Below are 72,089 nucleotides of genomic sequence, written 5' to 3'. Positions count from 1 at the left end.
TTTGGAGTAGTGGCTCCAATTAGGGATAATGGGACCAGTTTCTCAATCTATTTAATGCTTATGATAATGGGGTGATATGTGAGGTTTTAAAGTAATGTCTAAGCTAAAAGTAATCTAATCTAAACTAACAATCACATACATTTTACCTAATTTAAGAACTATCTAACTATAAATATACCTTGGATTAAATTAATATAGGCGATCTACAATAATATCTTAAGGCAGTTGGTAATAAAGATCATTCAATTGTGATGAGAAGTGAATCTGTTTAAACAATAATTGTTTTGTATAAAAAGTTGGCCGAAACGATTGTGAAATATATATCGCATAAGGAATTATTGATATATTCAGCACAAAATAAAGATCATCATCATACAGAAGTGCAATAATGGTAATCAAGATTCAAACTTTCATACATAAACAATTTGAAGAGAAATCATTGCTTAATACATAATTAAAAAGGATTAGGAGATAAAAGTACCATTTATAATACATCCTACTCGTGTTTCAGCAATATTGATCTATCTTCAGTCCATTCAACACTATCTAAGAGTACAAAAGTGCAGTTTCAGTAGAAGATGCTAAATCAGATAGAAAATAAATCTTGTTCCATTAATTTCACCAACACTTCCTCAAAGGGACAAAAGTGCATGTTTTGAAGACTGTTTCTGATAAAATTTTGGACCCCTCTCTAAATGCATGAGAGGGGTTTAAATACCTAAACTATAGAACTAAAAATAGATTATTACAAAAATAGTTGAGGAGATTTAAACGACCTGCCTCAATTTGTGCAAAAAGAAAATCAAAATGGAAATAAACAAGGTGACTAATTATCCTACATTTGATCCTTCAGATCGCAAATATCCATCATGGGCTTCAGTTGTGTTGGTTGGCCAACTTCAGATTTTAATTGTCTAGGGAATACGACATCGATCAGTGCTGGTGCCATTTTCTCCGTAGAAGTGGTTAGGCATCGCAAGGTCATCCATTGGTTGTGAGGCTTTACCAAATGTTCCCAATATGCCTCCCAGTTTAACCTGGTTGTTTGCCTTATCACTTCTGCTTTTTCTGTCGCTACCTGTTTCCATTGCTATTCAAGTTGTTTCGCATTAGGAAGGAAACTCGGAATGGACTCTGCCACAAGGTTGGCACTATGTAAATTCTCATTGATATTTTCTATGAAACTGTCTGTTACTGCCACTACGTGTGTTGTTGTCTTTTCTGCTTCTTTAAGCTGAGAATCCCAGCTTGCAAATAGGATTTCCTTATGTGATTATTCTAGCTTGGGCAGGTCGGCCTTTCTCCCATCTTCTGTATTTTTCCAAGCAATAAAATCAGATACCTTTTTAAATATCTCATCGTATTCAAGTCTCATTTCCACGACTTGACTTGTTAGTTTATCACTTGTTTCGCAATAAGATTTCCACCATGAAATCTTCTGGCAGAATAATTATTTCTGGTGCATCAACTGGGAGTTAAGACCGAATGCTTTGGTAACAAACTGATCAATTTTTGGATTGTCTTTGTGTAGATCAGTTATTTCCTGCATCTGTACTTCCTTCTTGGCTAAGTTGGTTCGATGCTCCATTTGCATCTGTTCAAATACCTGTTGAAGCTTGGCCAACTGTATCTCTCCCTGCTAGTCAGATTTCACTTGATGTAATTGTTGCTCAAGTGACGTTATTTTATCTTCCTTTTCTCTAAGCCATATTTGTATTTATTTTGCTTTGTCCATGGTCACTGTAGTGTAAGCACCTACAAACTGTGAGAGTCTAGTAAGGTTGGCGGATGGATCAACGAGTGAGTCTTTCCATAGAACATCCATTGGTTCATTTTCAAGGGTAGTAGCAGCTGCAAAGTCCAATTTCCTTTTCTTTCTTTGTATTTTCACCACAGCCTTATGTTGTGAGCTATAGAACACATCTAGAGGGGGAATTTCTTCAATTCTTAAAATTATTTCGGAAGTAGGGGTGGCAAGGATGTGCTCTACCTCTTATGTATTTGCAATATCTTCCACTGTAAATTCCAGAGTTGTTTTCTTTTGTGGAGTTTGCAACTTTGGTGCCTTTTCCTCTATGTTGAGGCTTTTATTAAAATTGTCCCACTCTTCCTCTAAGTTAATTACCATGGGTTTTATTGGCTGTGCGGAGGTAGTAGGGATTTCAACCTACTTGCTAGTTGAAGTTTATTCAGCGATCTTCTGTGTAGATTGGGTTGTATCCTTTACTAACTCCATGCTTCTGCTTTTCCCATTTTGCGATGACTGTTGCGATTCCCTGGTAGATTTCTCTTGAGATTCCGCTCCACAATCAGTCTTAGAATTTTCTTTAGAGTCACCTTCTATAGTCACACTAAGAGTAGGATCCCTTATTGGTTCAATCAATAAATGGTCCAATGGGATCTTTGCTAACCTCCTTTCTCTGTAACTGTAAAAATTTTCCAGATCTTCACGGTCAAAAAGTAGTTGTGCCATATGATTCACCTCTTTGAAGGTGTGTTTCTGCAAAAATATGTCATCAAAGGCATCCACCTCAACGTTGAATACTTTTATTTTCACCAGAGTGGTGAAATTTTCGACAGTGCCGAACGGGTCCTATTGCCTTCTAGGGAATGTAGGTAATCACATAGATAACATGTTCTCTGCTTCTTTGAATGCACGCACTAGTTTGTGTAATTCAAATGCTCCACACTATACAAGGAATGTAGGCCATATGGCCTTCTTTGAATCCTTCAATGTCTTGCTCATTCCTCCCTCACTAGTTGTTTGATAGGCTATCTCTCTAGCCATCAATTTATCTGGAACATAGTATGGGAGGACATGGGGGGAGGTGATGCTGCCAAAAACCCTAATATATGTAAATGTTTCCTCCCTAAACCATCTGGCCACCAAGAGGATGTCAACTTCAGCTTCTTGGGAAAACCTGGGGGCGTCTCGATTATAAAGCCACTTGTGAATAGGGAGCATAACTCCATGACAAATCTTGAAAAAATGTGGTTGAAAATTGGATTCCCACATGTCCTTGTGGTATATGTGAATGGGAAGTGGATTTCGAACAGTCCATTTCCATCCCATGATAGGGAATTTCGAACTAAAACAAATTGCGTCCATGACATAGGCACTCATAAAAAATGGAGGGTAAACCCTCGAAGCAACACTTCTTTTCCTTCTATACTCGATAATTGTTTTTGCTAAATTGTTAGACAGAATTTGTGCCCAATTCATTACAGTTGCATCTATTAACGACAACCATTCTGGGGATAACTTAGTACTATCAGGTCTGCCAAATAGCCTATATAACATAGCCGCTACAAAACTATGGGGGGGACAAACAGACGAAGTAGTGTACATAGCATTTTTGTCTTTCTTGATTTTTTCGTCATTATTGGACTAGGTCTAGGTGCATTCTACTGGATCGTTGTTTTCTTTGGCAAACTTCTCCACGAACTGCCTGTTGTAGATGACTTGTGGCTCTAGTAGGTGGTACATGAGTCGTAGGTTGTCTGTGGTAAAAGATCCCATAACCTTTTGGCTTCTTTGTTGGCATTATGACACAGGTTTGGCGCTATGACACAGGTGTTGTCCTTGATGGCAACTCACTCAGATGACAGATCACAGTTCAGGATCACAGAATGAAGGAAAAAGAGGTATACACAGGTTCCCCTTGACCAAACCGCATATACACGCGAGATTGCAGACCAAAAGGCACGTATGCGTATACACACACTTTCACGCAAGGAAAAGCGCGTACATGTTGGAAAACTTGGTTTTGGTCCGTGGTATTTGGTCTGTGGTATTTTGACCCATGGTATTGGTCCAAGGTATCTTGTCTGAAGTGTTGACCCCAGGTATTTGGTCCAAGGTATTGATTCTAAGTGGTTTTGGACCATGGTATTGAGTAAGGCCTAAGACTATAAAAGGAGGAGAAGATAATTAGGCAAAGGTACTCAAGCATTGAATATCTAAGGAAGAGAAAGATCTAGAACACTGGTTATTGGGTTATGGTGCATAGCTAGATCTGAATCAAGGACGAACCTGAGCGCTTGAAGAAGGATAAGTTCTATTGATGGGTCAAGATCTTAAGGTTTAAAGAAAAGTATCTTTGGGTGGTTTTGATCTTTTATCTGAATAATTGGCGCATGTCGTAATTTGTAAATCTGATGATCTGGGTATAACTAATGTCTGAATAAGTTGTAAAGGTTAAATCATCTTTTACAGATCTATACGTAGGTTCAGGATAGCAAAGGCGCATATACACGCTGGTTCGACATTTCAAAACAGCGTATACGCAGGTTTGCCTTCATATAACAGCGTATGAACGTAGGTTCGACACACTGAAGTAGCGTACATCTCATAAAATATGTTTTAGCTACTTTTGTTTGTTGTTGCAGTGTTCTAGGTTCTGGATTGGGTTCTGGTTACTGTTACTGTATTCTGGTTATAACATTCAGAAAAGTGATTGTTTGATTCAGTTTTGGTTGGTGCAAAGGAGATTGGTTAATGCAAATATATTTGATGTTTGATTGATGTTATTGATGGATCCAGTCTGAAAATTTATGAAACGTGGTCCCTGGAAGAAAAGAGAAAGTTGTAGCCTTCTGTAGGTTAACACCTACGTACTAGTAAACACATCAGCTAGTACAAGAGCTAAGGGGGTTGTAGCTCCCTTCCAAGAAAAGCTGGAGAACGAGAGAAGGTTGTAGCCTTTTGCAGGTAGAAGCTTGCGTACTGGTATAAGGCTACACCAATCATGGAAAATTTTAGGGGTGAATTTTCGCCCTTGAGTGAAATTAAGCGGTTTTATATTTTTATTAGGCGAATATTTTGTATCACAGTACATTGTTACAAATCGCCTCAAATGTATTTTATAAAAAAATGATTTAGGTATGGAGGTTAGCCCACCTTATTTTAAGGGAGAAAGTAAAAAAAGTAAATTTAGCCCTTGAAATTAGGAGATACAACCTTCCATTCGCCCTAATTTTCAAGAATAGGTATTTATGATAATTATTTCACCCTCCACATTCGGTGTAAAAAAGGTTTTTTTCTTTAATTTTCCCGTATTTCATGATATTGGGGTTAATTTCGAGAAAATTACCTTATTTTTTGGAACAAATGGTCACAAAAGAATAATTCATTTTATTTAAAAATTCAAGTCTCTTATTTTCATGTTTATTTAAAGATTGAATAATGTTCTTGCCATATTCAAGTTTGCATATGTTTAGTCATATAAAGAATAACAGAAAACATTTTTTTATATTTACTCCATAAGTCACTTTATATTTACGTGAAAATAAATAAAAATATGAATAAAATGGAGTATGGTAAATAATTAAAACATCTTTTTATACTTACTCCAAAAGGTATGGTAAATAAATATAAATATAAATAAACTAGAGGTATGGTAAATAAATAAAACCTATTTTTATATTTAGTCCATAACCCTCTTTCTATTTAAGAAGGCTCAAAAAAGAGGTTTTATTTAAGTGAATCCTATGGGCCAAATACCATATTTATAAAAGAGGTATGGTAAATTAATAAAAATATAAATAAACGAGAGGTATGGTAAATAAATAAAACCATTTTTTATATTTACTCTAGAAGTCACATTATATTTAAGAACACTCAAAAATTGTGTTATATTTAGGTGAAGCCTATGGGCCAAATACCAAGGGCCAAATTATTATTAATACCATGCAAAAAACATTATTAACCCTAATATTAGTATTAATTAAAAAAAAAGATGGCACATGGTATTGACCCATGGTATTCACGTGGAATGTAGGCTATTTAAAGGGGGGAATTAAACCAACATAGATCAATAAATAAAACCATTTTTTATATTTACTCTAGAAGTCACATTATATTTAAGAACACTCAAAAATTGTGTTATATTTAGGTGAAGCCTATGGGCCAAATACCAAGGGCCAAATTATTATTAATACCATGCAAAAAACATTATTAACTCTAATATTAGTATTAATTAAAAAAAAAAGATGGCACATGGTATTAACCCATGGTATTCACGTGGAATGTAAGCTATTTAAAGGGGGGAATTAAACCAACATAGATCCATCTTTACTCTGGATCTACTAAGCCCAGGGAGGGATCAAATATCGTGATATGCAAACTAGCATAGAGTGAAAAAATATTTGATCCTTGGGCTTGGTAGATCAAGGGTAAAAATGGATCTTGTAATTTAATGTCACTTAAACATTTTAATTTGGTTAAAATGAAAAAAAAAAAAAAAAAAAAAAAAAAAAAAAAAAAAAAAAAAATCAATTATTAATTTTTATAAATTACTAATAGTAGTTTTTAAGCTCTAGGTTTATGGTATTGACCCATGGTAATATCATGGTATTCATGTGAACATAGACTATTTAAAGGGGACATTCTATCAGCTTAGATCCATCTTAATTCCGGGTCTACCAAGTGCTGAGAGGGATAAATAGATTTCATCTCTCCAAGAGTGGTAGAAGTGGAGTTAAGATGGATATAAGTTGGGTTTTATGATAATGAAGATATGAGAGGGATAAATAGATTTCATCTCTCCAAGAGTGGTAGAAGTGGAGTTAAGATGGATATAAGTTGGGTTTTATGATAATGAAGATATTAAATAGACTTAGGAAATTATACTATAAAAAACATCTTAAGGTGAATGGTTAAAGCTACATTTAGTCACTTCAGAAAATTTAGTAAAAAATACCAATATCTCCATTAATATTGGTTTTTCTGATTTAACAAAAAAAAAAAATCAAAATAGTGAAATCCTATTATTCTTTCCGCATCACCCTCGCAGAAGAGAGATAGTCAGTGCCCAAATTTCCCACCATTTTTCAAATTTTCTCAATATGATATCTTCATGAAAAATTTAAGGTACTGATGTTGGATTAGTTGTTTGAAAAATACGTTGGTTTGTACAACCTTTCATCTTCTCTGTTATTCTTAATTTGTTGTAATGATCAGTAGGGGTTGGGCCAGTGCTTGAAAAATGTTGGTTTATACAACCTTTCATCTTCTCTGTTTTTCTTAATTTGTCGTAATGATCTATAGGGGTTGGGCCAGTGCACCATATTGTCCTAAAAGGCGAAGATTGTGCACCAAAAAGGAAATTAATCCACATGTTACAACATTGTTAAAAATGCAAGACGTATGAAGGTATTGAATTATGCTAATAAGCAATTTAGATTTGGAGAGACGTAATTAAATTTGATTATTTAATTGAAGATTTCCAATGAAAATAATAATAAATCTATATGTATATATTAATATATTGATTGGAAGGCTTCTAACAATGCTCACTTCTTTCCATTAGATCCCCTTCAGGCTTTTGAGATAGCTACTACTTTCTTATATTATATAGTTGGGGCTTGCTACTTGTTGGCGTGTTGGGGTAAACAAAATGTGTTTTTTTTTTTTTAATCTCGAAGTTGGAGTCTATGGAATAAGAAAGAAATTTGATAGCTTGACAAAAGTGGTACAAAATATGTTTTTTTTTATCTCGTAGTTGGACTCTATGGAATAAGAAAGAAATTTGATAGCTTGACAAAAGTGGTAGCTTGACAAAAGTGGTAGAGAAAAGATTAATCTCTCCTACCTTGACAGAACTGGTGGTCAAGATCAACACCTACAAGAACTTTGTTGTGGAATATTATCAAAACTAATAGAAGGATATGAAAGAGTGTACAGTGAGAACCTTAACAAAAATGGCCATTGAAACTTGCAACATCGTTTGTAGGAAGAGAAAATTATGTTTCTTTTTTCCAAACATGTATGTTAGTATATTACAATTTAATGAATATGTTTTCCTATTATCGTATATGGTTTCATACTTCAACAAATCATTCGCCAAGACTTCACTTTTTATTATTCAGTGAAAGATTTGCCAAGATCTTACAAGATTTTATAATTCAGTGATAGATTCGCCATGACGTTACAAGATAATATAATACAGTGAGGGATTCGCCAAAAAAATTATATATACATATTATATTATTGATAAAATCGCCTCCCATTTTTCCTATGTATCATGGGGATTCGCCCATTTATTATACATATAAATTTAGGGTGGTTCTTAAAATTTTCCCTGGCACCAGTACAAAACTTGTAAAAAGAAGTTTCTTATTAAAGAAAGATAAAGACAATTGCAGCAAGTGGTTTTCACCCACATTGGGTTTCCACCTTATATCTTGTGTTCATGTGTGTGATTGCTTGTTCTGTTTACTGCATCTAATTACTGGTTATATGGTTCTGATACACAAATTAAAGATCAACTAACTAAATTATAAGTTTGCAAGGTATACGCTGGTTGCTCTAAACATAGTTTCGTATACACGCAAGTTTCATTAACAGAAGTAGCGTATATAAATCTGTTTATGGAAATGAAATATTGTTAAATTGCTAATACTGATTCACCCCCCCCCCCCCAAGTATTATTTCCAACATTCTTGTCCTGAATTCTCTGTCTAAGATGTCGGCTTCATCAATAACACATTTAACCATGTCAATATAAGGGATTATCTTCGTCCGTGTGGTTATGCAGTACAAAAATGAGCATGTCGTCTCTAGCATGGAAGCGTCTAAGGAATCACATCCGTCAACTGTAATTTTTGTTTCCATAATCCTCGGCTGCTCCTCCTCTAGTATGTTATACATAGCCTCCCATGTAGAGGTTCCTCCCTCTCTGTTGCATGTAGTATCCGTAAACAGAGGAGTCATTTCTGACTTCTCAGAAGCGACTGCCTTGCCTTTCTTCACCATTGTTCTCAACACTTTTCTCTGTGGACTTTTCCTGAAAGTGAAGAACAACAACTATCAGATACACAAAGATGAACGTAAAACGAAATAATGCAGATAGCTTGTAAAGGTGATAAAAGGAGTTTTATTTGAACGCATGTAAGAAGATATCATATCATGCTAAATGGCTTTTCACACATAAATGCAATTATCTCTTACTAAATTCCCACTAATGATTCGTTATCCCTTAACTTTAATGCTCATAAATGTTTGCATCGTAAAATGGGAAGAAAGCTTCTAGGGTGATGAGCCTTTGAACTGCGATGATAGTGATTGTGCGATTTGCGAAGCAATATCACAGATCACAATATCACAATATGCCTTTCCATCTTTCTTACCTCTCATTGTGTTTTTGCGAGATGCGAGATGCGAGCCGCTTGTTAGTTGTTTCAAAACGTAGCTAATTGCCAGGTTTATCCTATGTAAAAGACCCTTTTTACTGAGTGGCGGACCTAAAACATTTTCTTATGATATTTAAGGAGTGGGTCCAGGTCTTAATCGCATTTCGCAATATCGGTTGGTGGTAAGTACACGGTGTTCGTTTGAACACCCGAAATGTGATGTGATAAAAGTTATAATGCCATCGTAGTTTCGCATCTCACATGTTTCGCAATGGCCTTTTTAAAGTGGGCCCTTTATGAATGGTGCTATGCAATGTGAGACTTAAGCCTAAAAATCTTAAGGACTTAGTTTATGTCAGATTTTATGATAGTTTCGAGCATAGAGTCCTTACTTAATCATTTTTCTTGATTTTGGAGGTTTAGAAAGGTCTTTTGGTGGGTTTTAATCATGCTATATGTGAAAAGGTAAGTATCTAGTATTTTTTTTTTTTAATGGATTTTGATTGTTACCTTTGCTTTATTCCAAAAAATAAAATAAATGCCTAAATACTAAGTTTTGTTTTTGGGAGAATTTTTTTAAAGGTCCCCATTTATTAACGTAATATTAACTACTATCATTAATAAATTGGGGGTTGTTGAATACCACAACAATTGGCGATTCACTTGGAAGAACCAATTATCTCTAAGAGTTTTTTGAAATTTCTAAAACTTCCAAAATAAAGATAGTTTTGAAAATAAAATAAGTTATATGGAACATAAGGTAAGAAATACTGCTCTTTATTAATAAAACAACATCTACTTAACTACCGTTCTTTTGATTATTCTTTTCTCATAAAAAGTCCCTTTGTCTACATCAGTCTTTACTTGGTTTTTAAAGATAAAAGCAAGAAGTCTCTCCTCAGATCAGTTTTTGGTATACTCAGTTGTCGTAGGTAGAGCCTCTTCTCGTTCATAGCCTCGACAAGGTTACCTTTTAACCAGCAATGATCCAGTATCCCACTTAAATCAAAATGCAATTTTAAAGATAAGCTCGTAAGTGTACTTATTGCTTTCTTTCTTTTCTGAAGTAATTCATTGTTGCTTCAGCTCTTCATCTTTTGTTTCTTAAAGGACAATGTCTTGGTTTGGTGACCAATATTGACAATGCCATTCACTTGATTTGTAACTTAACTGAACAAGTTGGCTCGTGATGAGAGCCCTTGTCTTTTGATTAATATAATCGTAAGCCATTACCCTATTTTGATATGCAGTGTTGGTAACGTCAATTTGTTATAATCTTATGATCATGGTAAGCCGACTCTTAATGAGACCCCTTATCCTTTAAGTTTAAGTATATTTTAGAATTACACTCTAAAAATGAAAGCTGATTAAGTGGGGAGGATCATTGGCTTCCTAAGAGCTTCTGGACGATAATTGTAGAGTTTGAAGATGCCTTTCTAGAGAGGGACTTTGCTTTGTTATAGATACTTGTCTGGACTGGTGTAAAGGAGAAGTTTCTTTCTTAAAGCTAAGTTTCATCAAAATCAATAATTAAGGTAGAAAACAGGAAATTTAAGAGCAATCGAACTTAACTATATATTTCATATGTGAAGATTACTTTCATAACAATCTTTACTTATACAAGCGAAAAGTCAAAATTAAAAAGAGACTATCCTTTGTAAAACCAAAAGTAAATGCTTTTGAATTGGTATTATTATTTCTAAAGGAAAATTTTAACTAAAGGCAATAATATACAGTGGACAGAAGAGATCATCTTCTATGGAAAGTATTTCTTTAGAACCTGTCCATTAACAGGTAGAGATTCTCTCTTACCTGATAAATCTTGTAGCAAAAAAGTTGATGGGCCTAATTGTTCCACAATCTGAAATGGGCCAAGCCACATTTGTTGGAACTTGGTATGCTTACCTTTCTCTTTGTGGGCTTTATCCCATTTTAATACTAGGTCTCCGAGTTGAAAATATTTTGAAGTTACAAAATTTGAATCAAAGGAGGCTTTGACTAACTGCTGATGATGTGCATGCGTGGTCCTGGCTTTTTCCCTTTCCTCTTCAAGCTTAAGAATTTGTAATTGTCTAACCTGCATAGATGAGGAAGGAGTTTCTCCAATGAATTGAACTAAGGCTAAGGAGGGAATAGCTATGCTTGTTGGTAAGGCTAGAACAAATTAAAAGGAGAAGTGTCAATGGAGGCTTTCTGAGTTATTCAATCTGCCCATAGAGCAAACACTAAAGACTTATGCCAGTTCTTTTGGCCTTGGTCAATAGTTTGTTTAATAATCCTGACGAGATTTTTGTTTGTGGATTCGACTAATCCATTTCCTTGCAGATAGTTGGTTGAATACTTAAGCTTAAAACCTCTTTTAAGAGCAAATTTTGTCATAGCATTTCCTAAAAATAAGATGCATTATCAAACATCAAAGCAAATAGTAATCCAAACCTAGTGATGATAAATTGATCTATAAATTCAATAATATTTTCTGGATTGGCTACCTTGAGTGGAATTGCTTCTACCCATTTGATGAAATAATCGGTGGCTATAAGGATGTATCTATGCTACTTAGAAGAATGAGGAATGATCTCAACTATTACGTCCAATCCCCATTGTTCAAATGGTTGGTCAATGTTGACGGGCTATAATGGTAGCGCGGGTTTTCTCTGTCTTCCAACAGTTGTTTGACAAATATTGCATCTCCTTACATAACTGTGTGCATCTTTGAACAATGTTGGCCAGTAATAGTTGGCATGCAGGATTTTATGTGTTGTAGTATCACCTCCAAAGTGACCACTAGCTGGTCCATCATGAAGTTCCTGCAACACCTTCTCTGCCTTAAATTTTTCAAGACATCTAAGTAAAACAGAATCATAATTTATTCTAAAAAGCACATCGTCGACAATTTGATATTGCCTAGCTTTTAATCTCAAGGCTCTTTTCTTTGTGTAATTTAATTGGGTTGGTGCATATCCATTTTTCAAGTAAAATATGATATCGGCATACCTTGATTTTGTGTTGTTAAGGCTTACCTCATAGATTTGTACATCGTCACCTAAATGCTGCAATTCTGATAGATTCGATGCTTCTGCCAACATCCTGCAAAAACCTTGACCTTTTACAATTTTCACTGGTTTAATTTCTATGTCATATTCTTGCAAGGTTTTCACCCAATTTTCTCTCTTTTCTCCTACGCCCCTTTGTATTAAAAGATTTCTCGCTGCTGAGACTGGTACTATGACTTTAGTGTGGGTCCTGAGGAGAAAAGGTCTGAAGTGTTTTATAGATTTGAAAACAGCAAAATCTTGTTTTTCAAAATCTAAGTAATTTAATTCATCTCCTTGCAAATTGGAGCTAAAGAAAGAGATTGGGGCTTCATCTTTATCTTGATTCATTTGTGTCAAAATGGCCGCATATGATTTCTCGAAAGCGAAAGTATATAGAATGTTATGATTGGAAAATTTGGGGGTTGCTAAAGATGGGGCGCTCATAATTGCTTGTTTTATCAAGCTAAAAGCTTCATGTTTCTACTATTGCCATTTAAACAAAGACTTTTTATTTATCATGGTTTGAAGAGGTAAAAAAATTCTCGAGAATTCAGGGACAAATCTTTTAACAACATATATTTGACCCACGAAAGATTGCATTGATTTCTTGTTATGGGGTAAAGGTATTTCAGAAATCTCTAATTCTGTCAGGGTCAATATGAATTCTTGCTTTGGACACAATGAATCCAAGGAGCTTTCCTTCACTTAATGCGAAAAAGGACTTCTTGGGGTTCAGAGAAATTCCATACCTTTAGCAACGTTCAAAGATTTGTTTTAAATCTCTTAGATGATTACTGTGTATTTTGGAGTATACAATTATATCATCCAAGTAGATCACTACTGATTTGTTTACTAAACCCTTGAAGGCTATATCCATAGCTCTCTGGAAAGTGGCACCGGCATTGATCAGTCCAAATGGCATCTTCTGATAAGCATAAGTGCCCCACTTTGTCCTGAATGTAGTTTTCAGCTGGTCATCTGGGTGTACTAAGATTTGATTATAACCTGAGAATCCATCCAAGAAAGACATTAATTCTGAGCCTACTACTGATTGCAAAATCTATTCCATAGGGGGTAATGGGAAATTTTCCTTTTGGCAAGCTTTATTGAGGTTGCGGAAATCTATACATATCTAAATATCTTCATTCTTTTTTCTGACTGGGACAAGATTGGAAACCCACCGAGAGTGTCTAACAGGAAAAATAATTTTGGCTTTCAGTAGTTTATTCAACTCAGATTTAATTTGACTTTCTAAATTAGGATGGATTTTCCTCAATTTCTGTTGAATAGGTCTTTCGTCAGATATCATGGGAATAGTATGTTGAATAATAGAGGTGTCATATGTCTTGAGATCTTCATAGTTCCATGCAAAGACATTCTTGTATCTTTTCAACAAACCTATAAAAGCTACTTTTTCATCTAACGTAAGACCGAGACCTAGGTTAATATTTTGAGGTTTTAAATTAGTCCCAAGATTGATCAATTCAAACCTCAGAGTTGAACTATGAAGTTTTGAACTGGTGGATCGTTTAAATCTGTCTTTAAGGTCATATAAATCTTCCAACTTAACTACAGATTTTGGTAGATAATTAATGATTGTTTCTTGTTTAGGTTGTTTATCATGCTGGTCCTCACCAAGTATCTAGTCATTGTAAGAACCTTCTGAGGTCAGAAAGCTTATGATATCCAAATCATTATTAAAGACTCTCCAGTTGGTGATATTGTCATGAATAGAAGGCCTAAAAATTAATTCAATGGAAAATCGATCTGGGTTGTAATCTTCTAGTGGGATAAGCTTGGAAGCAACATTGGCTAGAAGATCGGCACTAGGATTCTGGAGTCTTGGAATAGGGGAAATATTAAACACTATAAAGTGGAGAGTCGGGTCTTGGACTAATCACTGATAATATTTCAAATGTCCTGAAAAACAGTGTATACTATTTCTCACCTGTTTTGTGACAATCTCTGAATCTCCAAATACTTGGAGGTATTTAACGTTAAGTCCAATTGCTTTATACAAACCTTGAACTAGTGCCTCATATTCTGTGGTGTTGTTTGTGCAATTGAATTCAAGTCTGCATGCTAGCATAATTTTTCCCCCTCTGGGCTGACTAAGATGCAACCTGCTCCTCCTCCATCATTGGATTTAGATCCATCAAAAAATAATTTCCAAAATAAATATCTAACTACAGGTTTATCTACAAAATTTACACATTTAGAAGTGTCTGTTTGAGAAAAAAAATTCAACTTGAGAGACAACAGAGTTTTCTAAGAAAGGTGACGTATGAGCATTGAAATTTCCTAGAAATTATTCTACAGAATAATCTCCGATGATATTATTGCTATGCGCGACTAGTTCATTTTCTCCTTATAATTTTGTCACTATGAACTTTTGATTCTTCTCGCAATCAACCCTTATTTCATTTGGTTTGTCATTATAAGGAAGCCACAGGTGAGATCAGTCAGTTGCGAAATAACCATGAAGTTTTTATGACCAGTCTCTACTAAGGATTAAGCCATAGAACTGAGGAATGTTAGCTACAAGTATGTCAATGACTTGGCAAACTTTAGGGTTTGATGAAAGTCTGATGGTTACTTGGTTAAGTTCCCCAACAACTTTGACTTGAGAGTGATTTAATTGAACTATTCATACAATAGATTTCTAAGGTTGAACATTCAACTTGGCACAAACCATTTTGGGTAAGATGTTAGATGAAGCTCTAGAATCAACCAGACAGTTGTGTAAGTTTTTGTTAAAGACTTCAAAAGTAAGGAGAAATGACAGGGTGTGGGATTTTGATCTTCCCCCAATTAAAGCTATATCAGTTGGATCAATTTTATTCAAACAAGCACTAGGAGGTCTTCCCATTTCTTAGGAAGCTTGTGAGATCACGGCAGCAAGAAGTGGCGCAGTAGCTACTGCTTTGAGTTCTTTGAGAAGTAACTTCTTCCGATGTTTCAATTTACTAAGCTCATGAAATGTGATGTTTTCCCTAGTCTTCTTCATATCATCAATAATATTATATTCCATTTCATCAGAAACCATCAAAGTTTTAGATGAGGGGGAAGGGTCCAATTGAGTAGGTGTAGTTTGAGTGGATTTTGGTACAAATTTATTACCTGTTGCTTTGTCCCTAGGGGGTGGCATTGAAGCCTTTTGTTTTGGATTTGTTTGTGACAATTCAACATGATTTTTACTTCGGGTAGCAACATGTAATGCTTCTTGAGTTTCTTCATTTGGAAGTATAAAATCCCACATCCCTTGTAACTCTGCTACTTCCTCATTGTCTGTTTTTTCTTCGTTTTTTGAAACTTCGTCCTCCTCTCCATATGATTCAGCATTTGATATGGCATTTGGGAGTTTAGGAGCAGCAAGGGAACTCCTTTTAAATGGTCTAAAAGGTTTCTTACAGGAAGTCTTTTCTACCTGTTTTTTTATATCAACCATTTCGTTAGACATGGTCTTGAAGACTATCTGTAACCCTTCAAGATCAAAAGGATATTTTGGTGGTTTCTTCTTAGAGTCATCTCTGAAGGTTACTTTCTTAGATTTTTGTTCTTCTAATGTGTTTTTCATTTCCACAGCTATTTCCTCTTTCATATTTTCTGCCAACATTGGTTTGGCAGCTCTATTAATGAAGATAGTTGTGTTTGACGGTAGAGCGGAGATGTACCACTCATTTTGGACCTCATTGCTAGGCTTAGATGCCATTGGTATCTTATTCAATAATTTATTGAAGCGAGAGTTGAAATCCTTAATGGTTCTTTCGGTTCAACTTTCAAATTGGAGAGATCATTTATTAGGGTAGTCGTAGATCTATCATCTCCAAATTTGGTTTAAAATTTCCCTTGAAAAGCATCCCAACTATTAATAGAACCTGATGGTAATGAAAAGTACCATGATCCCGCTGCTCCCTGTGAAGTATATAGGAATAATATTACAACTGCGTCTTCTTCCACTTCTTCATTCAAGTTAATGGACAACATAAAATTATTTATATGTTCCTCAACTAATAGGCCATTATCGAGATTGAATTTGGGCAACCATTTCTCTAGGTGTGCTAGTAATTGATGTAAAGTTCTAACCATCCTAACAGCCCCTGGATTTGTCCATGGCCTTGGAGGATTCTGTGCCATTGTTGGTATGGGGGTAGGGGAAGGTGTAGCAATAGAGTTTGAAGGTGATTGGGTAGAGGAAGATGTAGCTCATGTATCTATATGAATCACGATTTGGAGTGGTGGGATGGATGATTGATCTTGTGAGGGTATAGACAGGATGAACGAAGATGATGATAGAACCTCACTATGAGATTCAGATGGTGTTTTCTTAGCTTCTTCTGGCTTGGCAGAGGAAATTTTGAACAAAGGAATTCTGAACTTTTCGCTATGTGCTCTTGTTAATCATTGAGATGGCGTGAACTGAGAAGTAACACTATCCTAGGATAACTCACATTCTTCTTGAGATAGCGAAATCCCCTATAATTTGTGTACAAAAGATTGAACTTCAGGGGCTTCAGTAAACGAAGAATGATCTGGCTTGTTTGGGATTTCAGTAATGGGTTGTATAATATTCTGTGCATCTTCTCACTTAGGATCAGGGGATTTGGAAGACTTTCGATAAATTGGAGGTGAGGGTGAGGGATTTTTACTCTTAGAATGGCCTGTTAATTTATATTTACTTGCCATTCACAGTCAGACCCTCCTTCTAGTGGCAAAATGTTGAAGCCTCGAAAATTGTTGCTTCAACATGGGGGAAAACCACCTGGTTCGAGCCTTGGTTGGAAGCTCCTTGTCCGTTTGGAGTAGTGGCTCCAACTGGGGATGATGGGACTAGTTTCCCAATATATTTAATGCTTATGCTAATGGGGTGATATGTGAGGTTTTAAAGTAATGTCTGAGCTAAAAGTAATCTAATCTATACTAACAATCACATGCATTTTATCCTAATTTAAGCACTATCTAACTATAAATATACCCGAGATTAAATTGATATATGCAATCTACAATGATATCTTAAAGTAATTGGTAATAAAGATCATTCAATTACGATGAGAAGTGAACCTGTTTAAAAAATAATTGTTTTGTATAAAAAGTTAGCTGAAACGATTGTGAAAGATATATCGCATAAGGAATTATTCATATATTTAGCATAAAATAAAGATCATCATCATACAGAAGTGCAACAATGGTAATCAAGATTCAGACTTTCATACATAAACAATTTGAAGAAAAATCATTGTTTAATACATAAGTAAAAAGGATTACAAGATAAAAGTATCATTTATAATATGTCCTACTCATGTGTTTCAACAATATTGATCTATCTTCAGTCCATTCAACACCATATAAGAGTACAAAAGTGAAATTTCAGTAGAAGATGCTAAATCAGATAGAAAATAAATCTTGTTCCATTAATTTCACCAAAACTTCCTCAAAGGGACAAAAGTGCATGTTTTGAAGACTGTTTCTGATAAAATTCTGGACCCCTCTCTAAATGCATGAGAGGGGTTTAAATACTTAAACTATAGAACTAAAAATAGATTATTACAAAAATAGTTGAGGAGGCTTAAACAACCTGCCTCAATTTGTGCAAAAATAAAATAAAAATGGAGATAAACAAGGTGGCTAACTATCCTACATTTGATCCTTCAGATCGCAAATATCCATCATGGGATTGAGCTGTGTTGGTTGGCTGACTTTAGATTTCAACTGTCCAGCAAATATGGCATCGGTCAGTGCTGGCGCCATTTTCTCCATAGAAGTGGTTAGGCATCCCAAGGTCATCCATTGGATGTGAGGCTTTACCAAATGTTCCCAATATGCCTCCCAGTTTAACCTCATTGTTTGCCTTATCACTTCTGCTTTTTCTGTCACTGCCTGTTTCCATTATTGTTCAAGTTGTTTCACATTAGGAAGGAAACCTAGAATGGACTCTGCCACAAGGTTGGAACTATGTAAATTCTCATTGATATTTTCTATGACACTATTTGCTGCTACCACCGCGTCTGTTGTTGCCTTTTCTGCTTCTTTAAGCTGAGAATCCCAGCTTGAAAATAGGATTTCCTTATGCGATTCTTCTAGCTTGGGCACATCGGCCTTTCTCCCATCTTTGGTATTTTGCCAGGCGATAAAATCGGAGACCTTTTTGAAGATCTCATCGTATTCAAGTCTCATTTCCATGACTTGACTTGTCAGTTTATCACTTGTTTCGCAATAAGATTTCCACTGTGAAATCTTCTGGCAGAATAATTCTTTCTGGTGCATCAGCTAGGAGTTAAGACTGAGTGCTTCGGTAACAAACTAATCAATTTTTGGATCATCTTTGGGTAGATCAATTATTGCCTGCATCTATACTTCCTTCTCAGCTAAGTTGGTTCAATGTTCCATTTGCATTTGTTCAAATACCTATTGAAGCTTGGCCAATTGTATCTCTGCTTTCTGGTCGGATTTCACTTGTTGTAATTGTTGCTCAAGCGATGTTATTTTATCTTCCTTTTCTCTAAGAAACATTTTTATTTATGTTTCTTTGTCCATGGTCGCTATAGCATAAGCACCTGCAAACTGTGAGAGTCTAGTAAGGTTGGCGGATGGATCAACGGGTGAGTCTTTCCATAGAACATCCATTGGTTCATTTTCAAGGGTAGTAGCAGCTGCAGAGTCCAATTTCCTTTTCTTTCTTTGTCTTTTCGCCAAGGCCTTATGTTGTGAGCTATAGGACACATCTAAAGGGGGAATTTATTCAATTCTCAAAATTATTTTGGAAGTAGGGGTGGCAGGGATGTGCTCTACCTCTTGTGTATTTGCAGTCTCTTCCACTGTAATTTCTAGAGTTGTTTTCTGTTGTGGAGTTTGCAACTCTGGCGCCTGTTCCTCTATGTTGAGGCTTTTATTAAAATTGTCCCACTCTTCCTCTAAGTCAATTACCATGGGTTTTATTGGCTATGCGGAGGTAGTAGGGATTTCAGCCTGCTTGCTAGCTGAAGTTTCTTTAGCTATCTTCTGTGTAGATTGGGTTGTATCCTTTACTGACTCCATGCTTCTGCTTTTCCCATTTTGCGATGACTGTTGCGATTCCCTGGTAGATTTCTCTTGAGATTCCGCTCCAGAATCGGTCTTAGAATTTTCTTTGGAGTCACCTTCTATAGTCACACTTAGACTAGGATCCCTTATTGGTTGAATCAATAATTGGTCCAATGGGACCTTTGCTAACCTCCTTTCTCTGTAACTGTAAAAAATTTCCAGATCTTCACAGTCAAAAAGTAGTTGTGCCATATGCTTCACCTCTGTGAAGGTGTTTTTCTGCAAAAAGATGTCATCAAAGGCATCCGCCTCATTGCTGAATACTTTTATTTTCACCAGAGTGGTGAAATTTTCAACAGTGTCGAACGGGTCATATTTCCTTCCAGGGAATTTAGGTTATCCCAGAGATAGCATATTCTCTACTTATTTGAATGCATTCCCTAGGTCGTGTAATGAAAATGCTCCACACTATACATGGAATGTAGGCTAGATGGCATTCTTTGAATCCTTAAATGTCTTGCTCATTCCTCCCTCACTAGATGTTTGATAGGCTATCTCTCTAGCCATCAATTTATCTGGAACATAGCATGGGAGGACATGGGGGGAGGTGATGCTACCAAAAACCCTGATATATGTAAATGTTTCCTCCCCGAACCATCTGGCCACCGGGAGGATGTCAACTTCAGCTTCTTGGGAAAACCTGGGGGCATATTGATTATTAAGCCGCTTTTGAATAGGGAGCATAACTCCATGACAAATCTTGAAAACATGTCGTTGAAAATTGGAATCCCACATGTCCTTGTGGTATATGTGAATGGGAAGTGGATTTCGAACAATCCATTTCCATCCCATGATAGGGAATTTCAAACTAAAACAAATTGCATCCATGACATAGGCGCTCATAAAAAATGGAGGGTAAACCCTTGAAGCAACACTTTTTTTCCTTCTATACTCAATAATTATTTTTTCTAAATTGTCAGACAGAATTTGTGCCCAATTCATTACAGTTGCATTAACAGCTGCATCTATTAACGACAACCATTATGGGGAGAACTTAGTACTATTGGGTCTGCCAAATAGTCTACATAACATAGCCGCTACAAAACTATGAGGGGGACAAATAGACGAAGTAGTGTACATACCGTTTTTGTCTTTCTTGATTTTTTCCTCATTATTGGACCAGGTCCAAGTGTAGTCTGTTGGGTCGTCATTTTCTTTGGAAAACTTCTCCACGATCTTCCTATTGTAGATGACTTGTGGCTCTATTAGGTGGTACATAAGCCGTAGGTTATCTGGGGTAAAAGATCACATAACCCCTTGGCTTCTTGTCCTGAATTCTCTATCTGAGATGTCAGCTTCATCAATAACCCATTTAACCATGTCGGTATAAGGGATTATCTTCGACCGCGCGGCTATGCAGTGCAAAAATGAGCATGTCGTCTCTAGCATGGAAGCGTTTGAGGAATCACATCCGTCAACTATAATTTTTGTTTCCATAATCCTCGGCTTCTCCTCCTCTAGTATGTTATACATAGCCTCCCATGTAGAGGTTCCTCCCTTTTTGTTGCATGTAGTATCTGTAAACAAAGGAGTCATTTATGACTTCTTAGAAGAGACTGCCTTGCCTTTGTTCACCATTGTTCTCAACGCTTTTCTCTGCGGACTTTTCCTGAAAGTGAAGAACAACAACTATTGGATACACAAAGATGAACGTAAAACGAAATAATGCAGATAGCTTGTAAAGGTGATAAAAGGAGTTTTATTTGAATGCACGTAAGAAGATATCATATCACGCTAAATGGATTTTCACACATAAATGCAGTTATCTCTTACTAAATTCCCACTAATGATTCGTTATCCCTTAACTTTAATGCTAATAAATGTTTGCATCATAAAACGGGAAGAAAGCTTCTAGGGTGACAAGCCTTTGAATGCGATGGTAGCGATTGTGCGATTTACGAAGAAATATCGTAGATCACAATATTGCAATATTCTTTTCCACCTTTCTTACCTCCCATTGTGTTTCTGTGAGATGCGAGATGTGAGCCGCTCGTTAGTTGTTTCAAAACGTAGCTAATTGCTAGGTTTATCCTATGTAAAAGACCCTTTTTACTGAGTGGTGGACCTAAAACATTTGCTTATGATATTTAAGGAGTGGGTCCAGGTCTTAATTGCATTTCGCAATATCGGTTGGTGGTAAGTACACGGTGTTCGTTTGAACGCCCGAAATGTGATGCGATAAAAGTTACAATGCCATCGCAGTTTCGCATCTCGCATGTTTCGCAATGGCCTTTTTAAAGCGGGCCCTTTATGAATGGTGCTATGCGATGTGAGACTTAAGCCTAAAAATCTTAAGGACTTAGTTTATGTCGGATTTTATGATAATTTCAAGCATAAAGTCCTTACTTAATCATTTTTCTTGATTTTGGAGGTTTAAAAAGGTATTTTGGTGGGATATAATCATGCTATATGTGAAAAGGTAAGTATCTAGTAGTTTTTTTTTAAGTGGTTTTGATTGTTACCTTTTCTTTATTCCAAAAAATAAAAGAAATGCCTAAATACTAAGTTTTGTTTTTTGGATAAATTTTTTGAAGGGTCCCCATTTATTAACGCAATATTAACTACTATCATTTATAAATGGGGGGTTGTTGAATACCACAACAGCGTCCAAGAGTGAGTGAGAGAGAGAGAGAGAGAGAGAGAGAGAGAATAATGAGAGAGATCCAAAACTCAACTGAAAAAAGGTTATAAACTGATCCTCCGAACCCTTTTTATGAATGAGGCCTCTATTTTCATCATTTTCCACTATTTTCCTTCAATTTTCTCCTCACATGATACCTGTGACCTTTCATCTCCCTTTTCTCTTAATTTCCATTATTTTCATAAATAAATGTGCCAAAAATGCCATTTTCGCTTTCCAAAGACTTAGCCATTGCCTTTGCCAATTTCCTTAGCCATAAACAATCAAATGAACACCCCCTAGGATGTCTTGGCCAACGTTCAGCTTGGAATAAGTGTCCCATGAATCGTGGTTATTATTTTTGCCTATATTATATTTTATTACATGGAATTTTCACCTAGGTTGTTACAGAAAAAACCTATAACAGAACCATTGATAAGGAGTGGAAAAGACACAGAAGTTATAAAACACATTATTGAATTAATGAAACTAATTTCAAGACCCAAATGAGTAAGAAACATTCGAAGATATAACGAGCTCACACGATCACAAGCTTTGGATAGATCAATTTTAAACATCATTCCTTTAAGCTTTTTAACTTTTATACTATGCAAGACTTCCTGGGCTACTCCTATGGCCTCGTGAATCTACGTATTTTCCAAGAAAGAAAATCACTTCTGGATATCTCCTTGGAGAGGATAAGCTTGAGATGATCGGTAATGATCTTCGCAATGATTTTGTAATACAATTACACAATGAGATGGGTTGGAAGTCATCAAAGGACCTAGGAGCGTCAAATTTAGGGATGAGGGCCAAAAAAGTGGAGTTGAAATCCTCATACATTTTTCCAGTTATTCTACATTCTTCGACCACTTTCAACAAATCATTTGCAATGAACTCAAAAAATTCCAACAAAAACTCTATCGTCCACCTTTCCGCCCTGAGACTTTTGTCCTTTTGAAATCCATGAAGGACCTTCTCCATTTCTTCTAAAAAAATAGGATTCATTAGCTCACAATTTTCATATTCATCCACATATCTAGGGAAAGAGTCATTTATATTGATAACATCTACTGAGGTGGCCTCTCAAGGAGCTTTAAATAACGATTGAAAATGCTCAATTTCCATCCTAGAAAGATGCCTGAAATTAGAAGCCTTGAATCCACCAGGAGATTCCAAATGCCAAATGGTGTTTGAGGCCTTCCTACCTCTTGCAAAGTTATGAAATAACTTAGAGTTTTCATCACCCTCCTTCATTTAGATTTCTCTACTCTTCAACCTCTATGTTTCTTCCTTTCTAGCCAATATCCTTTGCCTGACGAAATCAAGTTACATAATGCGATGTTTTGAGGTGTTTGATTGATAACCCCTATTTCCAGGATCTTCCATCCTCTCTAGCTCTTCGTTTGCAACCTTCAGGGATTCCTCATCTTTTATGGCTTTTTCCTTAGCCTAAACCATAGTTTCTCTTTTTAACCGGCTGATATTATCGGTAAACTGAGCTGCTACAGATCTACCATATGATTGTACACACTATTGCTACTAGTCCCTGACCCGAATCTTTTATGATTCCTCCTCAAACCAAACAACGTTATCCTTAAAAGTAGCCTTTGGTTTTCTGAAAGCTCCCTTCAATTCCAAAAGGATAGGCTGATGGTACAAGTTACCCACAATCCCCAACCACTGATGCACAAAAGGAAGATTATCCAGGAAATCATAATTTATTAAAAATCTGTCAATTTTCTAAGCAATCGAGTCCTCACCCACTCTTTTATTGCGCCAAGTAGGGTTAATCTTAATAGTTTCAACATCGATTAAATTGTGAGATTCTAGGTGATTGACAAAGGAATCAAATAATAGATCTAGTCAGGCATGTTGCCCCAAAATCTCTGTCATGCCCATAGAAAAATTGAGATCTCTTCTTATAATAAACTTCCCTTGATCCAAAAAATCATTATTAAATAATTTATTCCAAAATAAATCCCTATCATGAAAAGGTCCATACACATTTACAATATGACATTCATGACCTAGGGCCTCTAATAAAACATCTTCTCTGAGAACACCTTCACAGCCCCATGAGCCCAACATCTTGCAAAATCTTAATTTGAGGCATATCGCCAAGCCCCTTGATCTTCCCTTAGTATCTATTGCTACAAGAAACCACCCAAGAAATAAATTCTCCAGAACTTTCACTATGGCAGCCTCCTTTCCCAGAGTTTCTTGAAGCAAAATTATATTTGGGTTCTCTGATAACACCAGTTGTTTAAGGGCTAGCTTTTTAGGGGATTTATCCATCCCTCTAGAGTTTAAGGATAAGAGCTTCATTAGAAAATAGGCCCAGAGATATTCCTAGCTCTAAGGACCCTTATTAGTGAAAGTTGTTTGCCTACTGTTATATCATGACTAGATTGGACCTTTGCTTTAGAAATATGGGATTGTCTTCCTCTCAATATTTTGACAAGGTTTGACGGAGAGGGAGGCCCCAACCCCCAGGGGGAAGGATTCTTAATGATCTTATCTCGCGAGAAAATGTTATAACGAGACCCAGTCTCAAAGGAGGTATACCTTTCGTCAAACACAAGGAAGGAGGGAGAGGGTGTCAAGTAGCATCCAAGTTTGGATCTCAATGGATAGAAAACAGACGTTGATCCCCGAGATAAACCATTTAAGCCCCCCACAAGACCCTAATCATAAGCAATATACAAAGACAATGAATGATTTAACTAATATGAAAGGGATGAGATGGGAAGAGTACCATTGCATCACGCTCCAGTGGAAACCTCCATAGAAGGAGGAGTAATCCTTTCACACTTGAGAGGCCTTCGCCAGCCCCCTTCCTGAGATTCATAGACCGGACCACCTTTCAAAACCACACCTTCCCTTCCAAATTCCCTTGGATCCCGAACTATCTCAACCCCCCTAGAAGCTCTCTTCTCCAAACCCTTCTTCTTTCCTCGTCTTCCTTTATAGGGAAGAGGACAATCTCTAAGGATGTGACCAACCTCATGGAATTGCCTGCAATTGATCCAAAATGGATTTTGGATAGACTCCTAAGTCTAAGTGTTCCTCACTGAGGAAAATGAAAGTCCAAGGAAGTTCCTGGAAATAGCCCCATTGCAGAGATCTTTTCATTCTGAATCTACTGCAACTTGAATGGGAAAAAATGGACTTAGGATGCAGAAGTTATCGCAGAAAGAAGATGCCCTATGTTCTTTAGAAAAAGAGGAAAAATCCTCTAAAATGGGCAAAAAACCCTTATAAAGGGAAATCGCATCGAACCAGGGCAAAAGAGTGGACTTAAGCAGAAAGGGGAGAAACCCCCGATCACCGATCCCCGACATATCGAGTCGGAGGCAGACATGCGATATAACATAAGGACCGGCCCGAGCAACACTATGATCACTGGAATCGGTGGATCAGCATCGGTGATGGCAGGGGACTTAAGGTAGGACCCCGGGCCGAGCGATACTGTGATTGTTGAAATCAACAGATCAACAATGGCATGGAACTTAAGGCAGGACCTCGGGCCGAGCGACATTCCGATCGCCGAAATCGGCAGATCGACAGCGGCGACCCCTAATTCCTATAAAAAGGGCGGACCCAATAAGTTTTCAAAGCCCGATTGTATAAAATTTCAAGTCCGGGAATTCAGATTTTCACGTATTTCCTGTGTATTTGGGATTTTATCCAAAACACATATGTGATGTGATAAGCGATAAAAGGCTGGACCCGATAAGGTTTTTAGGGGCGATTTGATGGACTTTCACGTCCGAAATACACGCCCGATAGTGTATTTTTGGAAAAATCTCTGTGTATGGGATTTTCTCCATTTTCGGCTTTTTGCCTATGAAACGACCCCGATTCCTTCTGTAACTGCCCCTGATCATCATGCCACGCTGCAGCAGGCGTTTTACAGGCAATGATGCATTGTGAAGCGACAGAGCCGCAGAGGGACAATGAATCGCAGAGAAATGGCCAGGGAAGCCAAAAAGCTGGGAAGATGCCTCAAAAGAGCCAGAGAGCACGATTGAGAGCACAGGAGGAAGGCGAGCGAAGCCAAAGCAGGAAGCTAAGGTGAAAGAGAGCAGAAAGAGCTCAATTAAGAGCAGGAGAATAGAAAACAAAAGGCAGAAGCAAAAAGAGGCCGAGGGAGCAAAAGTGAATGCGCAGAGTAGCCGAGGGAGTCACTTGGAGGTCAAGTGAAAAGCCAGAGAGCTATAAATTGTAGAGATCCAAAGAAGCCAGAGCCGAAGAGCCAAATCCAAGAGACATGGTGAGAGCCTAGAGCCAGGGATAAAATGGTGTCTAAACCCATTTTTCTGTGTAAAACCAATGGAGTTGAGCCAGGGAGCTTGTAAAAGGACTTTACCACAATCCCAGAGAGCCTAGTCGAGTTGACTAGAGCTCAAGGAGACGTAGCCCTAGAGTTTTGGGTGAACTCCAAATTAATATTGTTGTCCATGTGTCTGTTTTATTGTTGCATTGTTTATTGTTATATGTATGTGTTATATCAGCATAAATAATAGATTTTAAAGTACACAAATAGTTTAAAATAAACACCAGCATACACCTTATCTTCAAGCACATATTATCGGTTCCACATTGGTTAATCAATAAGACTTGGGAATATTTAAAGCTTTGGAAGTGGGAGAGGTTCTTGTAAGTTAGACAAGAAGCCTAAGTGCCCCATTTTCAAATCAAGTGGTATCGGAGCTTTGATTGGTTAAACCCACCTTCAAAGAAGGTTATATCAAAATGCTTGATTGACAGAGCAAAGATTGCTTGTCTGAAAGGTGTTTGGGCAGTCAAGGATTGATTGTTTGGTTGATTGTATGCTTGTTGACTAACTATTTTCTGAGTGCAGAGGTGAAGGGAAAGCTATTGATAGCTTAGTCTAGGAAGGACAAGAAGGAAGAAGGCTTGAAGGCATTCTTCTATCCCAAAGGACCTTAAGGCAATCCCTGAAGTACAAGAGGTTTGTTGCAAAAGGTTGTTGAATAAGCTCTTTATTAATCTTGTTAGAAGTTCTTTTGTTCATTGGTATAATGACAACTCCTACAAGTGAGTCCTCAAATTCTTCTTTCTTTACAAGAGCCTTTGATGAAGACATGAAGGAAGATTTGGCCACCATGATGGATATGGGGAGAGAAATGTATGAGGATGGAAGGAATAGCAAAATACTTAGAGAGCAGTTGAATTCTGTGGAGGAAGAGAAGCAGTTGCTTTCTGACAAATTGCAGGAATTGGAGAGGCAACTTCATATTGCAAATATGAACCTGGAAAGGATGCATGAGTTGGAGTCATAGCTCTTTGTTGCCAAAGAAGCCTTGGTCAAGTATCAGCTTGAATAAGAGCTAAACTATTCCAGTTTGTCTTCAAATTCTTCTAAGCTTGCTTATATTGGTTCTTTTGAAAAACATACTAGAGGCATAGGTTCGAAGCTAATGTCCAAGATGGGATATGAAGGAAAGGGCTTGGGAAAGCATGAACAAGGTATTATTGAACCAATAATGGTTGAGCAAAGGCCTAAGTATTTGGGTCTTGGATATCGACAGTCTTATGGAGAGAGTTCCAAAGTTGCCATGAAGGCCATTGAAACAGCTCCAAGAAGGAGTTGCATTACAGAGTGTGAAGATTGTGTTCAAGACGAATGCAATAGCTTGAAACATCACTTGCAGGATGCAGGTGTTCAGAAGCACACATTTGAACCAGAGAGTTGTGGAAACTCAAACAGCCTTGAATAGATTGATGGCATTCCAAAGGGAGCCGCTTCTTCATTTGCTTCACCTCCTCATGAAGGCAATAAAAGTGAAAGAGGCAGGTATAAATCTAGTTCTAAACACATTCTTTTTTATTTTGCAAAGCATGGTAAATTTCCACATGAGCATGGGAAAATAATTGCATGTTCTTTTTGTGGTTTGGATAACCATCATGTTTCTAGATGTTGGAAGAGAATGGCCACATACAGGAAAATTTTGAAGGAAAAGAAGCAAAAAGCCAAAGGTCCATTGGACAAGGCAAATCATGCTGGCAAGAGGATGCACATGTGTTGCACTTACTACCATAAGCAAGGGCATCTTGCTAAAAGGTGTTGGACTCTGAATCCAACAATGCTTCCACAAAAGCTGAAGAAAGTGGAAAGAGAACATGGCAGAAATGGAAAGGAAGTTTCCATGAATGGTGTGTCTCAGGATGATTCACATGTTGATGCCGATGTGCAGACAAAGGAAAGACCTTTGAACTAGATTGGTAAGAAATGGTTAGAGCTCTTTTCCAATTAAGGTTGAATGTTTATTGATGCATCTATTTGCATTTTTTTGTTGATGAGATGCAAGTTGCAGGTTTCTACCAAGAAGGTGAATGGAAAAAGGTTGAGTAGGAGACTCACTTTGTTGCTGCAACATTATATTTCATTTCAACTTCGAAAGTATAGTGTGCTTAAGTGAAAGTTGAAGGATGAAATGCATGCATAAGCATGATGTGCATGAACACAGGGATGTTGATGTTTTCCTTGTATTTGAACATGTACAAATGAAATTTTTGTGGAGCAGGTGAACTTCACATTTGTTTGAGCCACCTTGGATCAATGATCAAGGCAGAGAAGCTCAAACTACCTTCTGTGACCATCTAAGCAGGAGTTCTGCAGGAAGGCAAAGAAGAAGGCAGCTCTTCCCAGGAGGACCAACATATCCAGGAAGGAAAGTGGTCAAAGGCTTTGGTTCAGAGGCACTATGCAAGGCAAGTGTATGTAGGCTGAAAGAAGAGGGTGTTGTTACTCTCAGGTACTGTTCAGATTAGTATATCAGTCTTTTGGAGACCAAAATTTATTTTAGTGGGAAGGCGTGATCCAAAATGGATTTTGGATAGACTCCTAAGTCTAAGTGTTCCTCATTGAGGAAAATGAAAGTCCAAGGAAGTTCCTGGAAATAGCCCCATTGCATAGATATTTTCATTTTGAATCTACTGCAACTTGAATGGGCAAAAATGGACTTAGGATGCAGAAGTTATCGCAGAAAGAAGATGCCCTATGTTCTTTAGAAAAAGAGGAAAAATCCTCTAAAATGGGCAAAAAACCCTTATAAAGGGAAATCACATTGGACCAAGGCAAAAGAGCAGACTTAAGCGGAAAGGGGAGAAACCCCCGATCGTCGATCCCCGACATATCGGGTCAGAGGCAGACATGCGATATAACATAAGGACCAGGCTGAGCGATACTGCAATCACCGAAATCAGCGGATCGGCATCGGCGATGGCAGGGGACTTAAGGCAGGACCCCGGGTCGAGCGATATTGCGATTGCCGAAATCGGCAAATCGGCGATGGCATGGGACTTAAGGCGGGACCCCGGGCTGAGCGACATTGTAATTGCCAAAATCGGCAAATTGGCATCGGCGACCCCCAATGCCGATAAAAAGGCTAGACCCGATAATTTTTCAAAGCCCGATTGTACAAAATTTCAAGTCCAGGAATTCGAATTTTCACGTATTTCCCGTGTATTTGGGACTTTATCCAAAACAAATATGCGATGCGATAAGAGATAAAAGGCCAGACCCGATAAGGTTTTTAGGGGAAATTTGATGGACTTTCACATTCAAAATACATGCCTGATAGTGTATTTTCGGAAAAATCTCTGTGTATGGGATTTTCTCCATTTTCAGCTTTTTTCCTATGAAACGACCCCGATTCCTTCTGTAACTACCCCTGATCATCATGCCATGCTACAGTCGGCGTTTTACAGGCAATGATGCATTGTGAAGCGACAGAGCTGCAGGGGGACAATGGATCATAGAGAAACGACCAGGGAAGCCAAAAAGTCAAGAAGATGCCTCAAAAGAGCTGGAGAGCACGATTGAGAGCACGGGAGGAAGGTGAGTGAAGCCAAAGGAATAAGCTAAGGCGAAAGAGAGAAGAAAGAGCTCAATTGAGAGCAGGAGCACAGAAAGCAAAAGGCAGAAGAAAAAAGAGGTCGAGGGAGCAAAAGTGAATGTGCAGAGCAGCCGAGGGAGTCACTTGGAGGTCAAGTGAAAAGCCAGAGAGCTATAAATTGTAGAGAGCCAAAGAAGCCAGAGCCAAAGAGCCAGATCCAAAGCCAGAGCCAAGAGCTGAGAGCCAGAAAGCCGAGAGCTTCAAGAGCCGGGGATAAAATGGTGTCTAAACCCATTGTTTCTGTGTAAAACCAATGGAGTTGAGCCAGGGAGCTTGTAAAAGGACTTTATCATAATCCTAGAGAGCCTAGTCGAGTTGACTAGAGCTCAAGGAGACGTAGCCCAAGAGTTTTGGGTGAACTCCAAATTAATATTGTTGTCCATGTGTCTGTTTTATTGTTGCATTGTTTATTGTTATATGTATGTGTTATATCAGCATAAACAACAGATTTTAAAGTACACAAACAGTTTAAAATAAACACCAGCATACACCTTATCTTCAAGCACATATTATCAATTCTGCATTGGTTAATCAATAAGACTTGGGAATATTTAAAGCTTTGGAAGTGGGAGAGGTTCTTGTAAGTTAGACAAGAAGCCTAAGTACCCCATTTTCAGATCAGCAATGAAACGAAACTCCCTCGTAATCCAATTTTTGAAGATGGGTATTGGATATTCAAGTTTGCCATCAATCCTTCCATGTATCCAAATTGATTAAAACCGTCACCTTTGCCATCCTAGCAGTGTCTTCAAAGGATTGATCATAAGCTAGATAGTCCCCAAGTTTATCTCTGATAGAACGAAAAACATCTTTTGACCATAACTGCATAGGAAGACCAAGGAGTCGCACCCATAATGGACCCTTCCCTAGTTGTTCTCTGTCCGGGTCAAACAATGGGGACCATCATTTAAACAAAAGTGGGACCATAATTGTGTCCCAAAATCTTGACAGAACCCATTCATTATCCTCTTCCTTCTAAAATTTAAACACGAATGAACCTCTAGAAAGGGCACTCACCAAGGGAAGAGAGATTAAGTTTTTGCTCCATTCCTCTGAGGTCCATTTTATGAGAGAGCCTGTTGAATAGTTTTTTCCTCTAACACGACCAACCAAGACCCCTCCCTGCTACCTCCATGATATTTTTAAACTGAATTCCAACTCCAAGGATCAAATTTTCGACATCTCCCTGACTTTTGTGCATTTTATCTTTTTCCTAGAATTATTAGGATGCATATGTTCATCATTCAGACTGTCACTTTGTGTTGGAAAAGCCCTAGGGATTCCCTGTTTTTCAGTGTGGCCGCCACCATCAGACACCTTAAAGTCTCCACTGCTTAGGCATGCATACCCCTCAGAGGTCGCTACCTCTTCTTACAAACCCCCACAAACCAGCTTAGAAGAAATCAAACTTACTGAGCCAAAAATCTCCTAGAGGACTTCCCTTCAAACCCTAGGGAGTCTATCCTTCTCTCCTCTGAACCTCTATCTGAACTCATGGGCCATGGTCTCAAAATATCGACCGATGCCACACCTACTAACCCTAAGCTCCCAAAACCACAAGGGTTTGGACCATTTTCCTGAAAATATATTGCTCCCTCTAGAACCCCAAACCCTTCATATGTAAAGACTACCAAACTTGAGGTCCTACCTCTGATAAATCCAAAATACCGACATTTGCTTATTACCCTAGCTATGGATCGCTACCCATAAATCCAAAATACCGACATTTGCTTATTACCCTAGCTATGGATCGCTACCCATTTTCTATGAAAAAACCTGTGATCCTAAAGCCCAAAATGTACGAAAAAACCACCGCCATAAAAATGGAAACATATAAAAAATGATTTAGTTTATATATATAATATATATATATAATGGTTAAACATTTTTGTTCTAAGATGATATTCAATGATGTTACATCGTTTGGAATTCTGTTAACATAAAATTCAAAATTCATTATATAAATTGGAAAAGTGATTTGCTATATTGAATAGAGTCACTATTTAGTTTGGGATGTAGTTGCTATATTGAATAGAGTCACTATTTAGTTTGGGATGTAGTTGCTATATTGAATAGAGTCACTATTTAGTTTGGGATGTAGTTGCTATATTTAAAATGGTTAGGGAGAAAAAAATATATTCTAGGATGGACCTTTCGGTTGGCTTAGATAGCGAAATGAAAAAGTTGTATTAATGATAACTTGATGTTTGCTGAAATTTGACAACTAAAACTTGTTCAGATTGCAATTTTTTTTTGGTTATGTAGATGGTTTTATAAACCATGTTTCTGAATGCAAGATTGTTCTTCAACCCTTTGAATCACAATGAGAAGAATAATGGAATTCTAAATTTACCTTGTTCACATTAACCGTCGAACTCAAGTACATAAAAAGATGCCAACAAATAATGAAGTTCCAAATTTCCAATAAAGAAGATGACAATTAGAGGCGCAATTATCGCCTCAACCTTCAATGTCAACACCATTATCCTGCGATTTGACGTTACTTGTAATCGCTATGTTATGATTACGCGGATTCGAAACGTCATAGATTTTTTTTAATGGATATATGCATTCAACGTATTAAAAATTTCTTTGAGATAGTCGGATCATACCCGCTAATTAATTTAAAACTACAATTCCAATAATCTCCGACCAGTAGTTAAGCAAATTTCAAACAAATTGATCGAAAACTACAGAAAAAATGCCAAAATGTTGAACGTTTTTAGTACACTCTAGGCGATGGACTATGTTGAAGTCGTTGCTGCGTAAAATGCCCGGCAAACTTTTGTGCCGCGATTTTGACAGAACGTGTAATCCCCGACACACCATTGTGCCGCGATTTTGACAGAACGTGTAATCGCTGTTTGATCGAAGATCAATTTTAAATTCTGTTTTGTAATCAATGTAAACATGGATGTTTGACTCTAAATTGTTATTCCATGGATGCCCTTCTGCCATAATCGAAACTACGTTTATAAATTGTCGTGTCCAGTCTGCGTCTGAGACCATGATTGGATCAATCCATGTATTTTGCGAACTGGTAATTCTGAATGTAATCGAGGGAGGCTCGCTTGTTCACTGTTATGGATCTTCGAATGTTGATCCCGAGTCTGGAATCATGTCTGGTTTTGACGCTTCCACAGCGCATCCTCATTCTGATAGCCTTCTTCTCCCTCGCCATGCCACCTTTTGCTGCACAGCTTGAGGAAGATCATGTACATACGAGTTTCGTGTTCAACGGAAGCAACCTGATCTTGAAGGGCGGCGCCTCGTTCATCCGCTCCAAATCCGTGGTAGCCCTCACAAATCACACCAGTTTGATGACCGGCCGGGCGCTGTATTCAATTCCTATCACAATGAAAAGCAACAACACGCTTTCGTCCTTCAGCACTACCTTCGTTTTCAGCATTGTCCCGTCCCACTCTAACACAGGGGGTCACGGAATGGCCTTCATCCTCACGCCCTACACATCTTCCATTGGCGCTCTGCCAGGTGCCTATCTGGGTTTGCTTAACCTTACCAGCGACGAGCAGAAATACAGTCACTGGTTCGCCAGTGGAGTTCGATACCAACAAGAATATGGAATTCCATGACCCCAACGACAATCACGTGGGAGTTGATATCAGCAGCCTCTCGTCTGTGAAAACCGAGCCTGCCGGTTATTGGAATGGGAAGGACTTCCATGGACTCAGGCTTAAGAGCCGACGGAACATACAGGCCTGGATCGATTACGATCATCTTCAAAGCCGTCTCAACGTTTCGATAACGTTGGCAGGATTGCCGAGACCGCAGAAGCCGCTGATATCTCTGAAGTTCGATCTGCACAGCGTTCTGCAAGAGAAGATGTCCGTTGGGTTTTCAGCGTCTACGGGTGAATATTCAGTGGAGGACCATTACGTTCTCGCATGGAGCTTCACCACAGAAGGCGCAGCTCCCGCCCTCGATATCTCGCGTCTTCCTTCATTTGATAACATGTATTCCAAGCGTCCGAGCGTGGGGTTGATATCTGGCACTACGGTGGCTGCTCTGATTCTGTTCTCGATGGCAGTTGTTGCTGTGTTTCTCAAAAGAGCCAAGAACAGAGAAACGATCGAAGAATGGGAGCAAGAGTTCTGGCCTCATAGATGTTGGGGTATTTTTGATGGGGAAAATACCAAAAACCAAATATTCAAACACACAGAGGCAATGCTCTGTTTCTTTTGCTCCAGGATCTTTTGTGCACACAGAAGACTTAAAAAAATTTCACTGAAGAACAGAGGATTTCACCATAAAATATTTATATTCATTAAAACAAAAAAAAAACATTCACTGTGTCTCCATATGAGAATTTACACTGCTGGAAAAATTCCCATTAACATTTACTGCTGTAAAACCTCCATTCACATTTACTGGTGTAAAACAATTTTACATACTGCTGTAAAAGCAAAACTTACACAGGCTTACAAAATTCGCTGCAACATTTTCTTTATGCACTTCTGTGCAAAAAAAACCACACATGGTTTTTCGTTACTCCAAAAATTACATCACCTGGTTCTTGTCTTTTTACACACTGCTGTGTGTTTTTCCTTTTACCGCCCCATACATTTTTTACGCTGGTGTGAATATACATATATATCTCTCCTCCCGTGTGCCATATACATTCATTAATAAAAGTCAACACTCATAAAAATAAAACTTATTACATATGACTTTAAACTTTAATACATGCCGTATATGAAAAATATATATAAAAAACATATATTAAATTGTGCCCATACCCATATTTAAAAAACTTAACTAAAGAGCATATGAGCCCATACCCATATTAAAACGAGCCTCACCAAAATCTTCGCACCACCATTAAATTCTTTTACCTACGGCGGTCAACCATAAACCTTTTACTCCACGCAAAACATTGAATTGATGTGGGTCCGTATGCAGCTCCAGGTGATCAACGGCGGAGGAAAGTGGAGCAGATCCGACGGTGGATAACCATATCGGAAGACCAACAAGTGCTGAACGTTAACCTCCGAGAAAATGACGTTGCGTTACGTCAAGGCTGAACCATGTGTCAGCTCCAAATTGTATCGGAGCTCCTTGCCGGATTATTCCTTCTGCCTGAAATCAACCCGAGAGCTTTCCGGCGAGGTTTATTGACCGGTTTCTGGCAGCTGCGTTGAAATTAGATTTCAACACTCCCCTTTAATTTCAACAGCTGGGCATTCGGTCATACCCAGACACTTTCTCAAAAATTCAAAGCTTTTCTGATCCAATGGCTTTGTCAAGATGTCTGCTACCTGTTCCTGAGTCCTGCAATGTTCTAGGACAATTTCTCCATTGTTCACCAATTCTCTGATGTAGTGAAACCTGGTATCAATGTGTTTCGTTCTCTTATGAAACACTGAATTCTTTGACAATGCAATAGCTGAGCTATTGTCACAAAAGATCACTGTCGCTTTTGCCTGCTCTTGGCCTAAGCTTCTCAACATTCTTCTCATCCACACTGCTTGACATGCTGCTGCTGTAGCTGCCACATATTCAGCCTCTGCTGTAGACAATGCTACAATGGACTGCTTCTTAGAAGCCCATGAAATGGCTCCTGAACCCATATTAAAAACATAACCGGAAGTGCTCTTCCGATCATCTACACTTCCAGCCCAATCGCTATCTGTATACCCAACCAAATCTGAATGTTCTGAGGCATGATATAAAATTCCAAACATTTTGGTACCTTTCACATACCTCAAAATTCTCTTTGCTGCCTGCCAATGTGCCTCCTTCGGCCTCTCCATGAACCTGGAAATTAAACTAACAGCATACATTAAATCAGGCCTAGTTGCTGTTAAATACATAAGACTGCCCACAATGCTTTTGTACAGGCTAGGATCAAAATCCTTGCTGCTGTCCTCTCTGCTGAGCTTTAATCCCATCACTGTGGGAGTGATTGCTGCCTTGCATTCTTCCATCTTAAATCTGCTCAAAACTTGATTTACATATTTTGCTTGAGATATAAAAATTCCTTTTTCATTTTGATCTACTTCTATGCCTAAGAAGTATCTCAAGAAACCCATGTCAGTCATTTCAAATTCATCCTTCATGACTGATTTAAAATTTTTAATGAGCTGATCATCATTACCTGTGAAAATCACATCATCAACATACAAAACAACAATTAAAATTTTACCATCTTTTTCCTTGATGTAGACTGTGGGTTCTCCTTCACATTTGTCAAATTCATTATCCAATAGATATGAATCTATCCTGCTGTACCATGCTCTTGGTGCTTGCTTCAGCCCATAAAGAGCTTTCTTCAATTTGCACACTTTGTGCTCTTCACCTTTCTTCTCATAGCCGAGAGGCTGTTCAACATAAACCTCTTCCTTTAACACTCCATTTAGGAATGCTGACTTCACGTCCATTTGGTAGACTTTCCATTTGTTTTGTGCTGCTATGGACAGCACTGCTCTCATTGTTTCCATTCTTGCAACCGGTGCGAAAGTCTCCTCATAATCTCTCCCATACTGCTGCTTGTAGCCTTTGACAACCAGCCTTGCCTTGTGCCTTTCAATCTTGCCTTCAGCATTGCTCTTGGTCTTGTAGACCCATTTCACACCAATGACTTCTTTGCCTTTTGGTAACTCAACCAAATCCCATGTTTTGTTTCTCTCTATGGCATTCATCTCCTCATCCATAGCTTCTATCCATTTCCTATCTTTGATTGCTTCTTCGAAATGAATAGGATCATCAACATGACAATACAAGGCAAATAAGGAATTCATTCCTTCTTCATAAATTTCACTTAGATTTCTAAACTTCTTACCTCGTTCACTTGGTGTGCAAGTGCTTGAAGATGCACTTGAATTTCCTCCTTGTGGTGTGCTTGGAGAAGCACTCTCATTTATCCTCAATGGTGTCCCTTGCTGTCCTTGTGTTGGCGCTGCTGTTTGGGGATGCATTTCAGCCACTTCCTCTTCATCTTCATCATGAGACAAACAGTTCTTGACATTTACTGTTTTCTCTATGCTTCCATCCCAAGCTTCCTCTTCAATGAATTGAACATCCCTACTGACAAAGAACTTCTTGGTAGATGGAATGTACAGCCTGTAGGCTTTGGATTCATCACTGTATCCAATGAAGATGCATTTCTCCCCTTTGCTGTCCAACTTCCTCCTTAGCTGATCTGGAATGTGTGCATAGGCCACACATCCAAAAACTCTCATGTGGGTGACTCCTTGCTTTCTCCCACTCCATGCCTCTTCTGGCACTTTGTTCATGACTGCTTTTGTAGGACACCTGTTCAATATATAAACTGCACAATGTACAGCTTCAGCCCAATACTCATTTGGCAAATGCTTTGCCTTCAACATGCTCCTTGCCATATCCATGATGGTCCTGTTCTTCCTTTCAGCAACTCCATTTTGCTGCGGAGTGTACCTTGCTGTAAATTGTTTGTGAATTCCATTTTCTCTACAAAATCTTAGGAATTCCTTGGAGATATACTCACCTCCTCTATCAGTTCTCAAAACTTTTATATGCAGCCCGCTTTGGTTTTCCACAAATGCCTTGAAGTTTTGGAATTTCTCAAACACTTCACTTTTGTTTTTAAGGAAATATATCCAAGTCTTTCTTGTACAGTCATCAATGAATGTTAAGAAATATAGGCTGCCTGCTAATGATGGAGCTTGCATTGGTCCACACAAATCTGAGTGGATAATCTCTAAGGGTGTCTTTGCCCTTATACTCTTCCCTGATGGAAAACTTTCTCTATGTTGTTTTCCCAAAATGCAGCCTTCACATAGGCTGTCCGGTTTCTCTATCAATGGTAATCCTCTTACCATTCCTTTTCTGCTCAATAAGTTTAGACCTCCAAAATTTAGATGCCCAAATCTCAAGTGCCATAACCAGTTCTCATCCTTTGGCACGCTTTGGAAGGCCTCTTCGGTGACTGCTGCCATTTCCCTTTTGTTCTTCATGTCTGCCCTGATCCGGAGAGGGAACATCCTGTTCCTTGTCATCTTCACTTCAGCAATGCATCTTTTGCTGGGTGGTATATCCATGATGGTGCACACATCATTTTTAAAGAAAACATTGTAGCCCTTATGGACAAGCTGTCCAATACTCAAGAGATTACATCTCATTCCGGGGACATAGTATACATCTGCTATGGTTTTCCTTTCTCCTTGCTTTGAAAGTATTTTTATTTCTCCTTTTCCCATAACAGACACTTTACTATCAGTTCCTAGTGTGACTTCTGATTTCACATTTTTATCTAGGGCAGAAAAGAAGGCTATGTTTCCGGTCATATGGTTGCTGCAACCTGAGTCTAAAAACCATATGTCCTCACTATGTGTTTCAGCCATGTTACAAGCTAACAGGACATTTTCTTGACTGCTGTTTTCTCTTGTAACATTTGCATTTTGTCTGCTGTTCATATCATGTTGTTTCTTTCTACAATCACTAGCATAATGTCCATACTTTTTGCAATAATAGCATTGAACATTAGATTTATCATACCTTTGTCCTTGAGCATGATACTGTTCTCTTTGTTGGCTGCTGCCTTGGCCTTGGTTCTGATTTGGATTGTTGCCTCTTCCTTGTGCATTTGATGAGTTGTTCCTTCCACCTCTATTCTGGCTTCTGCCTCTTCCTATTTTGTTTCCTCTGCCTTGACCTCTGCCTCTTCCAAAGGACATCTGGGTCTTGAAGGCTTGCTCAAGAGATGAGTTTTCATTCCTACTCAACCTCTGCTCATGTGTTATCAGTGATGCATGTAGCTCATCAACTGAATAGCTTGAGAGATCCTTTGTCTCTTCAATGGTGGTGACTATGGCATCAAACCTTGAGGGTAAGACCCTCAATATTTTCTCCACAATTCTTCTGTCTTCAATGGTTTCTCCATGAGTTCTCATTTGTGTGATTACACCAATCACATGAGTGAAGAATGAGTCAATGTTATCTGACTCCTTCATGTTCAAGTTCTCAAAATCCTTTCTCAGCAATTGTAGTTTTGCTGTCTTCACTCTCTCCATGCCTTGATAGGCTGTCTTAAGGGTTTGCCATGCTTCATTGGCTGTCTTAGCTGCTGCTAACCTTGGAAACATACTCTGGTCTACTGCTAGATACAACAACACACGGGCTTTTGAGTCCTTCTTCCTATTGTTCTTCAGCAGATCCTTCTCTCCCTGAGTTAATGCATTGAACTCAGTTTCATCTGCTGGTTCTTCAAAACCTTCTTCAACTATTTCCCATAAATCTTGGGAAGCAAGCAGGGCTGTCATAGTTATTGACCAGTAGTCATAGTTCTTCCCATTAAACTGTGGGAGCTGGGTGTTAAACAAACCCATACCAGTGCTTGTGCTAGCCATTCCTTGTATTCTGATCTATGTCTCTAAATCCTTGACTGTGTGTTTAAAACAGCTGACTGTTTCTTCAGCAACACAAAAAAAACTTTTGAAATACCTGAATCCTTTGATGTCTGAGTCTTCTGTCTGCCTGAGAAGTTTTGCTGCAGCTACAAACCTTCTCCCTTCAGCTTCTTTGTCTCCTTCAAAGAGCCTAAGCCTGCTCTGATACCACTGTTGGGGTATTTTTGATGGGGAAAATACCAAAAACCAAATATTCAAACACACAGAGGCAATGCTCTGTTTCTTTTGCTCCAGGATCTTTTGTGCACACAGAAGACTTAAAAAAATTTCACTGAAGAACAGAGGATTTCACCATAAAATATTTATATTCATTAAAACAAAAAAAAAACATTCACTGTCTCCATATGAGAATTTACACTGCTGGAAAAATTCCCATTAACATTTACTGCTGTAAAACCTCCATTCACATTTACTGGTATAAAACAATTTTACATACTGCTGTAAAAGCAAAACTTACACAGGCTTACAAAATTCGCTGCAACATTTTCTTTATGCACTTCTGTGCAAAAAAAACCACACATGGTTTTTCGTTACTCCAAAAATTACATCACCTGGTTCTTGTCTTTTTACACACTGCTGTGTGTTTTTCCTTTTACCGCCCCATACATCTTTTACGCTGCTGTGAATATACATATATCTCTCCTCCCGTGTGCCATATACATTCATTAATAAAAGTCAACACTCATAAAATAAAACTTATTACATATGACTTTAAACTTTAATACATGCCGTATATGAAAAATATATATAAAAAACATATATTAAATTGTGCCCATACCCATATTTAAAAAACTTAACTAAAGAGCATATGCGCCCATACCCATATTAAAACGAGCCTCACCAAAATCTTCGTACCACCATTAAATTCTTTTACCTACGGCGGTCAACCATAAACCTTTTACTCCACGCAAAACATTGAATTGATGTGGGTCCGTATGCGGCTCCAGGTGATCAACGGCGGAGGAAAGTGGAGCAGATCCAACGGTGGATAACCATATCGGAAGACCAACAAGTGCTGAACGTTAACCTCCGAGAAAATGACGTTGCGTTACGTCAGGGCTGAACCATGTGTCAGCTCCAAATTGTATCGGAGCTCCTTGCCGGATTATTCCTTCTGCCTGAAATCAACCCGAGAGCTTTCCGGCGAGGTTTATTGACCGGTTTCTGGCAGCTGCGTTGAAATTAGATTTCAACAATAGATTCACGTACAAGGAACTAAGCATCGCCACAAAAGGGTTCTTGGACGAAAACATTGTGGGGTACGGGGGTTTTGGCAAGGTTTACAAGGGCGTTCTCCCTAGCAATGGCCACGAAGTCGCCGTCAAGTGCATCACGAAAGAGTTCACTGAGGGAATGAAGGGATTCGTGGCAGAGATCTCGAGCATGGGGCGCCTGCAGCACCGGAACTTGGTCCAGCTCCGCGGGTGGTCCAGGAGGCACACGCAACTATTCATCGTTTACGACTTCATGCCCAACGGCAGCCTGGATAAACTCATCTTCACGAATGGCACGACGGTCCTGCCATGGCACCGGCGATACACGATCTTGAAGGGCGTGGCGGCGGGGTTGCTGTATCTGCACGAGGAATGGGAGAAGAGGGTCATCCATAGAGACATCAAATCGAGCAATGTCTTGCTCGATTCGGAGTTCAACGGACGGCTGGGAGACTTTGGCCTCGCTCGGCTGTATGATCACAGCGAGAATCCTAAAACGACTCATGTGGTGGGAACGTTGGGGTACATACCGCCAGAGCTGATACACACGGGGAAGGCCACGCCCAGCTCAGACGTGTTCAGCTTTGGGGTTCTGCTTCTGGAGGTGGCATGCGGGAGGAAACCCATAGATCCGTCCAAGGACATGGAGGAGTTGATATTGGTGGATATGGTGTGGGATCTGTGCAGCAAGGGGAGGTTGCTGGATGTGGTGGATCAAAAGCTGGGAAATGGATATGATGTGGAGGAGATGGAGAGGGTGCTCAAATTGGGAATGTTGTGTTCTCATCCAGAGCCTGAGAAAAGGCTAGGCATGCGCCATGTTTGCCAAATCTTGGAAGGAGAAGCTCCTCTTCCCCACCTGCGCACGGCTGGGATTAATGTGACCAGTGTTATGGGTCGGTCTCGCACAAGCCTTTTCAGTTATGCAGCCGATGATGAGTTTGTTGTGGAAATGTCGAGCAAAACCCGATCAGAAGCAGAAGCAAGCCTGGTGCTCAACTCGCAAACTTCAGAGAATGCTTCTTCGCTTGGAGATCAATAAGCTAGATAGAAATAGAAGATTTGGGAAGGAAATTTTTATTATTTTTTATAAAATAAATATTAGATAATAAACTATTTGAAAATTTAGGTTTATTTGTTTATTGAAACTTGTCATTGCAGCTTTTGGTTATGGCCTGAGTAAGATAACCAATGGAAATAAAATGTTGGGATACAAAATTATTGTATCTTTATTCATATTAGGAGAGGATCTATCCCCACTTTTATTGTATTTATTTCTACACTGTGGGATACTTTTCAATTACCCTTTGCATCGTCTTTTTTATAGATATTTTAACAATTTTTTATATAAATGTTGAAGTGACAGAACACACCCTTATTTCTGTTGATTTTATTCTGAGATTAACAAATCTTAACCAATCAACCCTCTGAAATCTTGTTAATCACAAGATAATGAGACACGTAAGCTTAGATGTGAAAGAGTGAGAAGATATTTTTATGTTTTATGTTTTTTTGGACTTTTTTTTTAGAAACCTGATGAATTAGATCAGGAAAAAAAATAGAAATAAAGAGATATATACACATTAAATACAAAAATTCAGGAAAAATTATATAATCAAAGTCTAGACTTGTGCCTAGGTTTTGTAAAGCATAAGTGGATACAAATAAGTAAATAAATAATAAATAAAAGTGTGTGTAAAATAGAATAAAAGTGTGTGTAAAATAGATAAAAGAGAGATATGTAACAAATTAATTAAAAGTTGATTTTATTAGAATATAATAAAGTAAAGCCAAAATCATAAAAGGCAAGTTTTTATGAAGACTTTTGACTAGCCTAATCATAAACTATTGCAATGTATAGCTATCCTATACAATAATAAGGCAAGAAACAAGAATAACACTAAAAGGAAATCCTTCCAATCTTGCTTTATGCAAATGAAAAGTTGTTAGTATTGGCATTAAATGAAAAGTTGTTAGTATTGGCATTAAATTAGTTTGACCTTCCAACAACAATGAAAGATAATCAGAAAATATAAGATACTTGAAAGAAAATTAATGAATTCAATGGAGTCACTCAGTTCATAGCCCCTTGATAATATATTAGTCTCTTACTTTCTAAAGAAATAGAAAAAAAAATCACCGTAATGATAACAACAAAGACTATTGTCATCATATTAGTCTCTTACTTTGTAAAGAAATAGAAAAATCAGCTTAATGATAACAACCAAAGCCTATTGCATACCTCTCCCAACAATTCTTTTTTTTTGCCTTCATAAATTTCTCCTCCTTTTAAAGTGACTTGAAGTAGTTTGGGCAATTTTTCTTTAGACTTAGGATTAAGTTAATTTCATTTATAATTAAGAATGATTAGATAGGCAAGAGGAGAAATTTCTAAAGGCTACTTTTTGAAATAATTAGAAATAAGCTCTAATAGGTGGGACCCTCTCTAATCAATCCAACTTAGTATCCTCTTTTCTTTCATATCATTTAATGGTCAACTTTGTTTGAGTTTTTTTTAACAAATTAATCAAAAAATAAATTGTTGATCACAACACACAATGTAAGCAAGACTTCATCATGTAGTAAACGAAACAACCACTGCATAATTCATCATGGAGATAATCATCCATAAAAACGCAAAAATCCTTGTATCTCCTATGCCCCTTATTACTCCATAAGGTTCCATATTCATATGGTACCATACACAAAAACAAAGTGTATAAATGTAACAAACCATTTCAAAGTTGATAAAAAATATGATAAGTGCAACATTCAATCAGTGTTTCAAACAACTCCATCTTTTAGACAAAATACTAAAATTAAAGTAACCCAAGAAATGCACCTTGAAGAACTGTGATCATCCCATCTTCCCATGTGAAGGTTGATTATGCTTGTTGCTCCCCTTGCTACAAATGTGAAGATACTAAAAATGTTGATCCATGGGATGAATCGGAGGACTAAGCCTGTGCATCCTGACCATGTTCATTGTTCACCAGGAAAATAGGGAATTTGGATGGTTGAGCAATGGGGTTTGAAATGAATTTCTCATGTCGAGAGGCTTACTTTCCTGAGGAAGCATGAAGCTAAATAGGAGTGGATAGTTGAGGTATTGCAGGAGGTGTACGAATAATGTGAGAAGCAAAAAATTATAAATGAGATGTGTGGGCCTGAAGAGGGGGATTCAAAGGAGAAACAATAGGTCAATCATGTATTGATTGCATAGGTTGCACATGATTGCATAGGTTGTGCAAGGATTGTTGATTCCCAACCATCCTTGTTCGGGTTAACAAGAGGGGCAGAAACATGTGGAAGAATAGGAACACCTACAAAAGGTTGTTGTATCAAAGAAGGTTTTCGTGTTCGTGATTGTATCATAGGTTGAAAATCAATTTAACCCAACAAATTAGTGACACCATTATTAAGCAAATGCCTTAGTTCCTAGGGATCTACATCAAAATGGATAGAGACCCTGGGTCTCGTATCCCTTCTTATACCCAAATAATGATCTATGTTTCCAATCCCTCTGCCTCTGCCTCTTCCCATGTTTCTATTAAAAAGGCTCATTATGCAGAAAATTTGAAAGACTAATTACACACAAGTAATTAAAATATGAAAAAGAAACTGGGAGGAATAATCTGATAGGGGAAGGGGAAAAATTGCATGCATTAAAATGACGCTAATGATCACTACTAGACGAAGGTCTCTCTTTTTTTCTTTTTAAAATCGATCACTGGCATATTGTCGGGAATTTCTGGTTATTCCAAACAAAATACAGTGGAAAAAATCCTCTGTTTCCACTGTTGGGAATTTTCTGATAAATTCCGAAACAAAAAATATGAACAGAGAGTAATACTTTGTTTTCTGATAATTCAAAAACACAAGAACAGAGCATAAAATAATACTCTACTTTGCCTCAGGATCAAAAACTGATCAAAATAATACTTTGTTTTTGACACAGAAAAATACTCTGTTTTTAACTCAGAAAAACAGAAAAATCCGTTCTCTGGAAATGGTGTTGCAGCAACACAGTTTTTTTTTTCAGTTGTTGTAACTTGTGTTGCAGCAACGATGTTCGTGGTGTTGCAGCAACGTAAATTTTTTACGTCAAGTATTTTTTGAGTTACGGTGTAATAGCAACGGGGATTTTTGACGTCAAGTATTTTTCGACTTACGGTGTAACAGCAACAGGCAAAAAGGAACTTCTATTTATAAACAGTAAATCAACTGATACAAATTTTTCTTCCTCTCACACAGAGAGATTTCTCAACTGTTGTTACAAAACATCTTCCTCTTAACAGAGGGATTCACCAATCTATGCTAAAGAGAATCTTCCTCTCAACAGAGGGATTCACCGATCTATGCTGAAGAGCATCTTCCTCTTGATAGAGGGATTCACCAAACTATGCTGAAAAGCATCTTCCTCTTGACAGAGGGATTATATCAGGAATGCTTCAGTTCCACACAAATAGCATCCTCCTTCTAACAGAGGGATTTACCAACATGCCTTCTTCAGAGGCACTTCAATCTGTGTCTGCATTCATTTAGCACATACGCACTGCAGTGTATTGCCCTGCAAAACTTCACGCTACTGCGTGCTCCCCTTTGCTCTCTATCTCTCTATCAATATGAATTCCACACTGTTGTGTCCACACATATATATAGTGCAGGAAGCAGTCATAACTTATCCATCAACCGCCTCAACTCTCTGACAGAGTCTCTGCTGCACATAATGAACAAATCTGATCTTTTGCTGTATTTCTTGAGTCGGTTGTGCTGAAACCCAAGACTGATAAATGCTGCGGCTGGCTCGAGGCTGGTACTTTCCTTCTCGGCCATGCTTCTTCTTTAATGTTGTAGGTGAGCAGTTAATCCGCAGAGCCCAGATCTGATCTTCCTCCTCCTTTGGGAATACAAACAGGTAAAGGGCGAAAAGACACTTATGGCGGTGGCGTGAATAAGCCGAAACAAATAATACCCGTTGGAATAAAGACAGATGGACTGCTGGGATTGTCTGCAGGTGAAGGTGTGATTTCTGTTCAACTGTTGCTGTAGTTGAAATTACATTCCAACACTCCCCTTTAATTTTAACTGTTGGGTTACCAGTCATACCCAGACACTTCATCAAAAATTTGAAATTTTTCTGATCCAATGGTTTGGTCAGAATATCAACGACTTGCTCCTTCTCTGTCGTCATGGGAGATTTAATTCCATATATCTCCCCTATAGGAAGATTCATATGATAGAGTTCTTCCAGGGTCATCATCAAATCTTCAATCTCTTCCTTTGTCATATTGACAAGGGTTTTGGCAGTGAAGCCCATCTCAGCCATCTTGGCAAGAGTTACATATCGAACTCCATATTCTTTAAATAGATCTTCAAGGAACTTCAATTCCTTTCTCCCATTCATGGGTTCTGTCCATTTCCTATCTTGAACTCCATCTTCTAAATAAACAGGGTCATCAACATGACTAGATAAAGCAAACAAAGAATTTGTACCTTCATTTGTTGCTTCTTGTGGTGTGCTTGGAGAAGCACATTCATTTCTCCTCAAGGGTGCGACTTGCTGCCCTTGTGTTGGCGCCGCTATTTGGGGATGTACTTCAGTCATCTCCTCATCACCTTCACCATGAGACAAACAGTTTTTATCATTCACTGTTTTCTCTAAGCTTTTATCACAAGCTTCCTCCTCAATGAACTGAGGTTTTACTGTCTTCACTTTCTCCATGCCTTGATAGGCTGTCTTGAGAGTTTGCCATGCTTCTCTGGATGTCTTGGCTGCTGCTATCCGTGGAAAAACACTTTCATTCACTGCTCGATACAAGAAGTAGAGGGCCAAAGCATCTTTCTTCTTATAGTTCTTCAACAACTCTTTCTCTGCCTGAGTTAAGCTATTAAACTCATTTTCATTTGTTGGTTCTTCAAAACCATCTTCAACAAATTCCCATAAATCTTCTGAGAAAAGAAAGGCTCTCATAACTATGGTCCAATAGTCATAGTTTTTCCCATTATGTAGTGGGAGTTGAGTATTAAAAATACCCATGCTAGTGCTAACGCTGGCCATTCCTTACACTTTAAATTATGCTTCAAATACTTGACTGTATTTAAAAATTATTGTCTGTCTTCAACAGTAACACAGAAAAATTCTTGAGAAATACCTTAGATTCTTTCTTGATTGAGTCTTCACGCTGCTGGAGAAGTTGCTACAGGAATAAACCCTTCCTTCAGCTTCTTTGACACTTCAAAGAGCCTGGACTAGCTCTCATACCATGTCGAGAATTTCTGGTTATTCCAAACAAAATACAGTGGAAAAAATCCTCTGTTTCCACTGTTGGGAATTTTCTGATAAATTCTGAAACAAAAAATATGAACAGAGAGTAATACTCTGTTTTCTGATAATTCAAAAACACAAGAACAGAGCATAAAATAATACTCTACTTTGTCGCAGGATCAAAAACTGATCAAAATAATACTCTGTTTTTGACACAAAAAAATACTTTATTTTTAACTCAGAAAAACAAAAAAATTCGTTCTCTGGAAACGGTGTTGCAGCAACACAGTTTTTTTCAGTTGCTGTAACTTGTGTTGTAGCAACGCTGTTCGTGGTGTTGCAGCAACGTAAATTTTTGACGTCAAGTATTTTTTGAGTTACGGTGTAACAGCAACAGGGATTTTTGACGTCAAGTATTTTTCGACTTACGGTGTAACAGCAACAGGCAAAAAGAAACTTCTATTTATAAACAGAAAATCAACTGATACAAATTTGTCTTCCTCTCACACAGAGAGATTTCTCAACTGTTGTTACAAAACATCTTCCTCTTAACAGAGGGATTCACCAATCTATGCTAAAGAGCATCTTCCTCTCAACAGAGGGATTCACCGATCTATGCTGAAGAGCATCTTCCTCTTGATAGAGGGATTCACCAAACTATGCTGAAAAGCATCTTCCTCTTGACAGAGGGATTACATCAGGAATGCTTCAGTTCCACACAAATAGCATCCTCCTTCTAACAGAGGGATTTACCAACATGCCTTCTTCAGAGGCACTTCAATCTGTGTCTGCATTCATTTAGCACATACGCACTGCAGCGTATTGCCCTGCAAAACTTCACGCTGCTGCGTGCTCCCCTTTGCTCTCTATCTCTCTATCAATATGAATTCTACACTGTTGTGTCCACACATATATATAGTGCAGGAAGCGGTCATAACTTATCCATCAACCACCTCAACTCTCTGACAGAGTCTCTGCTGCACATAATGAACAAATCTGATCTTTTGCTGTATTTCTTGAGTCGGTTGTGCTGAAACCCAAGACTGATAAATGCTGCGGCTGGCTCGAGGCTGGTACTTTCCTTCTCGGCCATGCTTCTTCTTTAATGCTGTAGGTGAGCAGTTATTGCGCAGAGCCCAGATCTGATATTCCTCCTCCTTTGGGAATGCAAACAGGTAAAGGGCGAAAAGACACTTATGGCGGTGGCGTGAATAAGCCGAAACAAATAATACCCGTTGGAATAAAGACTGATGGACTGTTGGGATTGTTTGCAGGTGAAGGTGCGATTTCTGTTCAACTGTTGCTGCAGTTGAAATTACATTCCAACACATATGAGACGAAGTACCAGTAAAAGAGCCTATTAAGGTTGATTTACCTTTTAGTTTTCGAAACAAGTTTGTAGTGGAAGTAATAAACGAAACATCGGCAACGATTACATGATAATTGTGGATGTTGAATTTAAAAGAGAGAGAAACCAAATACAATGATCACCTTTATATAATTTCAAAACATACCTGTGAATAGGCGGTAACTAGGAATTTTGGTCAAAGTATTGGGAAAATTTAACACAGAATGGAGGGATAAAAGACAGACGAATGCATTGCAATTTCAAGACTGAATTTGAGAAAAATAAGCAATCCATATGCATGGCCTACGCATGAGTTTTTGCTCAGAACCCTGAGGTTCTACGACTCCCGCATGCAGTAAATTAGGGAAAAGGAGAAATGGTAAACATGATGATAGTAGTAATATCCTTTAGCATCATTAGTATAACAAATATATTCACAATTTACATAGACAAATTGTTTAGAATTAACAAATGGTAAACCAGGATTAATACCCGCTAGATAATAGACAATTAATTCATTGAAAACTGGCATAGCCGCTATGGTCATGACTCTAGCGGGATGCCTAGCTATTGAACCCAAGGCTTGAAGACCTAAAGTTCTCTAAGCCTCAAATGCATAGGGAAACAAGCTCGTAATCTTCACAAAAAATTGTTCACTGAAGGCATAGAGAAAGAGGGTTCGACAGAGATTTATATGACAAGAACAAGTAGTGCGCATGCCAAGTGTCATAAATAATCCAAGGGAAACAGGAAAAGAAAGGGTTAACTATGTGTACTTCACAGGGAGACAACAACGACACTAAGTAAACATACCTAAAATAACGTTAGAATTTAGGGAGAGAAAGAGCTTTCACAACTAGTTCTCCACCGATGCGCTAATATTGCAGAGGAGCGAAACTTTCTATCAACAACCCAAGAAAAGAACTCCTCATAATTGTATGGTTATATGATTTGCAAAGGAAAGTTAGAGTGCGGGAAGGTTTTTATAGAATGGTGAGGATCGAGACTTATAACAATTTCCATAGAGAAGCCACATAACCAAGAGTTGGTCAAAATAACCAATAAAAAAGGCCATGTCACATGCCCCAACCATTTTACCACTGTATGATGTGAACAATATCAATGTGTAGAATAATTACCATTAATTAAAAATAAGTCCCCTGCCAACAAAGGGTTATGTCGAGGAAGAAGACCCAAATTCCACCAAGATATTTATCAGAACATTTCACAGCTAACACATTAATCAAATACAATAATCAGACACATTTACAATCACATAGATGAGCACATCACAACTTTAATCAATTTCATTAATGCGAGGACTACACGATCACCAAGATCCCAATGTATATCAAAAAAGTTCATCAATTAATAAACATGTTGTAAATATTTCATGCGTTGAACACTTCGCATATGTACCCATCAACAGTTAATTACTCCATACGATAGGAACGTATTTGTATTATCTAAACGGTATTTGTTTATGTTCTAAACACACCATGGATAAAAGCAACAACATGGCATATCAATTCGCAACTTGACTTTCTTCAATGCAAAAACAACCTCAACATATACCCTTGATGACCTGCAATTCCTTACATTAAATAAATTTAAATAATCGTGTCTTCAGAGGTGTAACTTTGAGAAGGGTCCCACCTATTAGCCCTAAAACTAGAAATGATTAGTTTGGGGAGGAATTAGTTTAAGGTACGCAATGTTTGTGAATTTTTTAATGTTGACCATCATCAACATTGGTGACTCCAAAAGGAGGATTTCTTTGTGAGCAAAGCGGAACTCGGAACTCTGATTGGAATTGAAATGGTTTTAGTGATGGAGAGCAGGTTGCAAGTTGTTATGGGGAAAGGAAGCAAGGTTGTAAGAAAATGGGACAGTACAAGCATTTGTTTGAGTCACTTATACAACTAATAGTTGGGTAAAAGAAATTAAAATGACCCATTGGAAATAAGGAAGAGGTGTCTTCATTTATGTAAAATCATCACTCGGAAAGGATAAATATGTCAGCTAACAATTAACAGAAAAATTACTACCATTAAACATCATACTTGTTGAAGGATTACTTGATGTCCATAAACTTTAAGAGGTTATGTGAAACCAGAAAATTGTAAGAAAACATGCAAAACTACCAGTGCAAATGTTATTAAAAAGAAACTAAGGAAAACTAGAAACGAAATGATTGAAAAACAAAGAAAGAATGAAAAACAAGACATTGAAAAGTATTTATAGATGGTTGAAGAAGTGATTAGATTAGGAATTTATCTCCACAAATGGCTTTAGGTGAGAGCCATTAGTGGTATATGGGAGCATAAGATTATCATGATCTTTCCATAGATAAGTATTTGGTCTGACTACAATTGCAATTTTAAAAGGTTTGATCCATAGTTTTTTAAATTTCTAATCTTTGCATTTGCTAGCGTGAGCAACATCCCATAAGAGAAAATTTTTATGAAGAGTGAAGTTGACCCATTTATACTTTTTATCAAAATATCTCTTAACAGTCTTCATCCTATGCTGTAGACTTTTTAAAGAGTGATTTCATTGTTCTTCCTAGGCTAGAAGAGCTAAAACCCTTTGAGAGGGTATTATTTAAAGAGAGTTCTTTAGCTTGAATAGTTAGGCAGAGGGACAATAATTTTAATTATGCGGGAAGGGTCACACCTCTTGTCCATACACTAATTCAAAGGGAGTAGCTCTTGTGCTAGATTTAACAGTGGTACAGTAAGCCCACAGTACAAACTTCAACATGGTGTGTGAGATATGAGGCTTATTGTTGATCAAATCTTCCAAAATTCTAATAAGGTTCTTGTTAGTTGATTTAGGCAGACTATCACCTTAGGGATAATATGATGGTGAGATGGACTGTTGAATATGGTATTGATCACATAATCGAGTGAATTTAGCATAGATGAAGGAAGGACTGTTGTCAAAGATCAATTTGAGGGGAAGTCCAAACTGAGAAAAATGTTATTTTAAATGAATTCAATCACCTGTTCATCACGTGCATTTTTTAAGGGAACTGCTTCTGACCATTTTGTGAAATAGTCAGTAGCAGTTAGGATAAAAGTGTGACATGTAGAAGAAGGAGGATCTATAGGACCAATAAAATCTAATCCCATTTAGCAAATGGGAATTCAAGAATTACTGGATGAAGGTGAAGAACATGAAATTTTTCTCTCCCTACTACTTATTGGTAATTCTTGTAGATTTATACAAACTTGTAACAGTTAGTGAAAATGGTGAGCCAATAAAAACAAGATCTAAGAAATTTATGAGTAGCGGCCTTAGCCGCAAAATGACCTCCTATATGAAATTTGTCTTGAGATGATCCATGAGAGACGGATAATAACATAGCAACAACTTTATTTTCCACAAATTTGAGTAACAATCCAACATAAGTCATGTGATACAACATTGTATTTAAAATCAAATACTTTGAACAGTACAAGCACAAATGCCTACGTTGAGATTTATCTAAATGTTTTGGGAATTTTTGGTTTTGGAGATAAAAGATGAGGTTAGAGTGCCATGAATGGTTTTCTACATCAATTGATTATTCATTGATCATGAACAGCGTAGACAACGAATCATCATATTCATCATTAAGGTTGATAGGTTCGGGATGTTGAGCCAAATGTAGGGCCAAATCGCATCCCTTTATGGTCTTGGATTTAGAAATATTAAATCATGTTATTATATTTTAGCAATCCAATGTGCTAGCTTTCCTGAGAGTAAAGTCTATGACAAAAGGAACTTAACAACTGGTAAAGGGACTTTAACCTCTGTTTTCTTACCTAAAATGTAATGTTTGAACTTCTCAATTGCCTTAACCAAAGAAAAAGCATGTTTCTCGATTAGGGAGTATTTGAATTCTTCATCAAACAAACTTTGACTCATGAAATCAATCATATGTTCTTTACTTTGATCATTTTTCTGCACTAAGATACTTGAGATAGCTTCTTCAGTTGCATTAGAGTAAATAATAAAATATTTTGTGAAGTCAGGTTTGGCCATTACAGGGGTAGATGTGATTGCTTACTTAATACCCACAAAGGTTTATTGAGAAAATTCATTACATCTAAAATCACAATATTGTTTAGTGAGGTTATGAATAGGTTTCATAATCCTAGCAAAATCTTTAATAAAGCTACATACAAAACTAATTTTGCCCATTAATGCATTAGAGAAATTTGGAGGTCTAAAATGGGTCTAAAAACAAAAATGTACAACCAAAATAAACTTTATAAGAGCTAATAGGGTTCAAGATGATGATGTCAACCATGGGGGATGATTCACCATTTTTGGAGTAAAAAATAAAAAGATTATATATATATATATATATTCAACTCATATTTTCAACTTATCTCCCTATGGTTTTACTCAAATTTCTAGCGGGAGCACTCATTGGATGAACAAATTGATTTCTCATCCAAGAAGTACCCATGTTGCATACTTTATATGGGTCATTCTACACAAAAATGAGAAATACATGAAAAACGTGATTGCAATCATGTTTTTTCATGTATTTTTCATTTTTTGTGTAGAAGGGCCCATATAAAGTATGCAACATGGGTACTTCAAGGATGAGGAATCAATTTGTTCATCCAATAAGTTCTCTCACTCGAAATTTGAGTAAAACCATAGGGAGATAAGGTGAAAATACGAGTTGCAAAAGTAGGCTTTTCTTTTTCCCCTCTAAAATTTGATGATGTAATCTAATATTATTGTATTATTTCCACTATTATTTTATAATATTCCTTAGGAGGCCCATTTTAGACCTCAAAATTTCTATAATGGTTGAATTTATTTATTTTTATTTTGGAGGTGGAAGGTTTTTAATTGCAGCAACTCGATCGGGATCAATATTGATCCCATCCTCTTAGACAATATGTCTCGATAATTTGTCTACAGTAACACCAAAGATAGTATTCTTAGGATTTAGGCAAATATTGAATCATCTACATCACAGTAAGACACGTATAAGGTGTTCAAAATGATCATCTCGGTTTGTAGAGTAAATGGTCATGTTATCGAGATAGATCTGAATGATCTTCCCGATGAGGTCATCGGAACCCAACTACATGGATCTTTGAAAGGTGACACCCACATTAATTATCCCAAAGGGCATACGTTCATGAGGTACCCAACGGGTGGTGATTGTGGTTTTATACTTGTTAGCTTTCTTGAGGCAAATATGATTATAACTAAAGAAGCCATCTAGAAGTGACATCATTTGTGACCCTACAACTTGTTGCAAAATTTGGTCTATGTTAGGCAAAGTAAAATTATATTTAACGTTATCTTTATTTAGAGATCTATAATTAATGCAAAGACGAATATCCCCATTTTTCTTTCTGACATGAACCATGTTTGCTACCGACTCTAAATATTTTAGTGGAAAGATAATGTTGGCATCAAGCATTTTTTGCACTTCTTTACGAATGGTTGCTTCTAAGGCTAGGTTGACAGTTCTCTATATTTGTAGTACGGGCTTCGCATATGGTATAATAGGAATAGTATGTTGTATAATACCAAGATAAAAATCATGAAGATCCTTGTATGACCATGCAAAGACATCTAAAAAACTCCTTAAAAAGAGTGATGAATTTGTATTTTTCTTGTTCTGAGCTTTGGGCACTTGCTTCTAATATTTTAGGATCATCTTGGGTATCAATATTAATTGGAACCGTTTCACCTATTTTCTTTTTCATCTCTTCTATGTGTTCCCTTTTTAATATAGAGACATCATTGGGGGGAAGTGAACCTTGTAAGGGAGAAAGACCAGAAGAATACATATTATCTTTCAGAGAGATAATAGGATTATCATCAGTTGTTCGATTCTGAAGGAAGGAGCATATACTTTCATCGTATTGGAAGACTTGTCAGTATTCTTTGTTATTTGAGAGATGGGGCTTGTATAGATATTATAAAAGACAGGTAGGTCTATCAGGAAGGTTCTGTTGAGAGACATTGGAAGCATAAGAATATAGTCGATCATCTAGAGCATTATGTTCTCTACGCACATGCATGATATTAAAAGCATCTAATTGGGATATATTTTCCCAAGCCTCCTAAGTATAATTTCATGATGTTATTTCTAGGAGAGTAAATTACTAGTGATGACCTTACATCCCAAGGCGAGCGAATGTTCAATCCCAAGGAAAAGAGCTTCAAATTTGGCTACGTTGTTAGTATAGTTAAATTCAATTTGATAAACATATTGATGGAATTCCCCTTGTGGTGAGAATAATAAGTTACCTTCACCATTACCTTCATGAGATGAAGCTCCATTGAAAAGCAAATACCAAAGCAAGTCACCATACTGAGGTTTAGGGGGTGGAGGGATATCTTCTTCCGTAAACAGGGAGTAAAATCCCATTTCATGCTCAATGTAATTGACATGTGGTTGAGGCAAGCCTTCAAAAAAATGAGATATATTACCTTCCCTGAAAAATATAATGTTTCTTAAATTTTTAGGAATAGTCATATGAGTCCCACCTAGCGATAAGTGGCCACCTATTCGAGTTTTCCAATCTCTACCTAGTATGAGAGAGTAATTCGAGACAAACATATCAACCACTTGTATGTTACAAGTTGTCCTAATCTCTAGGTGGGCACAAACAACAAGAGTGACATCCTTGATGGTACCTATGGATTCTTGCAGATAAGTATTAAACCCTATGATCTTCCCAGGGGTATCATCTATGCACTACAACCTTAATTCTTCCATTATGATTTTCAGCATCACCTCTCGTCCAGACCCTCCATCTACAAGGAAACAATGAGAAAAATTTTCGAAAATTTTCATAGAAATATAGAAAGGAGGGGTTTTTCTTAGGAGTGGAAAATTTATTCATAACGAAGGTATTTTGCTGAGATATTGATTCATCCTGCATTTCTAAATAATGGATTGGTGCAGGGATCCTCTTTTCCAAGAATCTTTTTAACTACTCTTGTTTCTCAGGAATGGTAGCCATATCAAGCAGTGAAACATCAACTTTAGTGTTGGCCACCTAAGACAAGATAATACAGTTGTATAAGGAGAGGATGAATGTATAGGCTGGTTGGGGGTGGAAGTGCCAAGTTGGTTACAAGAAGGACCTAAAGACTTTGGGTTTGATTGATTCTATTTATAGGCACCTCTTGTTTCAATGGTTAAAATATATTCCTCTTCTTCCCAATCAAGAGTAACCATGGTGGTATTAGGCTTATTATCGAAAGTCATTTATCGAGCAGCTTGATGCACTAAATAGGTTTTACCATCATGGTGATATTCACATAATTCACACCATGGATGTGAAAGAAGGGTAGGAGGTTGATAAACTTGTTGGGCTAGGTGGGCATGTCCCGAAGTGGGGTTTTGCGATTTGGAATTCAGCCTACATTCGTAACCTATTTCTCATGTCTTTCATCAACTGTAAGATCGAGGTCACGTCAATTTGATTAGTTTGACTTTCAAGTGGGAAACCTGTTATCCTAAGTTTTTCTTCATACTCAAGACAGACTCCAAACTGGTAGCATTATTTTCTTCAAGGCGATAACGATAGATATGAGGTAATGCACTATAATAATGCATCATAGTAGCTTGATTTTAGGGGCAAAAGATTTCAGGAATTTCGTTATAGTGTTTAGTAAAGTGCATATTAAAGTTCTTAACATTTTATCCTTTGGGGAAGGAAACATTAATATAGTCATGTAATAAGTCAATAGGATTACAAGGTTCCCCATAAGTAGATTTGAACTAGTATCAAAGTTCGTCCTAAGTACTAAAATATTTAGAAGGTAATTCAAAGAAGTCAGTGGCAGATTTTCCAACTAAAGAGTTGACGAACAATTGTATACAAGTATCATTCTCATTTTCCCCAATATTGTGACAGTCATTTGAAAAATAAATTAGACGTTCATTGATGGTAATCATACCATCAACAAAGAATTTAGGGAGATGATCCTTGAATTTGGGAAGAGGTGTGTTGGAAGGGGAATTATTTAGAGGTGACTAAATATGCCACGAGCTAGTATTTTCTTCCTCTTCAAACTAGAAGAGTCAAAATTTCCTAATAACCTTACTAGCATTAGTAGTCAATAGATGAGGGTTGAAAGAGAAGTAAATAAATCCGATGGAGATAGATGGGATTGCGATCAAACCAGAACTAGAAGAAGATGACCTGGAAGATGTGGAACCTAGAGAGCCATTCACAAATTGAGTTTGAGTCCCAGACATGATTCTTCTTACTGATGAAGTAGTTCGGGAAGAACTAGTAAGGTTTTGAAGGAACTGACGATGAGATTCTATCTCTAAAATGACTTTATGTCATTGGACCTCATTAATGACTCTTCGTCATTGGACCTCATTGGTATACTTAGGACTCTTGCCTCTAAGGCATCGAGAAGCTCGTGTTTCACTATTCATGAAAATTTAATGACGAAGATCATGAACACGGTTTACACCCACGTTGTTGATTGATTAAAGCTTCACATACATCAGCCTCATCAATTTTTGAGACAATGAAAAACTAGTCATGACTCATTTCTCGGAAACTAAGGGTGTTATTCAAGACATATGCTAGTAAAGAGTTATCAATGCTTCATTTATCATCTAACTTAAGACAAACTCGGTTGTTGATTAGAACGAATTTTCATAAATAAATAAATAAATAAAAAATAAACAAACAAACAAACAAAAACAAAAAAACAAAATGGTGTTTGAATAGAATTTTGAGCTATAAATTTGAGAAGAGAAAGAGCTATGTCGCTCTGATTATGAACCCAAAGCCAGGAATAGGTTGTTCAAATTATTTAATAGTCATAGACCAAATAGGATTTTAGGGAATTTGAGGGGAAGGAAACCGTTTATCCCCGGTATGGTCACTGTTAGCACTCTGTAATTTTCCGAGGTTGTAGAAGAAAATCACAAAGGTAACCACAAACCACTTTGGAATCTAGGATCTAGCCCTGCCAATTTCAGAAAGGTCTCTCTCTATTTGATTTAACTTTTTTGTATTAGATATTAGGCTAGTTATGAATGTTCGAAGTTTGCTTTTAAGAAGGATTGGTTGATTAAGTGCCTGAAACTTCCAATGAGTTATGGAGTCTATAGTTTAAAAGGGGTTTGTTTCAACTTTTAGAAAGGAGTTTCACAGGACAAGGTAGCTAGACTAATTGGATCCTTTATATTAAAATGAAATGGAATGGAAGAAAAGATATAAGCTCAATTGAAGTTAAAGAGAAATTAATAATTCCTTAACATGATATCAGAAGAAAACATTTAAATTATCCACAACCACAATCAGATTATATTTTTCAACAAATTCTTTCATTAATTTTCTGTAAAATAATTCAGATGAAGAAAACATAAGCATGGAACAAATAAATAACAATTAACAGTGAGAGAAATCACATCACCAGATAGTCTAACACATGAATCCTGTGAAAATGTCCATTTTATTACTGATCAGCCCATCCAATAAAAGGTACAATAGCTTTGTATGAAGATATCAACAAAATCAACCCTTGATACTTCCAAAAGAGAAGTATTTATAAGGTATTTTAAAAAATCTTGTCAAAACCAATTAGGATTTATTTAGGAATTCCTAAACTTAATCTATCTAACTTATTACAAAAATTTAGGAAAAATTGAACTTTTTGAAGTGGTGACACTAAATTGGTGGAACTGCTGACTGTCTGGCCCTTCGAATCCTGTTGTACTATTTACACTGAGTTGTCCAACCAAATCCTTTGCTTAATCCAGTAATTCTCATCATTTATCCCAGCGCTTTTCACTAGGGATAGTTGTCTTCAATAACTTTCTGTAAACTGCATCTACTTCAGTGTATTTAACGAAAATCGGTTTGGAAATGAAGATGTGTTTAATTTCATACTGAATGTCCAGTTCATAAGCCAATGCTTCCAAGAATTATTTTCCTGTCATACTGATTCTTCATCCTATAACTTTAGAACTGTCTTTAGCCTTGGTCATCAATTTCTCACTGTAATCGAACCACGTACTGAGCTTATCATTTATTACTAATAAATTAGGAAGTCAATTTTTATTGAGGGCTTCCAGCTCATTGAAGAACCTCTGTACACCAATGTCCAAAATCTGACACTTTTCTTCAAGTTGCCTCATTAAATTTCTCTTAGTCAGCACCTTTTTGACCTCCAATATAGTTTATGTTCTATCTTCAATCTCTAGCTCTTCTAATTCCTGTTTGTTTTTAGAGTTGAGGAACTTGATGAGCTCAGTAGCTTCATTGGGTTTTTCACCCAACTATTTTTTGACTTCTTCAATGGCTTCATTAGATATTTCAATCAGTTCCTATTGCTCAAATATGATTTGTATTGAAGGCCAAATATCTATCATATCTTCATTGATCCATTTCCAAATATTTTCTTTGACCTGGGCCAAGGTATTACCCATGGCAGTGTCTTTTTCCATCTGTTGCAATCTCTGGGACAATGTCTGGGATTTTTGCATCTCTATCATGAGAGAATTCTCATATCTATTGCTCTGCTCCTGTAGGACTTTCACATCCTGTCTTAATTTCTTTATTTCTTCTCCTGTATAGACATGTTTTCTAGGGATTGGGCCAACTTAATTGAATCATTTGCAGTTGAAGAAGGAGGTATTGTAGAGGAAGATGTTCTTGTTGTTGTAGTTGTTGTAGTTGTTGTAGGAATACATGTTTGAAGTAGGGATGCAATTGGCACTGCATCAAGAGGAACCAATGCTAGTTGAGAACTCTGCTCCTTCTCTTTGATCAACTTGTCCATCTTTGCCTCCATTTCCTTAATTTGTGCACTTTGTTCCACCAGTAGTTTCATCATTTCTTCTTTTTGTAACTCTGTCTCTCCTAACTCCTTTTCGTATGGATCTTTAGTCGCAGGCAACTTTAATTTCTTCCTTAGAGATGCTATATCAGCATTATTTTTCTTAATTATCTCCTCCATGGATTTTGAATTACCAGGATCAAAACCTGCTTTAATCACCATTTCCTCCAACTGTTTAATTCTGTTATCTTTGGCCAGGGAGGAAATCTTCTCCAGTTTGAGCTGAGATTGAAAATTGTTTAAAGAAAGTTGTAGTTTGGAGCAGTGAGGGCAGTCTATGTGAAGGCTGAGTAGACCATTTCTCCTGCTTTCCGGTGAATGTCCATCTGATCCAAAGGATGAACATCCTTTGACTCAAACTCAAAGGTAGTATGCTTGAAGTCAGCTTCTGATTTTCGTTGTGGAACCTGTGCCTATAAGAATGACATATGCATTCTCCCCTTCTCTGTGTCATAGGTTGAAATGAGCCTATGCTGGATTGAGGAAGACTGCTTCCTGAATTGAGCATAGATGTCATCATGGAGGGCTTCATTCCTCTGTTTGATTTCTCTGTATCTTTGGAAAATATCCAGTTTCCTCTATTCTGTGAATGTCTCTGGTGTATGAGGTGTTATAGTTGGAGTGTCTTTAGTAGTTGAGGATGATGGATAATCAGTGGTATTTTTTCCAAACTTCAAAGTTTGAAGGCCAGAGAGCACAATGGTACCTTTTGTTTCCTCCAGTAGTGGGAAATCTATCTTAGAACTTATCTTAATCTTCTTTGTATAGATCTTGAATTCTTTGGCTGAGACTTTTGTGATTGAAGGGGAGTCCTATCTCGGTCTCTTATCGGTCTTCTCTCTAGGTATGGGAGTCTCTGAGGCAGTTATGGAAAGCACCTGCTCTTCGGCCTCCTGCAATGTGTTCTCTACCCAATTCTGTTGGTTCATGTACTTCTCTATTTTTGGTCTTTGGGTATGCACATAGGGAGTTGTTTTATGTTCTAGTCTTAGCTTATAAATTACCCCAAAGGGGTCATAAGACCATGTAAATATAAGAGGGAAATTCATTTGTTTCAGTAGGAGGTCTGCTTCCTCTCCTGCTGCTCTGTTGTTACAAATAAAAGGTCCTATCTGTGTCTTAATTCTGAATTGAGACTTCTTCTTAGCTGCCACAAAATGGATGTTGTATGAGTGGATTATTTGCCTGATGTACTCCAAGGAAAATATCCTCATTGGAAGGTACTTGGGAAGCTTATATGGTGGCAGCTCTGAGCCATAAACTCTTATTTATGTAAATCACTGGTATAGATACCAATCTCCTATCTTCACCTGTTCACTGAGATGCAACACTTTCTGAATATCCTTGTTGATTCTCGGAATTTGTTGGCCACTCAACAAACAATTTGCTCGATACACAAACTGATCAATAAAATTTTTAAAACTTAATTCCTGTTATTGTTTTCTTATCATGGAGGTCCACAAGATAATGGATTGAGGCTCTCCTTACTGATTGATTTTATGCACTGCAAAGGAAAACTTGTCTATCTAGAAGAAAATAAACATGTACATAAGAATTGAAGAATATCTTAACATTCCTTCAGTTAAAAACTGAAGGAATTGTTCATGAATTATATCTGCAAGGAAGTGACCATAGTCAAAGGTGACTAATAGTCCTTATTCTATGGAAAGGGTGGATAGAAATCCTAAAATAGGCTCATCTACCCATTCATCTAAAAAGTAACCAAGTAGGCAGGACAAGACAGAGATAATCTATCTGGTTCTTTGAGGGAAAATAGAAGAGGGATAAGGGGGGTTCTTCTTGGGGAGTTGAGAATCTTCTGGCAGGAAGACCTCAAAAATCTTGGCTCTCTGGGGAAAGGTGAGTTTCTGATAAATTTCTTTAAGAGCCTCAATGGAAAAGGGAGTCAAGGAGTCACTGTAGGGGACCTGCAACATTTGGTTTATATTTTCAGAGGTAATGGTGAAAAGGATTTCACCATTAGGGGAGATGATAGCCCTCTTACTTGAGAGATAAGAGGCATGACACTTGAGGAAGAATTCAGGGAAATAGTAGGATTGGGGAAAAATGAAGAGGGGTAATCTAGATTGCCAGAGGTTAATCTCATCGAACTAGTCAAGATAAGTGTCACGAAACCAGCAACGTAATTCGAAGAGGTCAAATTCACACTGTGTTTCGACGATTTTATAATCTCTGTCAGCTAGGGGGATGTGGTCTAAATCCATAGGGGGAGGGAGCATCGGGTTAACCACAATGGCATCAGTCTTATCTTTGGGATCCATCATGGTAGCAGGGAGAAATTGGAGAGGGTGACAGGTAGAATTTGCAGGGGACCATTGTTAATTTCACGGGAAAAATCTTGGAGGGAATTCCTCTATGGGCAGTTGCTGATAGGAAAGAAAGCAAAGGGCTTGGGAGCAGTGTAACAGTAATAAAGTGAGAAAATAACGTGATCACAGGAAAAAGTGAAGCTTTATAAATTTGTAACTGGATCAAGACCGTTGGATAAACGGTTTTTCGGGAGCATTTACTCTGCAACGGGAAGATCGCAATGGGATGGACCAGTGACAGAAAGGTGTAACGGTTGTCGATGTGGCGGCAAGGGATAGGCGGGTGAATGCACGAGACTATTGGTGGGAAGTGATATGCAGAAGGGGCTACGTGGTAGTACGGGAGTGGAGGTGGAGCGGAAGTATGGGTGATGTAAGCGGGAATGGGGTTATGGTGGGAGCGAGGAAAACTGCTTTCAGAGGGGGTAGGAACGGTATGCAATATTGAGAGAGGGGTGTGAAATGATGAGGGGAGGACACATAGGGGTGTGGAAACCACTTTTTAGACCCCGCCCCCTCACCGATAAAGGGAAACATGGAGGGGGGGCGAAAAGGCCTCAAAGCCATCGAATTAAAATGGGATTGTGATTAGGGGTGTGGACTTGTGCAGTGTTTAATGCCAATGGTACAATATCATATCATGGGCGTATATTTTTTTACAATAAGGTCCGACCTTGGACAAATAGAAATATTTACAACTAGCACCCTTGAGATAAATTTCATTTTTCCCTAAACTAATCTAACTAAACCAATTAGGGTGCATTAAAAGTGAAAACCCTAATTTATTTGCCATTTTAAAGGACTAAAAACATCTATTCAAACAACTAAACTATTCTACCAACTACATTAATCTAGATTAAACTACTGGATTAATTTATTCACCTGTTATACCTATCTAATCTCAGCCAAGATTACACTATTTGGCTAAGTTATTCACTCTAATCTAATTGACATAAATTGAAATTTGTTTGAACATGATTAAACTGTATGTTTCAAACAAAAAGGTATTGTGGCATTTTAAACAAGCTGCACACAATTTCATGGATTTATTCTCTACAAAATTATTGTACTATCAGTGGCACTTCAACTGGCATCACTTTCACATTTTTTCATTTTTTGTGGGGTTATTTTATCATTTATTTTTCTTTTTCTATTTTTTATACATATACCCTCTTTTCATTTTTTATTTTCATTTATATATCTTTTTTTGGAAATCATTTGCAGTATGAAATATTATTTACAATCTGAAATACTGAAAGAAATCATTCAATCATCATTTGATCCTATAAATTATAGGACCCTAATAGTGGCTCCAGCTAGGGATGGCACTCTCCTTGTGAGGTGTCAAGAACAGTAGACTAGTAGCCTTGAATCCTTGTCTTCAGTGTTTTACTGCATCTGATTTTTTGTAGTTGTTGTAGTTATGGTGGAAAAATGACTAAAATCTCAGGGCCTTCTCCATGAGCTTCAACTTTCAGACATAAGCTACAATGGGTGTGATGAAAACTGCTTTTATTCCTGAAAAACATAATGTTTCAGTGCCCTGTCATTGACAGGTCCTCCGAGTAACTTTGTGCCATCCATGTTTCAGTATCATGTCATTGACAGGTCCATCCAGGTAACTGGAAACAAAGGGGATTTCCCATAGACAAGCTCGTATGGTGAAAATCTTGTCATGTTCTTCCATGTTGTTATATACGCCCAAAGTGCCTCTGGAAGCTTTTCGGCCCAATTTCGATGATGGTTTGCTACACTCTTCGTAAGGATATTCTCCAACACTTTCTTTGTACTCTCAACTTGACCATTCACCTGAGGATGATATGGAGATGTGACCTTGTGCTTGATTCCATATTTCTTCATAAGTCCTTCTATCAAATGTGATGTGAACTGCACCCCTCTATCTGAAACTATCTCTCTAGGAGCTATGTTTCAAGCAAAAATTTCTTCGAATAAGAATTATGAGACAACTTGTTATGTTGCTTTCACAACAGCCTTGGCCTCTACCCACTTTGTCACATAATCAGTGCAGATTAGAATGTGGACTTTCTGACGTGAAGGTGGATTGAATGGCCCATCAAAATCGATAGCCCATTTCTCAAAGGGCTCAAGAGTTATTTGATGTTGTAATGGCATCTCATCCGACCGACCAAGTTGTCCCATCCATTGGCAGCTATCGCACACTCAGACATATTTCCTTGCATCATGAAAAATAAAGGGCCAATAGAACCCCATTTTTAACACCTTATGACCTATCCGCTTATCTGCAAAATGCCCTCCACGGGTACCATCGTGAGCAGCTTTCAGGACATCATAGATGTCATATTCACCTATGTAGTAAAAAATGTATCCCTCTATCCACGAATAGTGGGCATAATGATGGATAATCTTTCGCTACTCTCTGTATGAAGAGTGTTGAGGTACTTTTCCTGTAACAAGATAGTTAGCAATATCTGCATACCACAAAGTGAGTAGAAATTTCAAAAATATGTTCATCTAGAAAACTATCCTCTACATGTGTACGTTCATCACTAGTATCTAGCCTAGACAAGAAATCTAAAACTACATTATCTTTCCCTGGCTTATCTACAATGGCGATATCAAATTCTTGAATTAATAATAACCATCTCGTACTATGACCAGTAGTTATTGTTTTGTTCATCAAATACCTGATGGATGTATGATTAGTGTGCACGAAAGTGGGGTACCCTGTAATATAATGTTGAAACTTATTAATAGCATAAATAACAGCCAAAAACTCTTTTTCAGCTACCGTATAATTCAGTTCGACATGATTCATATTCATGATGACGTAATAGATCGCGTACAGTTTCTTGTCCTCCCGTTGTCCCAAGACTGCCCCTATTTTTGTGTGAGAAGCATCTGTAGATATATGAAGTGGAAGCTTTCAATCAGGACCACGTAATTGATCAGGTGGATATTGGTGGCCACCTGCCAAGTCCACCTGGACCCCCACCATTGTCTTTCTCAGCATTTTCAGTTTCCTTAATTGTAGCACAACTTACTATTTTTAGCAATTTTTCGGGTCCTGAACTTCCGGAGCCGTTTTGAGGCCCTAAACGACGTTTTTTGGGGAATCCGGGGGCAACATTGGTCCATTCCAACAATGATAGTGCTCGGATAGATCTTTCTAATGAGCTATTGTACGCGTCAAACGGAGATCATATGCCAAAGTTACGACCCCGGGAAGTTGATGTACCAATTTACCCCAAACGGGGCCCACAGTTTGGCGTTTCATCTCCTAGGGTTAGGTTTTGGAATGTTAAGGGTTTTTCCATTGTTTCTCAACAATAAATAGGCCTTCGAGCCTCATTGTAACACAGTTCAGAGGCATGTAGCCATCACATCTCTTCTCAGAGATAAGCTATCATCGCCCTAGCTGGTTTATTTCCATTTCTGGTTGTAAGCATATTTCAGTATTTTCCATTAATGAAATGAAGTATTATTTCCGCTGCATCTTTGTGTATATGGTTATCTCTGTAATTTGTTGCGTTCCTGTTTAAATCCGAATCAGTGGTATCAGAGCGGTATGATTTTTCTCTGTTTTTCTTTGCATGTCCCCAACAAGGTCGGGATATAAGGAGTTAGGGCTTGAACTGGTTGAACCTTTGCAAGACCAGCCTCGCAAATCCTGACGGCCTCCCATGGCGGACGAGAAGAAAGACGAGGGGGCAGGAGATCCCATCAAAATCTTGCTTGAAGAAGCCCTCGAGCGACAACGGAATGCGATTATGGACAGCTTTGCTCAGATCCTTCAGCGGCTACCCAGAAGTGGCGCATCAGCTTCCAGCAGCTCCTCTGGAAACGCCACACCCTTTAAGGTACAAGTTAATTTTGAAATCCCCATATTCAAGGGTCAGATAGACGCCGATGCCGTAGATAAATGGTTAAATCTGCTAGAGGGTTATTTTTTTGTTCATGAATTTTCGAGTCGGGAAAAGATTGTTTTTGCTCTCCTCAAAGCAGCCCCCCACGTCAAGGACTGGTGGGAAACCTACTGCGAGCAGAAGGATGAAAGTATTGGCTCACTATTTTCAGCCGCACCCACCTGGGATTCGTTCCGGGATGCCATCAAGGAGCAGTACTACCCTGTCGGAAGCTATGAGGATGAATACATAAAGTGGACCACGCTGCGGCAGGGAAGGGACCAAGACGTGCCGGAGTTCACCAATCTTTTCCATACCCTTCGCACAAAGTTGGGTATCAAGGATTCGGAGCAACATTTGATACTCAAATACCGTGGCTGCCTGCACAAGTACATCCAGGAAGAAATACAATTCCTAAACATCCCCTCGCTCGGCACAGCATACCGATATGCCGTCAAGGTCGAGCAGAAGTTTAAACAAAAGAAGCGAGACTTTGGAGCTGCGAATCTAAAGCAGGGGAAAGGTGCCCCTAAACCATAGAACAAAGGACAGAGCCAAGGCGGGACAGCCCAAGACAACCAGCCGAAGCTGCAAGCAAAGAACAACGCCGCGAGGCCGAGAAAGGACACTAGAAAATGCTGCGAGTTCCATAAGAGCTCCACTCACAATACAAGTGAGTGTCGGGCCAAGCAGTCACTGGTGGCTGAGCTAAAGGTTTCAAAATCAGATGCATGTTCCGACTCTGAGTCAGAACCCGATAAGGGGTATGAAAAAGGGAAGCAGATCATTGATGCGGATCCCGGCGCCACTGTTGCTACCGCAAAGATCCAGAAAAATGAACCCGAAGATCCAGAGGAGGAGGAGCGTCTCTTCCACTCCCAGATGTGGGTAAAGGGCTCCCCGATACAGTTCATTGTTGATAGCGGGAGTCAAAAGAACCTCATTTTGGCAGAAGTCGTGAAGCGGTTGGGCTTACCGACCACAGCACATCCACAACCATACACCATTGGGTGGCTTCACCAAGGGTGAGATCTTCGCGTGAGCCAGCAGTGTCGCCTTCCATACAACATCAAGCCCTTCACGGATGAGGTATTGTGTGACATTGCTCCCCTTGAAGTTTGTGATGTATTACTAGGACAACCATACTTGTGGAAGCGACATGTTGTGTATGAATCAAGGCCCCGTGCTGTTATTATTACATTGGGAAATAAGTTGTTCAGGATACCAGAGGTAGCACCACCCGCCGCCATCTCTTTGATTACTGCAAAACAATGCAGTAAGATCATTTCCAAAACCAAGAAATTTGTTTTCCTGATGATACGCCCTCAAGGGAAGAAGAAAACAGTGGCCGCGGCCTCCAAACGGGGTCCCTCTGCACGACAGCTACAGATGGACAAGATTGTGGAGGAGTACGAAGACATCTTCACCTCCCCGGCAGGGGTTCCTCTGCACTGTCAAGTCAAGCACTCCATCGATCTGACCCCAGGTGCGCCGCTACCCAATGGACCAATTTATCGGCGCTCCGTTCTGGAGAACAATGAAATCAAGAGGCAGATTCAGGAGCTCTTGCAGAAAGGTCACATCCGTCCGAGGTCATCGCCCTGTGGGAGCCCGATCGTGTTGGTACAGAAGAAGGATGGGACATGGAGACTCTGTATTGACTATCGGGCGCTGAACAAGATCACTGTCCGTAATAGGTACTCGATCCCACGGATTGATGACCTCCTAGACCAACTAAAGGGGGCGAAATATTTCAGCAAGATCGATCTAAAGTCAGGATATCACCAGGTACCAATCGAACCCTCAGATGTGTGGAAGACTGCCTTCAAATCCAAGGAGGGCCTCTTCGAATGGTTGGTCTTGACTTTCGGATTGACGAATGCTCCTGCAACCTTTATGAGGCTAATGGATGACATCTTGCAGCCATTCACCAACTCCTTTGTAGTAGTATACTTGGATGACATTCTGATCTTCAGCCATAGTTGGGAAGAGCACCTCCACCACATCCGACAGGTTCTCCAAACACTGCGGCAACACAAGCTATGTGCCAATTTGGAGAAATGTACTTTTGGCATGACCGAGGTTCAGTATCTGGGATACATCATTGATGAACAGGGGGTGCATGTCGATCTAGCCAAGGTCCAAGTCATTCGGGATTGGCCCTCTCCAACCACTCTAACAGAGCTTCGCATCTTTCTAGGTCTTACCAACTTCTACCGCAGGTTTGTGCTGGGGTTTTCTCATATTTCTTGGCCCTTGAGTCAAGTCACCAAGGGAGGGGCGAAAGCAAAATTCTTTTGGTCTGAATCTCAACAGAAGGCATTCAGGGAGTTGAAGGATCGCCTCTGCACGGCACCATTTCTCGCGTTACCAGATTTACAACAATCATTTGAGGTCGAGACAGATACCTCTGACTATGCTATTGGGGCAGTCCTTACTCAACATGGACATCCAGTGGCATATCACAGTGAAACGCTTTCAGACACAGTCCGGAAGTACCCCACTTATGATAAAGAGATATATTCCATTGTACAGGCCTTCCGACAATGGAAGCATTACATTTTGGGGAAGGAAACGGTCATCCACACAGACCACCGACCCCTGCAGTTCATACAGACCCAAGGGAAATTGTAGAATGATCGCCATCAGAAGTGGTCTACATACCTGCAACAGTTTCACTTGAATATCAAGTATAAAAAGGGCAGCACCAATAATGTTGCAGATTGCCTCAGTCGACCACCGGTCATGGCGCTGACCACCGTGCTCAACTCTTGTGGGTACGAGACTTCTGATTGGCCACTTCTCTACAAAAGCGACCCAGAATTCGGCCACACATACCAGACACTCTTGGAGGGTCGGCATGTTGCAGATTTTCACCTCCAGGATGCCCTATTATGCCACCTCGGTCACCTTTGTGTTCCTTCAAGCGAGCGTGCCAAGATGATTTGGGAAGCACACTACAGTCGGGCTGCTGGGCATTTCGGGGTCGAGAAAACAGTGGCAGTACTGCAAAATTATTTCTATTGGCCGAATCTTCGATAGGATGTTGGGAAGTACATCCGATCATGTACTGCCTGTGCCATTGCTAAACCGACCATTAAGAAGCAAGGCCTCTATACCTCGTTGCCTACCCCTAGTCGACCTTGGGAATCCATCTCCATGGATTACATGTCAGGCATTCCTTCCACTAAGCATGGAAATGACTGTGTTTTTGTGGTCGTTGACAGGTTCTCGAAGATGGTCATTATGGTGGCCTGCAAGAAGAATATCACAGCAGAAGCCACTGCTGAACTCTTCTTTGAACGAGTGTGGGTGCACTTTGGGATCCCATAGTCTATCATCTCAGATCGGGACAGTCGGTTTCTCAGCACATTTTGGTCCAGTCTCTGGTCAATGCTGCACACCAAACTCACGAAGTCCACAGCCTTCCATCCTCAAACTGATGGCCAGACAGAGGTTGTCAATAGGATGATTGTGCACATTCTGCGCATGTATAACTCAAAGCATCCACGCACATGGGACGAGAGCCTCCCCTATGTTCAGCACAGCTACAACCGAGCTCTTCACAGCTCCACTGGCCATAGCCCTTTTCAGGTGGGTTTGGGATTCCAGCCACTATGCCCCATTGATGTGGCCATTCCACTTGCAGCTACTCACATGAATTCAGCTCATGTCCAGTCCGAAACAGATAAGGCCACCAGCTTCATTGAGCGCATCCAACATATTCTCCAGCAGGTCCATGACATTCTTGAGAAATCCAATGCCAAGTATAAGCAGTGACATGATCAACATTGGGTGCCACACAAGTTTCAGGTGGGCGACAAAGTCTGGTTGCATTTGCAAAAGGAACGCCTTACTGGAGCCTATCGGAAATTGAGACCACTCCGATATGGTCCTTTGTTATATACCTAGGGGGGATAATATGGGGTACTAAGGGAGGTACCCAAGGTAATAATGTAATAATGGGATGGGCCATAGTAATAAATAAGGTGGTTAACCCATGTCATGTAAGGGACCACAAGTAGTTAATAATAATGTAATGGGCTCATGGTATTAGTTGATGGTATGAGGGAACCATGGTAATAACCCATGGTATTGTATGTATGAGGCCTATATAGAGGCTAGAGACTCCATGTCAAGGAAAGTGAAGGATTATTGTATGAACAGGCATATGGCTTGTGGAGTGTTCTCCTTCCTTAAGGAGTGAATGTATGGTGTTGCCCTACCATAAGGGTCTTGATCAATAAAGAATCATTTCATCTTATTTCTGGGTTATTTGCATTATCTCATATTTCTATATCAGATCTATAGTATTTCTGGGTTAGATTTACAACAATTGGTATCAGAGCTACAACTAGTGGTATCAGAGCTACAACAATTGGTAAGAGAAGTATTCTTGTATGAACAGGCATATGGCTTGTGGAGTGTTCTCCTTCCTTAAGGAGTGAATGTATGGTGTTGCCCTACCATAAGGGTTTTGATAATAAAGAAGCATTTTATCTATATTTGATCTTGTGATTCTTGGGTTTATTTCTATTCTCTTATATTTCTGGGTTAGATCTACAACAAGTGGTATCAGAGCACTTTCTTGGGCAAACCATAGAGAATTTGTTTTTTTTTTGCAAGATTTCGGGAGCGGCGAGTTTGCAGATCAGATCTGTATGTTTTGGTGCAAGATCTGCAAAATCTAATTGTAGATCAATATTCTTTGTGAAAAAATAGCCGATTTCAAAAAAAAAAAAAGGTTGAATCGGAGTCCGGATGGAGGAGATATCGCTGATCTAAAAATCAGTGGTGTTGTAGACAATTTTTCAGGGCAGCTAATTTGCGGCGCAGATCTAGATGTCCTGGTACAAGATCTGAAAAATATAATTGCAGATCTGAATTCTAGGTGAAAAAACACTCAATTTCAAAAAAAAAATCAGTCGAATCGGAGTCCGGATGAGGGAGATATTGCTGATTTAAAATCAGCTCTTTTTGCAGAAATTTTGGTGACGGCGGGAGAGTTGCAGCGCAGATCTGAAATTCCAAGTGCCTGGATCAAGATTTCTACCACATGGGCAGATGCAGAATGATTGTTCCATTTCCAAAAACAGGTCATAATAGGGATTCTGAGCAATATTGACTAAACTGTGACAATTTCAAATTTTCGCCAAGTGAATTTTTTTTCAAAACCCTCTTCATGGCGGTTCTATTTTTTACAGGGAAAGATAATGGTCCTACTATTGAAGAATTCATAAAATATTTTAAGAAAAACCATCCGAAATATTGGAAAAGTTTCTTATGGCTTAATTTGAAAGAAGAGGCTGCCATATGGTGGAACTCACTTGGCATCAAACAGTTGTCCAAATTTTCAGATGAAGAATTTGAAAAACTCCTTATGGACAAATGGTCTTGTGCTAGAAAAAAGAATGAGACACGTAAGGGGTTATTTTCTACTGGTGTCTCCTTATTGCAGGTTCATGGATTGATTCAGAAGGAGAAAATCATTGTGTCTATAAATCCGAGTTGCAAGCAAAATCTCATAAATGTCAACTTGGCAAAAAAATTGCAAGTGCCAGCAAAACACATTGAAAACACACAGGTTGATGATGATGATGTTCAAGTTTATAAGGATTTGAAGCTTTCTATGGATAAGTATGTGTTGCATGGTGATTTTTATACTTCAGATATGGATAACATGGATGTTGTTTTGGGATACTCTTGGATGGAATTAGTGGGTACTATAAATATTAATATGCAGAAGAAATTCCTGAAGCTCTGGTATAAAAAGAAGAAAATTACATTACAAGATATTTCCATTAATAAGCAGGTAGAGTCCAAGGAGGTTGAAGTAGAAGATGTTACAGGGACTGACATATCAGATGATGAGCAGTTGATGGTCGACAATCAAACACAAACAGAGGCTGAAGCCGAAAAGGTAACAGGTGCTGACATATCTGATGAGGGTTCAGTGGTTGAAGTCATATTGGAAAAGAAGACACCACAACAGGCACCACAGCAGGGTGAATTAAAGAAAAAGACATCGTGGGTTAAAACTTCAACATATCATCACCCACATCACCCCGCAAGACAACCATCAAGATGAAAACCAAGTAGTCACATGAAGGATAGCGAGGAGAAAAGATCCACCCACTACACATCAACACAGAAGAGCTGCCACGGTCAACTTCCATCTCAAGCGAGCGAGGCACCAGCAAGATCAAGGGTTCACCTTTCTCTTGGATGGCTAGATGCAAGTGCATGGTACCGGTGGACTACTCTTTTAAGTAGATCTTATTATTTATGTTCTTCGCATGTTTCGGGGACGAAACATGCTTAGGGGGGTGGAATGTTATATACCTAGGGGAGATAATATGGGGTACTAAGGGAGGTACCCAAGGTAATAATGTAATAATGGGATGGGCCATAGTAATAAATAAGGTGGTTAACCCATGTCATGTAAGGGACCACAAGTAGTTAATAATAATGTAATGGGCCCATGGTATTAGTTGATGGTATGAGGGAACCATGGTAATGACCCATGGTATTGTATGTATGAGGTCTATATAGAGGCTAGAGACTCCATGTCAAGGAAAGTGAAGGATTACTGTATGAACAGGCATATGGCTTGTGGAGTGTTCTCCTTCCTTAAGGAGTGAATGTATGGTGTTGCCCTACCTTAAGGTTTGATCAATAAAGAATCATTTCATCTTATTTCTAGGTTATTTGCATTATCTTATATTTTCATATCATATCTATAATATTTTTGGGTTAGATCTACAACATCCTTACACCATTACTAAGGCTATGGGAGACAATGCATTTGAGCTCAGCATTCCCCCATTCCTTGGCCTGCACCCAGTGTTCAGTGTGGACCGCCTTTGGCCATACTTTCCACCATTGCTAGACACATCCGACATTGCAGAACAGCTCAAACCCACAGAATTAAATCCAGATTGCATGGAACAAGCTGCAACTGATCGAATCATTGACACACAGATCAAGAACACTCGATCCAACTG

At 38.3% G+C, this 72,089-nt stretch overlaps 1 pseudogene; it reads left to right on the top strand.

Annotated features, from left to right (window-relative positions):
- Positions 1 to 32,728: 32,728 nt before the first annotated feature.
- LOC149211220 (L-type lectin-domain containing receptor kinase IV.2-like) lies at positions 32,729 to 41,474 on the top strand (annotated as a pseudogene).
- The last annotated feature ends 30,615 nt before the right edge of the window (positions 41,475 to 72,089 follow it).

This window comes from Pinus tabuliformis, chromosome 1_2, assembly GCF_031772625.1.
Source record: "Pinus tabuliformis cultivar Carrire ecotype Pingquan chromosome 1_2, CPIR1, whole genome shotgun sequence".
Classification (NCBI taxonomy): domain Eukaryota; kingdom Viridiplantae; phylum Streptophyta; class Pinopsida; order Pinales; family Pinaceae; genus Pinus; species Pinus tabuliformis.
Note: the sequence above shows the minus strand (reverse complement) of the source record. Positions and strands in the feature narration are given on the sequence as shown.